Source organism: Eptatretus burgeri, chromosome 1, assembly GCF_056783735.1.
Source record: "Eptatretus burgeri isolate ZD-2024b chromosome 1, Ebu_testis_v1, whole genome shotgun sequence".
NCBI lineage: Eukaryota > Metazoa > Chordata > Myxini > Myxiniformes > Myxinidae > Eptatretus > Eptatretus burgeri.
In genome coordinates, this window is record NC_140961.1 from 145,723,086 (window position 1) to 145,795,174 (window position 72,089).

At 40.8% G+C, this 72,089-nt stretch overlaps 2 protein-coding genes across 2 annotated transcripts in view; both read right to left on the minus strand.

Annotated features, from left to right (window-relative positions):
• Positions 1–3,874: 3,874 nt before the first annotated feature.
• On the minus strand, positions 3,875–33,961 carry LOC147035691 (extracellular calcium-sensing receptor-like). The gene is made up of 7 exons (XM_085869115.1): positions 33,693–33,961; positions 32,781–33,057; positions 32,338–32,611; positions 16,502–17,526; positions 5,562–5,685; positions 4,746–5,114; positions 3,875–4,344 (listed from the first exon to the last, which is right to left on the minus strand). The coding sequence occupies exons 1-7, from the start codon at positions 33,926–33,928 to the stop codon at positions 3,875–3,877; spliced, it is 2,775 nt and encodes a 924-aa protein (XP_085725241.1). The 5' UTR covers positions 33,929–33,961.
• Positions 33,962–69,011: 35,050 nt separating this feature from the next.
• Positions 69,012–72,089, minus strand: part of LOC147035692 (extracellular calcium-sensing receptor-like) — a 28,103-nt gene continuing 25,025 nt past the window's right edge. Inside the window, exon 3 of the mRNA XM_085846865.1 lies at positions 69,012–72,089. This exon is cut by the window's right edge and continues 605 nt beyond it. The gene's annotated coding sequence lies outside the window, so the exon portion shown is untranslated.

Below are 72,089 nucleotides of genomic sequence, written 5' to 3' on the forward strand. Positions count from 1 at the left end.
TATATATATATATATATACATATATATATATATACATATATATATATATACACATATATATATATATATGTATATTACACGGAAAGACAAATGGCCGACAGCAATAAACCATGACCATTATGACCAATATGATCAGTCGGACGTCCACTTCCTGTTTAGATCATGCTTTCCGTGAATCGAGTTTTTTTGGGGATACAGCATTTTAAGTGTCGGATTTTCACCAGGATACCACTTCAAGGATGATGTCATGGTTAACAACGCTTATACCCCATCGTATAGATCTTGACATTGAGCCATGTTTCAAGTTTTTTTTTTTCCAGTGAGTGGTTCCAGAGAAAAAGACTTCCAAAGTTTTTTTGTTTTTTCAAAGACTGCGCCCGTACCACATGACTTATGACGTTGTAATTATCACTGTAAAATTTTCTGATAAAAGCCATATACTATGGTGGAAATTTTGTGACAATCATACTAATGGTTGCCGAGAAAATAAATTTAAAAGGGAATAAACCCAAAAATTGCTGGTGGAATAAAAATAAAAATAGGAAAAAACAAGTAAAAAAAAGACATAACATATCACTGCCCCTGTTGTTTCAGTAATTTTGTTGTTCAGAGTTAAAGGGCAAACCCATAGTTATGTGCATCTAAAATGACCGCCAGTCTACCAGTTGGCTCTCTTTAAACAGATCGCAATAGAAGCTGAGGTGTACGTGTATGCCATCACATACTGTGCTTGTGCCAAGTTGAACAAAATTGGGCCATGCATGTCTGAGAAATTGTTGGGGACACATTAAAGTAAGAAGATGGCCTGCAGTCAGCCATTGTGGATCTGATCTCGAAAAAATAGTTGTTGTGCCGATGTAAGCTGTAATTCCTTATCTGTGTGCGAAGCTTATACAACATCGGAAAATGCATTTCCAAGAAATGGTTGAGGACATGTTCAACATCAGGTTTTTGTCACAAGTTAAATGGTCACTTGTCAGCCATCTTGGATCTGATGACAAAAAAGAATGGCGTGCACATGTAAGCCATCATTCACTATCTGTTTGCCAAGTTTGAACAACATTGGTAAATGCATGTCCGATAAATGGTTGAGGACGTGTTCAAAATCGGGTGTTTTTTTTCAAGTAAAATGACTGCTAGTTGGCCATCTTGGACTTGATGTTGAAAAAGAACGACGTGCATATGTAAGCCATCACTCATTATCTGTGTGCCAAGTTTGAACAAGATCGGTAAAAGCATGTTTGAGAGATGGTTGAGGACATTTTCGAAACCAGTTTTTGTATTTTTTGACATCTAAAGTGGCCGCCAGTCTACCAGTTGGCCATCTTTGATCAGATCCCAAAATAAAGAGAGGTGCACACATATGCTATAACATACTGTGCTTCTGCCAAGTGTGAATAAAATGAGACCATGCATGTCTGAGAAATGGTTGGGGACACATTGAAGTAAGAAAATGGCCACCAATCGGCCATATTGGAGCTGATCTCGAAAATAAACGAAGTGCTTATGTCAGCCATCATTCCTTATCTGTGTGCCAAGCTTGAATAAGATCGGTAAAAGCTTTTCCGAGAAATGGTTGAGGACGTGTTCAACATTGGATTTTTATAGCTAAAATGACCACCAGTCGGCCATCTTGGATCTGAAAAAATGAAGTGCATGTGTATCCCACAATGTGTTCTCTTTTTGCCAAGTACAAATAAAATCGGTCCTTACTCATCAGCGATATGGTTGAGGATGCACGGAAACACGCACGGACACAAAAATCAAGACAAAATCCATCAGCCCTCTGCATTTCGGACGAACTCCAACAGGGGCTATAAATAATAATAATCAGAAGAAAAACAATAGATTACCCAGCCTGAAAGGCTTGGTACCTTCATAAAACAATTAAATAATAAACTTACACCCTTAAGTTTGCCGGGTCTACCGAACCCCAGGACTGGAAGGGTGCAAAGTTGTTGACGCCAGCATCTAAGGGTAAATAAGGCAGAAAAAAGCGAGCCAGCTCGGCTGAGTAAACAAGAACCAGAATGAGGCGGAATGTTAGTCTGGTTGACTCAAAGTGGAATGTTATAATCAAGAGCATGAAGTTTCTGGATTATTTGCTTGATGAAAGCAACCCAACGATATGAAACTTGGACTTGCAAACAGTTGAGTAGTTTTCAGAAAAACCTGCTGACTGAGTGTCGACCAAAACTTCCTCACCACTCGCTCTCCAAAAACGCCTCTCCCTCTTCATCCTCAAGTGTACGTCATGCAACCAATAAGAACTGGCTGTGAGAGTCACATGCTGTAGGGCCAGGAAAGGTTTGTGCATGCTTGGTCTTGCAAAGCAGGTCATTACAAATCTATGTAATAATACTCCTGTTCATCCGTCCGTCTGTCTCTTTGTCTGTGTGTAACATTGGATTCCACCCATTGGTTGGATAGTTCGCCTAACTTCACCCACAATTTAAACTTGGCATAAAAATAATGCGGTCTCCATGTTGCTGCCTATTCTGTCATGTGAACTCAGACATTTTCGGAGTTGTTTTATTCACAATCGCCATGTCCTCCCTATAAGTTTTCCCTTCATTGTAAAACAACCAAAGCGACAGTTGAAAGGATTTTGAGATGATCGGTGTCATGGGCCCTGTGAAGATCTGCCTCAGTTTATATCGAGGCAGCAGTCTGTTGTCTACACACCACTCAAAGAACTCTGTGGTATTCTCTCAAGCAACACTTTTACCATGGAGGTTTCACAGGGCCTTGCTATTATTTTCTGAATATTTTCTCACTCACAACTCGACCAGGGACCACAAACTCATGTTATTATAAAGGTCTTTGGCTGAGTAGAATGAAAAAATATGTTGAAACTGAAATAAAGCATCCATCATTGTTTACTTTTAACGATGTGCATATAATAGATCAGGAAGAAGACAATTATTACTTTTGGGTCTCTTCTGGGGGTGAGGACTTTCTGTGGGGGTAGAGAGGTTGAGCACTTGTGGTTGGGAGAGATGGTGGTGGAGAGGGGATTCGAAGGCTTGACATGGGGTGGGGGTTGACGATTTAGGGTTGTGAGGGTGAGGACTTTGTGTTGGGGAGGGGATTGAGGTCTTAAGGTTGGGAAGGTGAAGGTGAGGACTTGGGAGCTGGTAGGCGGAGGTGGAGGACATGTGGTTTTGGAGGGGGGGGGGTTGATGACTTGGAGTTTGAGTAGAGGGGAGAGTTGAGGACTTGAAGTCACATTTTACATGGCGTGGATGTTCCCTGGATACCTGCTAGTTAGTGAGATTGTTTAAGTATTTGCATCGGGTTAGGTCTGCACTATATGCGCTTATTACTGTATGTCTTTTGCGGCACCACACCAGTCTTGCATGTTTTACTTATTCATGTTTCATTTGAAAATGTAAAATTCCAGTGTCGATGCATTCTCCTGAAGTTCCTGGCATTCCACATTGCTGCATTTGTCAGTATTGCAGTTATTTCATGGAAACAGAATAAGGAATGGCAGAATGGGAAATATGTATGCACACTTTCCTCTAAGCTGTCTCATCTGGGTTTGAATCTCGACCCAGCCATCTAACTGCCATCATGGTGTTTCGCAGGTAAGGTGATTCATCAATGTGTGTGAATTCCCTTTGATGGATGTTAAACGAGGTGTTCCATTGGCTGGAATTAGTTTGTCGATGTGAAAGATCTCAGGATGTCCTTCGTGAAGAGTCGGTGAGCTATCGCCGACATCATGAACAAATTCTCAATTTCTGCAATTACTTCCTGTGTCGGAGTGGAGACCCATCCAGGATTGCAACCTTCACCAAGAAACTGCTTCAGCAGAATTGAGGCTCTGTGTGTCCAGAGAATATAACACAGGCTGTATTTAATTGTATGTTTATTTTTTTAATACAGAGTAACACTTTGGAGCAAATATACAAACGAGAAATCCATAAGCAATGACAATAATTGCAAAAGCTTTAGTCGCAGTGGAAAACCTTCCATCCGTACTTCTGTTTGCAGGCACGAATGCTAAGCACACAAGGAAAGCAAAAAGTATGCTAAAAGAGATGTACTTGTTCTGTACGCGAGATGAGTAATCCATTGGCTTTCTCGTGGTCAGGTAGAAACAAATGCCTGCAAGAAGCGCCGTGTACATGAGGGCACAAACCCCCCATGCCATCGACGCTCCATCACACTCAATGATGAGATGCCGTTGTTGTGCGTCATTGTTGTAGTGAGGTTTTTCCAATCCAAGAACAGCCCAAGCTGTGCAAAGTGTCCACTGAGGAAGCAGGAATAGAAAAACGGCAGCTTGCCTTATCAAGGGTGGACATTTGTTACAAACACCCTTGTTGCTAAGGAAACCTGTCATTGAGGTCATCACGAAGTGCAACAAGAAGAATAAGAATATGAAAACGGAAAACTTTCATATCTCAGAGAACAAGAACATTTAACAATTCTCAATTTGAAAGTCCAATACAGTCTCAATCATCTTTATTTATTATTTGTGTGACATCTAGGCTTATGCGAATGAGGTGTCAGACACTAAAAAGGGCATTTTGCCAACTCATTGAATGGAATTAATTACTGTATGATAAACGAGAGAAAATTCACAAATGACCGTATTTATTGCCTTAAATTTCACGAGGGGACTTTCAGGATGACTTGGTCGACACAATGTTGTCGTATTTACTGTTTTGATGACATTGACAAAAGATGTCTGATCAGTGATAACTTCCGATTAAGTTTGAACGTTGACTTCGTACCTTGAAAAACTGAAATTCGACGGTTTGCTATCTGCAACACAGCAACAACTGCAGTTGTCAGGCAAATACAGACAAAAGGCTCCTGCACCTGACAAGCACTTTGAGTGGGCCTTCCAAGGAAAGGCACACTGCTCGCAAAACATGCCATAATGGCAATGAGAAGTACCATTGTCTCTCTTTCAAAGCTATCATTCATGTAAAGAAGCAAAATGACGAGTGTTGATAAGACAGAGCCCAATACAGCAAAGGCCAAAGTTGTTAGACCTAATGGATCAGAGAATGCCAAGAATTCCTCCAACAATGGGTCACAGGCATTTCGTGCTTCGTTAGACCGGAAGTTCTTTGGGCACCGGAAGCACTCCTGTGAATCTGGAATTGGAAAAATAAATGAAAAGAAAACTCATGTCCTCCATGTATATAATTTATTTATATATTTTTTATCTTCTTGTATATCTTCAACCAAGGAAGGAACATCTTAATTTTGGATTTTCTCTGACATTTGTGCATAATTCAACACGTTGAGACACACACAAGAGCCCGATTTGTAAAATGTTACTGTTTTGTGGACTTTCGAATTGGTGAATATTGAACAGGACTCAAATCGATTGTTACCAATTATAATCATGCAATTAAACATTCACAATTTTATTTTTCTCTACAGACAATGAGGCTCTTCAAATGGAATAAAAAAAAAATCTCAAGTGCATGTGACATTTCATATACAAATTGATTCACTTTGTTCAAATTGAAAATAATCTTGATTTAGAACTTTCCTTGTCAAATATAAACGGAATGTAACTAACTTTGGTTATTTACCACTCGTGTTTGAAAATTCTCCCATGTTGCATCGGACACAATGAAAGCAGCAGAAAGGCTCCCCAATGACATTCACTTTGCGACTTCCTGCAGCACAAGGTAAACTGCACACAGACTGGGGAACCTGGAAAAACATACAAGGATCGTTGTCAGGACAGGGATTTTATTGATATGCAAATTTAAATAGTCACTTTTAACATTTAATTTGGATTTGTTGCCACTTATTTATATGACTTGCTCTTCTTTCTACAAGGGTCTAGGCTCTTGGAAGAGCTCAACGGCACAGGGCATCAGGTTCATAAACTAGTGAAGGGATTAGAGTGGGGAAGAAGAGGGGATCCACATACATACTGCATGTATGAAAGGAGGAATAACACAAAAACGACTAACAAGGGACCAGAGATGAACAGAAATGAAAATCAGAAAATGCAGAAGAGAACAAGGATATGCATGGGTGAACACATGAGGTAGTGCTGGGAAGCACATTTGGAAGAGTGAAGTGATGGGGACATGATAATGGACACATGAGATGAAACCACATTTGGGAGAATAAGAGGAAAAATTAATGCTGGTGGAGTACATGGGGGTTTCTACAGGAACATGCGTGACCTGGTGTGGCTTCGAAGGGGCAGAGGTAGGAAAAGGCAGGAGGAGCAAGGCCAGATGTCTTTTTATAAAATAGAGGCAACTAACCTACTATATAGACTCTGGGAGAGTGATCATCCTTGTGAATCTGCCTCCCACCTTGAGATTCTAATGATGCGGAAGACCTTGTTTTCAACTGCCTCAAGAAGAGCAAGGTGGGAAGCAGGATCACAAGCCCAGAGTGGGAAGCAATACGACATGGAGCTCCATGTGAAAAGCTTGCACACTGTGATGGGCTCTGTGTCCACCAAAAGCCGAAGCTCTATGAAAAATACCCAGACAGTGCCTGGCCTTTGATGCCAGTTTCTTGATGTAATCCTCACTTGAAGAGTTACGGCAGATAGTTTGGCCAAGGCATCTCAGGGACTGCACCTCATTTCAGTAACTGTCCAGAGATTGGATATTTTGATTGCCAATCCTTGTGCGGAGACAGCATGAGAATGTTAATGTGTGGGAACAAATAGCTGGAAAACTGTGGGCCTGGCTGCTTATCTTGTACAGGTCTGACAAAAGGGATTCAAGAGCGGCCAGCCTTTCACAAGTGTGAGGTATCGTACTGCATATAGTGGCATCCTTGGCAGAATAGAAAAGTTGGTTTTCAGGAGAATGAATCAATGGTTTCCTGGTGTTCACTTCCTTGCTCGCTTTGCTCAACCAAAGTCCCAATGTCTTCACAATGCCAAGAACCCAGATTTAGGGAATTATTGATAAAAGTCTATCTTGGGCTTCCACTCCACTGTTGGTGTTTTTCCCCCTATCTCATCTCTTCCTTTTGTCTGTTTTCTCCTGATCCATTCAGTGTACTAGTGTTATCTCTTCCACGAGGCACGACTATGTATCGCAAAACAAAGTACTCCATGAAAATGTGGAACTTTCTAGCTTTGCCTATCCATTCATTGCAGACTCTTCTTCCTGATGAATGTCATGTGACATTAATTTACCTATCCAAATTGAACACACGAAGATCATCCCAAAAAGTTATGTCACCCCTTTAACACTGTGGAAAGTTAAAAATTGACAAACCATTTTCACATCTCATTATTCTTACAATTCTCTGTCCTGTTCAATCTACTTTGTTGGGTGATTATTTGGCATGCAAAAGCAAGGCTCGTGGAAGAGTGAGGCTCAACCTACTTCACGATTCCAGCGCACATATTCTCCTTCTGAGATATCCTTAGATATCCGCAGAGCATTTGGCTGTGTTAACCTCTTCTTTGGATGAAAATCTTCTCCTTGGTAAATTTTGGTGGATTACATCTCGTGAATATCTCGGACAAGTCCGAACTTACCATTCTCGGAACTCGCAGTCCTAACTTACCAAACCAGCACAGACATTGCATTTAGCTTGTGGTTGAAGATTGTCGTGGAGGAGAATGACATGATTTAGAAGTCTTGTGCATTTTTTTTCACATTGCAGATCACAGAGATTATTATGAAAAGGCATATGGTAGTTGTTTCCATTTATTTACACCTTGTGCAATCCACCAACCAAATTTTATCATTAAAAAACATGTGAAACTGCTTAACGCAAGTTGGCATTTGCTGGTTTTCTGACATGGATAAGTCGGTCCTTTGAATACTATGGAAGCAGACCCGTTCTGGCTCGTAGTCACCACACCCGGTCTCTAGCAGTGATGTGCTCCAAGAAAGTGTTGCTATCACAAGGAAAAGGCGAAAGATGCAATTGTCTCTGAGCAAGCCGTTTCAATTTCTGCTGCTCAATGAAGATGCGTTTCATCCAATTTGCCATCATCTTTCTTCTCTCAAACCTCTCTCCCTCTTCCAAATCTTGGTGGCATCTGAGAAAATCTATTTCTGGTGTATGTGCCCCTCCATGCCCTCCCTTACCTCAAATGGCTGCACTGCTGATACCGCATGTGAAAAGGCTGAATGCCTAAACTCGGTGTTTGCATCGAAATCTTGTGTCCAAAACCCATCACTTTATGTACCCACCATACCCAGTCGAACACAACTGCATTGGACTCTGCGTGCTTTTTTCTGACAAAGTGGAGAGCTTGCTATCAAACACCGACTCAGACTCTGCAACCACTACAGACAGCATCAGCCCACATGTCCTAAAAACCTGCTCCTCTGCTCTTGCTCACCCTCCCTCTGTTCTATTCACCCTCTCATTTGCTCAAGGTCATCTGCCATCTGCTTGGAAATCAGAAAAGATTACTGCCCTTCATAAAAAAGGTGCAAAAACAGATCCCTGCAACTACAGACCAATCAGGCTTCTCCCAATCATCAGCAAGGTTATGGAACCCATCAGCACTTCGGACATTATATCCTTCCTCTTCTCCAATGGCTTGATGTCCGATCATCAATTTGGTTTCAGACCAGGTCACTCTACCCTGGATATGCTCCTTCTGCTCTCCCAACAATGGATGGAGGTCCGCAATGCCGGACATGGAATCAGAGCCATATCCCCAGACATATAGTGTTCGTTTGAAATGGTCTGGCACCTTGTCCTACTCACCAAACTCTCCTCCTATGGTATCCACGGCCATCTCAACCCATGGCACGCAGACATCCCCTCCTGGCGCAGTCAACATGTGGCCCTAACTGGAGTTCTTTCATTCCCTCTTCCTGTCTGGGCTAGAGTTCCTCAAGGCAGTGTTCTGGGCCCTGTTATTTTTCTGGTTTTCATCAATGATCTCTCAGACTCTCTGGAAAATCCTCTTTATCTCTTCGCTGATGATTCCACCCTCTGCTGTACCATCTGTCATCCCTCAGACCGGCAAGCATCAGCTTCTTTGCCCACTGCAGATCTGGATAAAATCACAAACTGGTCCAACACGAGGAACATGTCTTTCAATCCGGACAAATCTCACACTCTCACTTTGTCTCTCTGAAAGGACCGTTTGGAACCCCCCTCCCCATCAACTTTTTCAGCAATCCTCTGGAAGATGTCCTTTCTTTCAAGCTTCTGGGTCTCAATATCTGCCATGATCTTTCCTGGGAAAGCCACATTTCCAACCAGGCCTCCAAAGCTAGTCGCCGACTGGGAATCCTCCGTCATGCAAAGTCCTTCCTCGGCACACCAGAGCTCCTGACCACACACAAAGCTTTTGTTTGCAGCCTGATGGAGTACTGCTCTTTCCCCTGGGCTGGTGATCCTGCCTCTCATCTTTCTCGGCTTCACGGTATGGAAACCAAGGCATTTCAGATCATTGGCATCTCCCGCGATGAGGCTGAGCCTTTTGGCCTGTCACTCTCTCACCACAGGCAAGTCGGTGGTCTTTCTGTCTTCTACCATCTCCTCTCCAGTCTCGCCCCCCTTCTTTGTCTGCGATTTGTCCCCACCACTTTTCCACAGGGCGCTCAAGATCCGCCAACAACCCCCTTTCAGTAAAACTACGAAAATCACAAATCACTGCTCACCTTCACTCTTTCATTCCTCTTTTTCCCCACCTTTGGAATAAACTCCCTCACTCTGTTCAATCCTATTCTTCCCTCCATGTCTTCAAAACAGCTGTACACCACCACCTCTGATCGTCCCCCATCCAAATCCTCGATCTTCTCCACCCACGTCAATTCACACCAAACCCACCTCCTTCAAATTCCCTGCTTTCCTTCCTGAAAGTCCTTGTAATGTTCATCTTGTATACCCTGTGTTCTCCGCCCCATCCCTCTCCTATCCACAGATCTCCTGATCTCTCTGTTCTCCACTGTTTTATCCTTCCCACTCCCATCCCTCTTGTATCATGACCCCCCCACCTCACCTGGCTGTGTGTTGTGTGTTAACTCTCATATGAACCTCGACAAGGTATGCAAAAAAATTAAAACCTCAACAACAATATAGCATGGTGTTGGCTGAATGGTTGGGGTGGTGGGCTTGAGATCCTCACGTCCTGAGTCCAAATCCTGCTTTGCTGTTAAATTAATACTGGTGGGTTTTATCAGCCTGTCACCTTTCTGAGGTTGGCAAAATGAGTACCGGCTTGCTGGGATGATTGAGCCATTTGAGTGTCCTGTGTCAGAGTGATGACCTGTCCAGTCCAAGTCTCGCATCCAGAGAGCAAGACTGGAAGCACCAAGGTTCTGAAGACTAGGACTTTCGTCCTTCCACACAGGTACCGACAGCACCACACCCCATGTTCCAGTGAATCCATGACTCCCCAGGCCCGACCCAGCCGTCTATTGTCCTCTGGCTCACAAGCAGCAGAGACGTGAATATCCCTGCCAAGGTAAGTGAATAACTCCCTGACCTCAACAACCTCACTACAAACAGGTACAGCCAGGATAGCATCATTCAAGATGTCATTGAAAGCCTGGATCTTCGTTTTAACCCAAGAAAGCCATAATTCCAGCAGCTCTGATTCCTCGTATGCCTGGTGTTGGTTTAATGGTTAGGGTGGCAGGATTTGGATCCTAGGGTCCTGATTTCAAATCCCGCTCAGCTGTGGAATTAATACCAGGTGGGGTTAACTCGGCCTGTCATCCTTCCGAGGTCGGCAAAATAAGTGCCAGCATGCTTGTACACTGTATCAGAGTGGTGACCCATCCAGGTTTGTGCCCAATAGCCAAGGAGACTGCTTAAGCAGCACCCGCACTCTGCACAGAATATGGTCCCAATTTCTCCTCCTCTGATTCCTCATTCAGCACCTCGAGGGCAACCACAAGGAGATCCAGAGTCTCTGTAAAGATGACTCCCTCATCTGCGAAATCAAGGTCAGATATCTTGACTTTCCCAAACGATGCACTGAAGCTTGATCTCTCTGACATCCTCCCCAGAATCCAGTCCATACAAGTGCTGAAAAGTGTGGGGACCCCTGACAAACTCAAGTAACAACTGAAAATAAGTCGAAGATGGTATCACCATATCTCACAGCACTCTAAGGACTAGATCTAGTTCAAACATCTGATTGATCAGTTTTGGTGGCACCCCACAAAGACAAAGTATCTTTGCGCAATCTTTGTGCTCCCCTTTGTGCAATTTTATTTAAAAAAAATTGTGATCTCAATTGTTGCGGAAATGACTTGTTGGGGCTGAAAATGTATTGATTAGGATAGTTATTTCCCATTGTTCATGTTTTATCGCAAGTGTAATGAAAAATAAAATGTAACAGGAATATGCATCAATCATTTAGATAGCCTGCCATTTCATTTCACAATGTTTGTGTCTTAAAATAATTTTTCCCTAAACCCCTATTTATTGTTTTATTCCTTGTAAATCTGTCTTTTACAATGGCATGTCATGAAATAATGAAAGTGGTGTTCTAAGGTGTAAATACAAACAGAAATATCTGATTTTTTGTTCCTTTTATGACCATGTTCCCTTTATACTTCTGTAAATCTGTCCAAGAGACCAGGAAGAGGGTAAGGTACTACCCGATATCACTCCGGGGTAACAGTTGACATGAGGTGGCAGTTAATCAACTGATTGATGCCCTGGAGGGAAGAGTGGGATTGAACAACCTCACGAAGGCCAGTTCCACATACGGGAGAAAATTGGAACGACGGTTGAGTTGTGCGGTAAACCTGGATTTTGAAGAGTTCAACTTTGACGGTTTTGAGCTTATCTGGAATTTAAATTCAAGATAAGGTATTGTCATCTCACACCGTCCACCTGTCTGTCTCCTGTTTTGACTTCTCTGGCAAAATCGCTGGGCCAATCCCCCTGAACTTTGGCAGCAACATTCCTCTCCCGACTGGTAACAGGGATTGCTCAGATCATTCCGGTCATGTGACTTTCAGTATGTCAAAATGGCCAACTTAGTAAATTTCTTCAAAAATCTTCTCCAGACCCAACAGACAGACTGCTACCATATTTGAGTTGCAACATTAGGCCAGGGTAGGGATATTAATTAAATTGTGGAAATCATGCCTATCATGTGATTGGAATTGTGTCAAAATGGCCAACTTTGTCAACTTCTGGGAAAATCGCATTAATTTTTTTTTTTAATTTCTTCCCCCAAACCCACGAGTCAGAATGCTCCCTAATTTTGGTTTCAACATTAAGACAGGGTCGTGATATTAAATTGCAGAGGTCATGCTGATCACTGTGACCAGAAGTATGTCAAAATGCAGACATGGTGAATGTTTGGGAAAATCACTTAAATTCCTTCAAAAACCTTCCTCTCCACACCCACCAGTCAGAATGCTCCCAAATTTGGCTTATAATATTTGGCCGAGGCCCAGATAAGCGACAGGTCCAGTGGTCCTATTTTTTGTATACATAGTCAAGGCTCATGGAAGAGTAAGAACACAGAACCGATCAGGACACAACATAACAAAAGGAACAGCAGTAGTGGGGTGAAATGCCAACATCAGGGGGAGGAGGAAAATAGATAGAAATGGACAAACAAGAAATGCAGATGATGATGAGGGGTAGGGGAGAATGCAAGTGGTAGACAAGATGGATACAGTAGCAAAAGTTTGGGAAGGGTGCAGGGTAGTTTAATGGGTGTAAAAAAAGATCATTGTTTTGGATGGGGATGGTGGTGAACAGATGATTTGAGATGTGGCTGGACAGCTGTCTTGAAGAACTGGAGGGAAGAATGAGGTTGAAGAGAGTGTGGAAGTTGATTCCACAGGTGGGAAATAAAAAGAGAAACAAATGAGTGGAGGTGAGCAGTGGTTTTGGAATTAGGGAGTTTCATTTGCAGTGCATCCTGCAGATATCTGAGAGAGACCAAATTACGTAGAGTGTGCAGGGTGCAAGACCAGAAAGAAGGCGGATGAAGACATAGAGACCACCGACCTGTCGGTGATGGTGAAGTGATAGGCATGCAGACTCAGCTTCATCCTTGATTGTCCAGAGCTGTGTGCTAATTAATACCTTCAGCATTATCACTATCACCATAATAATTATAAGCAATTTTCCATTATATCTTGAATCTTAAACAATTGTTAAAGATTCATGATTCTTCAAAATTTACAGATTATGACTAATCAAGAAGAAAAACCAAGCATTCAAATATTAGATATAATTTTTTTTTTCAGATTTTATTAACAATATAACAGGCAAACCAACTATGACATTTAGTATTTATGGTATTTATTCATCGACAAGCCTCGGATTTGTGTTTTAAAAGTTAATGTAATGCCATATTAACAGAAACATGAACTTTATATGTCGAAGATTATTTGCCTTGCTGTCTTCAGTGTTCCAGACAATCGTTTTCTCATCGATTTGAAACTGCTCTTCTGGTGCAGACGAAGAGTCATACGATCCAACAACCTGGAAGTTTATGTCACCACTGCTAATCTTTTGCCAGTTTATGAGGTCATAAAATGCAGGTGGATCTCCATTTTCATCGAAGTGTACGACCTTACCAAGACTGTTTACAAATCGCACCTTTTTCAGATAAAACAGTAACTGGAAAAGTATACAAAAAAGAAGAAGATAGAGAACTTCACTTCACGTGCATTATTTTACATTGCAAGACAATGGTATATTGCTTTGGATATGTGGTTATAATTGAACTGCTGCAGTTAGTACCAATGTCTAGTGAAATTACAGAATGCTTTGGCTCTCACTCAGCTCTTTTACAAGTGTTCAGCTAAAAGTGAACATCCTGGGTGTGTCATCACCACTGGCATTCCAGAATCAGGTTCCACTGGGTGATAATCTAAGAATGGACTCTCCATGTTCAACGGGAAGGATGGACCAGGAACAAAGAGAGGCAGACGAGTAGAATTTAAATGAAATTTCACATTGCACAAAAATGGTTCTGTGTGTGTGTGTGTCGTTGGTTGTTATTTTCATATGGGGGTCTACGAAGGTCGTGTGTGTGTGTTGTTTTTGTTGTTGTTGTTAGCTGTTATCTCCATATGCGAGTTTCAGAAGATGGAATGGAGTCCTCACATGTCTCAAAGTAATCGACCTCGGGTTCAGTAAGGGATCATGATTCATGGACCAATTTGTGAAGTTTTCTTGTTCTCAAAGTTCTGTTCTGAGGAATCTTTTGAGGATCATCGCCGAGCCCCGGAGAGCTTCCAATTGCAGTTTGTTTGCAGTAATATTCCCAGGGATGTTTTTTTTAAGATGTCTGTAAAGTTCTTTTTTTATAATTCCCATTGTACCTTCAATCACCAGTACAATTTCAGCACTCTTCAGCTTCCAGGTTTTTTTTTACGTCATTATTGAGATCCAGCAATTTGGTCATTCTCTTGATTTCTGCATTGCTTAGGCCAAAATCGCTGAGTACCGATACCTCAATTAGCAATTCCTTCTTTCCTTTTTTGTACCTCAGTACTATATCCAGTTGCAATGCTTTGTTTTGTATGTTCACACATGGTGGGATGATATGGTTATATGTGAGCATTACTTCTTTTCAATGATCACTTTTGGTTCACGTTTCCATGAGTTTTCTGGAACTGGGATATTGAGACTTTTGCAGATGTGCCAGGGGATTACTCTGCATACCTTTTTGTGCCTTTGGGTGTTCAGCTGTTCTGACACGAGTTTTTGACATCCTGATAAGAGGTGACTCGTGCTTCCTGGTTTGACCTTGCAGAACCTATATTTGTCTGATTGGCTCAGTCCTGCCATTTTCTTAAATCAACTGGTGAAGTGTCCTTGGTCTTGGGAATTTATAATGATTCGTTATCCATACAAATTGAGCTGACCTCTTCCTAGCCATTGCAGTGATCCTTATTTGCCTTTCCCCAATCTGTCCAACTTTTTTTGTACCTTACTGTTCTTTTTGTCTTATTCCCAGTTGTCGGTGTGTATCTGTTGATATTTCATTTTATATTTTTCTTTTGTATTTTTTTTTCAATCATTGGGACTATATTTGTTCCCGTTTTAGTTTCACGTGTGACATGTGCTTGCACCTGTCTTTGGAAATTTTTTGCTTGGTAGGTTGGGGATTCCTTTTCCAGCTTGCTGTCTTCATTTTGGAATGAAAATTGGATTAGGTTGTCTGTCAAACTTTTCACATACTCAGCGAGATGGAAGAGGCCCGAACAGGGGCAGAAAAGCATAATATAAATGAAATTTCAAATAGCACGTTCATATATGCTGGTGTGTGTGTGTGTGTGTCTAAAAATGCTACCTCATTGTAACTTTTCCACCCAGGTGAACCCCCAAGTCCAACTCCACTCCTTAGTTTATTCCTGCCAACAATCACCACTCTCACGACGAGTCGTGCCTCCCTCCCTGACCAACAATTACAATCTTTTCCTGTTACTTCATCAAATGGGCTGGCAGGACGCTCCCCCCTTCAATTCCTTGACCTACTTGTCAACTCTTCGAAGTCCTCCATGTACAGCATCAGTGTAATAGCTACAAAAATTGTGAAAGAACTGGTATTAGTCTACAACAGGTTTGGCTGGTGGGAAGAGTTCATCAAACAAACATGAATCAAAATACAAAGATTAATAAAGAGAAATCACTCATGCAGTACAAAGTATTAGCACCTCTGTCAATTCGGTCGACAACACATGTATTTCTTAAAACAGGTAAGGGTCAATCAAGGGTGATGGAAGTGCGAGGAAAGGGGGTGGGGGCAAGTGCCCATCTAAAAATATTGTGTGTGTGTGTGTGGGGTGGAATGTTTTTTTGTGTCCCTGAAATGACTCCCCCCCCAAAAAAAAGTGAAAAAGATAGGAAGGGGAGTGGGTGTGTGTGTGTGTGTGTGTGTGTGTGTGTGTGTGTGTGTGTGTGTGTGTGTGTGTGTGTGTGTGTGGGGGGGGGGGGTAGGAGAGAAGAAGGAGAGAGAGAGTGATGAAAAGGAAAATATATTCTCAAAGAAGTAGCTGAAACAGAGAAAGGCATTCTTTATACGTACATGGTAAAGTCTTTTTTTTTAATAATAGAATGAGTGCTATTTTCATGCTGAAAAATGACCGTTTTGGGGGGAGGGGGAAGCACCTGTACACACGAAAAAGCATCTTTTTTGGCAAAAAGGCAACCTTTTTCCAATGAAAAATGTTCTATTCCAAGGTTTAAAAAAATATTTTGTGCCTCAAACACCCCTCACCCACCCCTCAATCCTGAAAATGCTTCCGGCACACCTGGTGTCATTCCCTTGTACTTGTGACCAACCAAGAGCTTCATGTACATTTGCATATTATCCTTGTCTCCCTGCTCTCATATGAGACTAACCTTTGTACAGACAATTCCAGTTTGGAAAAGCTAGCTTGTTTTTAAATGCAGTTCATACAGCATGGTGGTTGTTACCACTGTGTCATATTAAATCACAAAACAGTGGACACGTAACTGACTTTCGATCTCCTACTCTTCATTCGTGTACATGATACAACAACGCAGCATGCTTGCACATTACAATCTGCACTTGAAATAGACAGACAATTTCTATCAACATTTCTAGTAAGGTTCTCACCTGCCAATGCTCAAAATTCGTAATTCCAGTACATGAGCGATTCTCGAATGGTCCTCTGCTCGGTACACAGTTCTGGAGGTCGTTCAGGGCATGCGCCACGGTGTACACAGCCACGTAGGTGTTGTACGCATGACGTAACTGGGATACGTCGGTAAAGGGAGAGTACATGTTGTTGAGGCTTTCATGACCACTGCACGGCCGATTGCTTTCAAGCTTCCATTTGCATCCAAATGTCACTTCCCACAACTCTAACAAATAATTATTCAATATATCCTGTTGAGAGTTTCGTTCTCGTTCATTCGAATTGACGAACAACGTTTGCCTTCCTGAATATTTGTCAACGGTTTTTCCTAAAAGATGTATTTTTAAGATGCTTTCTCCATTTTTGTTTTGAGTGGCATTCTGATGATTTGACAGAAGCAAAATTCTTTGCTTTTCCAGGATGCTACCTTGTTTTGGAGTCAGGTGTTCTCCACACAGCAAATTGTCCCCACTTGCTGAGTCTTGCCGTCCTTTTTGCAAATGGACACCAAATAAGTCATTTTTCTGGATTATCGACTTGCCAATTGGTTCTTCAAAATATTCATTTTTTGTTTCAGTCATATTTTGTAGTTTTTCATATTTGGCTTGAAATAACAGATGAGTATAAAAATTAATGTTGAAACCATGTGGCTTGCTCGTTGATGAAGCCCATCGCCTTTCATTGTGACACGCATCTCTTTGTGCCTGATCGAGATACACCTGGTTGTTGGAACAAAGTTGTGTTCCAACCAATGGCTTAAGGCTCAACAAGAAATCTTGCAAACCTGGGATGAATCCTCTCCGGATTGCAAAGCCTATGCTGCCCTGCAGAATGTCAGCAAAATGGCGTGTCCCCACCATCCGAGACACTGACCAAGCAGTGCTTGCTATCCATGTTCTTTCAGTAACATTGTGAAGTAAAAGCTCCTCAATAAAAGGCACCATATCCAGGTGGGTTGTGTACAACAGAGTAACCTTCGCTTTTGACTCTGCTACAGTCTTGCCTGGAAACCAAGAGGAGAAAGTGAAGAACATTTTTTCTCCCAACAATCCAGAAATCTTTTTCCAATGTTTTAACATGTATAATGAGAACAACAAATCAAACATATCCCCTTTGTATTTACACCTTAAAACATCGCTTTCACCAATACCTCACTATTTTAGGATATGCCATCATTAACCAATATCATGGCGATTAATCCTCAATGTGTTTGTGACAATACTGTCTATAAGTACTTTTGCAGTTAAAAGTACAAACCTCAAGATAATATCTACAAGATGGGGCTCGTTTAACAGAGGATCATACAGGGTGTTTCATACATCACAGTCAACTGAACGAAATAGTCACTTTGAAGTGGCATGCAAAAGTATACCCCCTCCTCCGAAATTTATACATTTTGATGCCACCTGAACTTATGTCATGATGCTTTCAAATCAAACATAACATATAGAGACTTCTCAAACTACTCCAAAATGATAAAGCTAAAAAAAATCGGTTAGAATGTGAATGAATTCGATTAACAGAGAAAATCAGATAATTCTTAGTTGCATAAGTATTCAACCTCTTTGCCTAATTATCCCTAAATCACTTCAGGAGCAAATTATTTATTTGAAAGGTTACAAAATAAGTGTAATAGGTTTCACCTGAACGTAATCAACAGTTTAACTCAATAATTAATCTCCCCCACCTATCTGAGTTTCAAAGTGCAACTCACTTGGTCAACCAACAACACAAACATTAAGATCAAGGAGCTTTCCCAAGAAGTCAGACATAAGGTGGTGGAGAAGCACCATGCAGGAGAGGATTATTGGAAGCTTTCAAAGTCACTCATTATCCCTTTGAGTTCGATGAAACCCAACATTAAGAAGTGGACAACGTAACCACACACATTCTATCCAGATCACATAGCCCATGCAAACTCATCAGCCGAGCAAGCAGGAAACTGGTTTGGGATGTCACTGTAAATCCAGCAATAATTTTGAAAGATATACAAGGCTCTATGTCCGAGATGGTGGTAAGTGTTCTTAAATCAACAATATCCCGCTCCCTTCACAAAGCTGGCCTCCATGAAAGAAGCCATTGCTGAAAAAAAACGCATCTAAAAGCTCGTACTTAGTTTGTGGAAAAGCATCTTAATGATACTGCAGGCATGTGGAAAAATGATTTGTGGTCAGACGAGACAAAAATTGAACTTTTTGGTTGAAATTCAAAAGTGTTGCATCTGGTGCAAGCCTAGCACTGCAAATCACCCAGTCAACGGCATCTCCACTGCCAAGCATGTTGGTGGCAGCATAATGTTATGGGGCTGTTTTCATCAGCAGTGATTGACAAGCTTGTCAGCATAGAAGGAACAATGGATGGTGCAAAGTACAAAAGAATCCTTGATGAAAATCTGCTTGAGTCAGCCATGAATCTGAAACTGGGTAGGAGATTCACATTTCAGCAGGACAATGATCCAAATCACGAAACTAAAGTCACACTGGAGTGGCTGAATAAGAAGAAAATAAACATTCTTGAGTGGCCCAGTCAAAGTCCTTACTTGAACCCAATTTAACATTTATGGCGAAAGTAGAAGATTTGCAGTCCATCGACGACCCCCATCAAACTTGGCAGAAATACAGAAATGTTCATGTGAAGAATGGGAAAAGATTTCATCATCTCACTGTGCAAAACTGTTCGAGATCTACCCACAAAGACTCATAGCAGTCATTGCTGCAAAAGGTGCTTCCAGGAAGTACTGAACAAAGGGGCTGAATACTTATTAAACCAGTGAATTTTGATTTGCACATGTTTTTTGCGTGTATTGTTTTTTAACATGTAACATCCTTCAACTATAAGTTATTACTTTGATCTCTCCAGGTATGAATAAAAAGTTCATTTGGGAAAAAAGTGTTTTGCCGAATTAATAATTCATCTAAATGTGACTTTATTGGTGGAGGGAATACTTTCGGAGACCACTGTATCTTTCAAGTTTTTGTTAATCTTCGAATGAAAAGGTACATTTGTTTACTTGGAGGGATCATAGACTCCCTCAAGTGATATACTGACAAGCTGAGAGACAACTTATGCTATCCAGATCTTCATTGTTTATTACACTGTGTGCACAAAGTGAAAAGAGGGTGAAGCAATTGGTTCACTTTGTCTGTCTGTTTCTGTCTACAAATGTCAGCTTATGATCGAGGAACAACTTAATTTCAATTGAATGTTATATTTTGAACACGGATGGGAACATGAATCGAAAAATAAATGTTTAGTTTAACAGTACTTTGCCTCTGGATTTGAACCGATCACACGTCTGCAGAGATGAGCGAGATAAAAAAAATTAAAACTCTGCCTGTCGCAGTGAAACAAAATTTAAAATCATTGCAAACATGAAACTTACTGTTTTAACAATATCATAAAGGACACAAACAGGCACACATAAAACATGTAAACTGTTAAATAAGGTGGTGTAAAAGATGCTGCATCAACGGTGGGAAACTCCTGGAATCATTTTTTTCTCCAACTTTGAAAATCTTTATTTTATTTTAATGTAGCAAATACCACCTGTCACTTTGCTGATGGTAATAATAAAGGGGGGAGGAGAAAAAAGGGAGGAAGAGGAAGAGGGTGAGAGGGGTGAGGGAGAGAGAATAAGTGGAGGGGAAATGAGAGAGGAGGGAGGGGAGCAAGGAAGGGTGGGGGAAGAGAAGACAGTGTGAGATGTGAGGAAGGGAAGGCAGACGTGCAGTGGAGCATTAATTACGATTCATACCATCTCATCAAAATGATTCTGCAAAGAATAACAGTGAAGATGGAAACAAAATCATGTCTGAAATCCATTTTTTACTGATCATATTAGAAACGCAGCCTGGACATAAACTGCAATCCAGAGACAAACTCCCATCCAGATATAAATACCACCCAGATGCGTCCAGAGACAAACACCACCCGGATGCGTCAGGAGCCAAGCTGGCCGGAGAAAAACATCGCATGGACGCGTCTGGAGACTAACACCACTCGGACACATCCGGAGACAAACACTGTCCAGACATAACCACCATCTGGATATGTTCAGAGGCAGAGAGAGAGAGAGAGAGAGAGAGAGAGAGAGAGAGAGAGAGAGAGAGAGAGAGAGAGAGAGAGAGAGAGAGAGAGAGAGAGAGAGAGAGAGAGAGAGAGAGAGAGAGAGAGAGAGAGAGAGAGAGAGAGAGAGAGAGAGAGAGAGAGAGAGAGAGAGAGAGAGAGAGAGAGAGAGAGAGAGAGAGAGAGAGAGAGAGAGAGAGAGAGACGAGAGAGAGAGAGACGCAGAGAGAGAGAGAGAGAGAGAGAGAGAGACGAGAGAGAGAGACGCAGAGAGAGAGAGAGAGAGAGAGAGAGAGAGAGAGAGAGAGAGAGAGAGAGAGAGAGAGAGAGAGAGAGAGAGAGAGAGAGAGAGAGAGAGAGAGAGAGAGAGAGAGAGAGAGAGAGAGAGAGAGAGAGAGAGAGAGACGAGAGAGAGAGACGCAGAGAGAGAGACGCAGAGAGAGCAGAGAGAGAGACGCAGAGAGAGAGACGCAGAGAGAGAGACGCAGAGAGAGAGAGACGCAGAGAGAGAGACGCAGAGAGAGAGACGCAGAGAGAGAGACGCAGAGAGAGAGACGCAGAGAGAGAGACGCAGAGAGAGAGACGCGAGAGAGAGAGACGCAGAGAGAGAGACGAGAGAGAGAGAGAGAGAGAGAGAGAGAGAGAGAGAGAGAGAGAGAGAGAGAGAGAGAGAGAGAGAGAGAGAGAGAGAGAGAGAGAGAGAGAGAGAGAGAGAGAGAGAGAGAGAGAGAGAGAGATAGAGAGAGAGAGAGAGAGAGAGAGAGAGAGTACTGCACTGTATTTGGAGAGGGGGGAGAGAGAGAGAGTGAGAGGGAGACAGACAGACAGACAGAGAGACAGGCAGACAGACAGACAGACAGACAGAGACAGACAGAGAGACACGGACGCACACATGCATGCACGACCGATATTGGCAATTTTTCAGGAATTGGCAGGTTGGAATCAGTGTGATTACCAACTGCAATATTTGCTGTACAACCCAGAAACCTTAAGTACCTTTCACCAAAAAACAATGTTGCATTTATATCGATGTTTCAGGGATATGTTCACAAACATTATTCTTTTTAAAAAGCTGTGTTTGATGGGTGGAAAAAAAAATTTTGGCTCGGTAATTTAGAAAACAAGTTTACATGGCAAACGGCTTGGAAATGGGGTGTTATTTCACCAAAACTCGCTCAGGTTGACGGAGCACAAACCACTCGCTCAGGTTGACAGAGCACGAACAACTCATGCAGGGTGATGGAGCACAAACCACTCACGCATGTGATGGAGCACGAACCACTCGCTCAGGGTGATGGAGCACAAACCACTCACTCAGGTTGACAGAGCACAAACCACTCACACAGGGTGACGGAGAAGAAACCACTCACGCAGTGTGATGGAGCACGAACCACTCACTCATGGTAACGGAGCATGAACCACTAACTCAGGGTGACAGAGCACGAACCATTCGCTCACGGTGATGGGCAATGAACCACTCACTCCAGGGTGACAGAGCATGAACCACTCGCTCAGGGTGATGGAGCATGAATCACTCACTCGGGTGATGGAGCACGAACCACTCACACAGTGTGACGGACCACGAACCACTTGCTCATGGTAATTGAGCATGAACCACTCAGGGTGATGGAGCATGCACCACTCACTCAGGGTGACGGAGCATGAACCACTCGCTCAGGGTGATAGAGCACAAACCACTCGCCCAGGGTGATGGAGCATGAACCACTCGCTCGGGGTGAAGGAGCCCGAACCACTTGCTCAGGGTGACGGAGTACGAACCACTCGCTCAGTGTGACGGAGCATGAACCACTCACTCAGGGTGATAGAGCACGGACCACTCACTCAGGGTGACAGAGCATGAACCACTCGCTCAGGGTGAAGGAGCACGACCACTCGCTCAGGGTGACGGAGCACGAACCACTTGCTCAGGGTGACGGAGCATAAGCAGTGTGATGGAGCACGAACCACTCGCTCAGGATGACGGAGCACAAACCCCTCGATCTGTATGATATGGCACAGCAAAAGCGTCTGCAGAGAGTGAACGATTCGTTCAGAACGACATAGCGTGTTACCGCTGTCAACAATGGGCACTCAGCATGTGGCTTAAGCAATCGAGCAAGTACTCCAATTCGATGGTTGATAAGGAACAGTTGGCCAGGCTGTCACTGCATACCATAAAGGATCCCTTTAATTTTAAAGCCTTTCTTCACCGCGCAAGCAGCATTTATAGAAAAAAAATTAATGAAAGAAAATGACCTTCCACAAAAGAGTTGCAGATGAATGCAAAACAACCTTGGAGACATCGCAAAGTTCAATCACCCATGAAATAAACATTGCAGAAAATGTGCCATTTTGACTGCTCATCTGTGCACGCTTCATTCGGTTTGTGGTCCCCGCAAGCATTATAACTTCATGTTAAAATGCCAATTAAATATTTTTTTTTTACCAGATTTGCTTTGATTCCTGTAAATCATATTGCGTAACATCTGAAAATATAGACAGAGTAGATCGAGTATATGCTCCGGATACAAAGTCCCTCTGGGGGACAGGGCACGAGGTCGAGTAGTGAATTAGTTAAATCATGTATGTCAATGAAGCTGTTTAATTTTGTTTCGTTCCTAAATATTTTTTTCACTCAATAGAATTCTCCAAATAGGAGAAAAAGATAAGTTTAATGCTTTGGAAATATCACTTTTTGTTGTGTATGTGTGGAAGAGGGAACATAGCATTGTTTGCTTTAAGTAAATAGGTATATCGGCTGTTATGAGATTCGTTATTTCTTTAAATGATCAGATTTTACAACAGATGTTGACACTTATTTAGTCCAGATGATATCCGATCCTCAAAACTGAAATAATATGTCGATGATATACTTTAAATTAGTCCATGAGAGTGGATCTTGGAAAATCGTGTCATATAACACTGAACAACAAATTTCAAAAATTTTTTTTACTGGAGATGTGTAAAGTGATTAAGACTAATTTGGGTACGCTGATTTCAAAAATCATAACCGTTTTGCTGTATCACGTCAGGATTTTCAGGAACAGAAATATTCCCATTGCCTAGAAGTCAGGATTTCAATGAAATTTACATATGTCTTTAACATGTCTATTTCGTACAATTGTTGTTAACTTGTGTTATATTTCTTTCTTTCAGATAAAGATGAGTAGGCGTTCCTGTACCAATCATCCTGACAACTTCTGTTATGTCTGTGGTCGGTATACCAAAAAAGATCAACAGCGAAGTATATCTACAGCAGTGAAAATGAAGGCCGCCTACTTTCACTACTTCGGGTGTAAGGTGGGGACCAAGAACAGAGCTGGGCACCACACATCTGCTGCACAAGCTGTCACACAACCTTGACTCAGTGGTTGGTGGGCAAGCGCGCGAGCATGCCATTTGCGGTGCCCATGATATGGCGTGAGCCGCAGAATCATCATGATGATTGTTATTTCTGCTGCACAAGCATCGCCGGCTTCAACAAGAAGAATAAAGGTCACATCAAGTACGCTGACTGCGTCTCTGCTCGTAAACCTGTGCCTCATGATGACGAGAACCCCGTTCCAACACCTCCAGCTGATCAGAACATAGCTGTAAGCAGTGGTGAAGAGGATGGTGATGATGAACCTTTTGAACCCGACACTCAAGAATCACACCTTCTGAACCAGGGAGACTTAAATGATCTTGTAAGAGATCTCTCGCTGTCAAAGGCGAAGGCAGAGCTGCTTGGATCAAGGCTGCAGCAGTGGAATCTACTTGAACCTAACACCAAGATATCCTTGTTCAGAGCACGTCACAGAGACATGGCTGAGTTCTTTGAGATGGAAAACACGATGACATTCTGCAGTGACATCAACGGTCTGTTGAAAGAACTTGGGTGTGATCACGATCCTGCAGACTGGCGCCTCTTCATCGACTCGGGGAAGAACAGCTTGAAGGCTGTTTTGCTCCACAATGGCAACGAGAAACCATCAGTCGCACTGGCTCACGCGTTCGGCATGACAGAGACCTATGAGACTATGCGGCAGCTGCTTGATTCCATCAAGTACAATGACTTCAACTGGCACATCTGCGGAGACTTGAAAGTGGTGGCGCTGTTGTTAGGGCTGCAGTCAGGCTACACGAAATACATGTGCTTCCTTTGTCTCTGGGATAGCAGAGACGACAAGAATCACTGGACGAAGAAAGATTGGGAAGAGCGAAAAGAGCATGTACCTGGTCGACACAACGTGAAGCATGTCGCCCTTGTCGACCCAGCCAAGGTTTTCCTTCCACCACTCCACATAAAGCTCGGCTTGATGAAAAGTTTTGTACGGGCAATGGATCTGAATGGGCGTGGGTTTTTATACCTCAAGGAAAAGTTTGGCAACACCTTGTCGGAGGCCAAGATCAAGGCTGGTGTCTTTGTTGGACCGCAAATCCGACAGATTATGAAGGACGAAACTTTTCCGACAACTCTAAACCCCAAAGAGCTGGCAGCGTGGAGGAGCTTCAAAGCTGTGACGGACAACTTATTGGGGAACGAGCGCGCAGACAACTATGAAGAAATAGTGCAGCAGCTGCTGGAGTCCTTCAGGAAACTTGGCTCCAGGATGTCCCTGAAAATCCATTTCCTACACCAGCACCTGAACTTCTTCCCTGACAACTTGGGAGCAGTCTCGGACGAGCACAGCGAGCGATTCCACCAAGAGATTTCACTCATGGAGACGCGTTACCAAGGGCGGCACAACCCGAACATGATGGGCGATTTCTGCTGGTTCCTGCATCGTGAAACTGACACAGAGCAGCACAAACGCAAAGCCAAATGCCTAAAGCATTTTTAATTACATTCTAGTGGAGTTTTTCTGTAATTTCTATAATTTTGAAGCATTCATGATGAAATAAATGAATAAATGAATTTTTGTAAATTTCATTGAAATCCTGACTTCTAGGCAATGGGAATATTTCTGTTCCTGAAAATCCTGACGTGATACAGCAAAACGGTTATGATTTTTGAAATCAGCGTACCCAAATTAGTCTAAATCACTTTACACATCTCCAGTAAAAAAATTTTGTTGTTCAGTGTAATGCATGGAATCGCTCCAAGCTCCTGATTTGAAAACTATAGTACTTACAGAAGCAATGTATTCAACGATTTGTAGCTATGATTAAAAGTCATTCGATATGAGTGAGGAACGTGAAAAAAAAGAAGCTCTATCATTAAGAAATCGTTGCGACCTTTTCCAAGTCAAGGCATGGTTGAGCAGGCCAAAAAAAATGGCAGTTTTAGACCCCAGCGAGGTTACCCAGGAAATTCCTTAAGACCCAGAGAGCGAGGTGGCCGAGGATCACCTGATGAAGGATATAATTAAATAGTGTCGTTAATGATCTTCAAAAGGGGTGTTTTAATTAACCCAAACACCCAATTTTCACTCTTGCACCTCCTTGAAGTTTTCTTAATATGGTTTTAAGTTTTGGATTTATGGAGGAGACACACATCCTCTCTCACACACACACACACACACACACACACACACACACACACACACACACACACACACACACACACACACACACACACACACACACACACACACACACACACACACACACACACACACACACACACACACACACACACACACACCCTTATATTTGTATAGATGAATTGTGGTCTTGAAAACTGCAAAAAATAAATTGCCTTTTTGGCACTTTCAACACCCTTCTGTTTCGCAGTACTTGGACAAAATATTACGGCATTGTACATTATCTCAACTGGTCAACTTTTCTATTTGCAGACCCTGCCCACATCCTTGTTTCTCAAATAATTCTATTATCTCTCTAATTCTGAAAGCAACCCATAAACAATGATCCTTATATTAGAAGGAGTGTTTTTGGTGCAGCATGTTTTTCATTATGCTGGGAAGTACATTACTGAGGTGCAGTATTGTTTCAGGCGAAGGATGACTGCCTCATCAAAATTCTTTGAAAACATTGATTTGAAACGTTTCGGTAAACTATTCACACTCCAGAAAAGTCTTGAAGGGGTCGGCTAAAGGTTGTGACAGATGTGGTATTGCAGGACAATGGCAACCGTTTGCAAAGAAGCACAAGAAAAATGCTCAGATGGTTGTCGCAATAAGTAAGTGTCTCACAAACCACTACGTACAGAGCTGCACAAAATAAAATGCGGTTTGTTTCCTAGTCATGTTATTGATGCACTTGCAATCAGACAGAAAAAAAAACAGTTGAATTACTGCCAATGGCTCCAAAATTTCAGAGCAGAAAAAGGAGATCAGGTTTTAGAATGCACTTTCTTTATGGATGAGGCATTGTTCTACATGTCTGGCTAGACCAGTGATCTTCATGTTTGTTTTAGTGGGGGGCCACTTTTTCTGATAAGACATCAGTACGAGAGCTGCCTCACTGCCTGCAGGACTCCATAATGGCTAAAGTGGGGCAACTTAGCTAAATATAGCATAACAATTGTGCATTTTGTGAGCAAAGCACTAAATTTGGCACACGAGTTGCCTATCATATTTTTTGAAATACAAAATGTTCGTATTCGTTGACTTTTTAAACATACACATTCTCCTCCTGTTATTTGAATTATCGAACTGCATTCGCACGGCAACAGCTAACTGCTGATAGATCTGCTCATGAAAGAGCCAGGCAAGCGGAGTGAGAGTGAGAGTGAGAGTGAGAGTGAGAGTGAGAGTGAGAGTGAGAGTGAGAGAGTGAGAGAGTGAGAGAGTGAGAGAGTGAGAGAGTGAGAGAGTGAGAGAGTGAGAGAGTGAGAGAGTGAGAGAGAGAGAGAGAGAGAGAGAGAGAGAGAGAGAGAGACAGACAGAGTGAGAGAGTGAGAGAGTGAGAGTGAGAGAGAGAGAGAGAGAGAGAGAGAGAGAGAGAGAGAGAGAGAGAGGGAGAGAGAGAGTGACAGAGTGAGTGAGTGAGAGAGAGCGTGAGAGAGCGAGGGAGAGAGTGTGAGAGAGAGAGTGTGTAAGAGAGAGTGCGAGAGAGAGAGAGAGAGAGTGTGAGAGAGCGAGGGAGAGAGAGAGAGAGAGAGAGACAGAGACACAGAGAGAGAGAGAGACAGAGACACAGAGAGAGAGAGAGAGACAGAGAGACAGAGAGACAGAGAGACAGAGAGAGAGAGAGACAGAGAGAGAGAGAGAGAGAGAGAGAGAGACAGAGACACAGAGAGAGAGAGAGACAGAGACACAGAGAGAGAGAGAGAGACAGAGAGACAGAGAGACAGAGAGACAGAGAGACAGAGAGACAGAGAGAGACAGAGAGACAGAGAGACAGAGAGACAGAGAGACAGAGAGAGAGAGAGAGAGAGAGAGAGAGAGAGAGAGAGAGAGAGAGAGAGAGAGAGAGAGAGAGACGTCTTACTGCTGATATATCTGCTCATGAACGAGCCAGACAAGCAGAGTCGGCTACAGAGAAAGAGCATCGCCTAACTGCAAATAAAGTGTCACACCGACGGGCGAGAGAAGCACAAAACTCACGTTCCAGCTTTCTCGGTCCGGGTTTTGGCAGGACATCAAGGACAGTTGCCACTGCTGCTATAAATATTGAGTGGCTCAAGGCCGCCTTCAACTATTACCTTTCTGAGGATTACGGCAGCATAAAGCCTTCCTTCCATAAATCTGAGGAATAAAGAAGCCTTCCTAATTTTCTCTATACAACTAATGCCTCAGTCTAACTAGTGTGAGAAAAATAGGGCAAATTTCCCGGGTATTACCAGGTACTTCAGCTAGTATATACATATTTACAAGATGAGAGTTTTAGTAATATACAGCTCTGGAAAAAATTAAGAGACCACTGCAAAATTATCAGTTTTTCTGGTTTTACTATTTATAGGTATGCGTTTGAGTAAAATGAACATTTTTGTTTTATTATATAAACTACTGCCAACATTTCTCCCAAATTCCGAATAAAAATATTGTCATATATAACATTTATTTGCAGAAAATGACAACTGGTCAAAAGAACAACAAAGATTCAGTGTTTTCAGTCCTCAAATAATATAAACAAAACAAGTTCATATTCATTTTTAAACAACACAATACTAATGTTTTAACTTAGGAAGAGTTCAGAAATCAATATTTTGTGAAATAAACCTGATTTTCAATCACAGCTTTCATGCGTCCTGGCATGCTCTCCACCAGTCTTTCACATTGCTGTTGGGTGACTTTCTGCCACTCCTGGTGCAAAAATTCAAGCAGCCCGGCTTTGTTTGATGGCTTATGACCATCCATCTTCCTCTTGATCACATTCCAGAGGTTTTCAATGGAGTTCAGATCTGGAGATTGGGCTGGCCATGACAGGGTCTTGATCTGATGGTCCTCCATCCACACCTTGATTGACCTGGCTGTGTGGTATGGAGCATTGTCCTGCTGGAAAAACCAATCCTCAGAGTTGGGGAACATTGCCAGAGCAGAAGGAAGCAAGTGTTCTTCCAGAACAACCTTTTACGTGGCTTGATTCATGAGTCCTTCACAAAGTCAAATCTGCCCGATTCCAGCCTTGCTGAAGTACCCCCAGATCATCACCGATCCTCCACCAAATTTCACAGTGGGTGCGAGACACTGTGGCTTGTAGACCTCTCCAGGTCTCTGTCTAACCATTAGACAACCAGGTGTTGGGCAAAGCTGAAAATTGGACTTATCAGAGAAGATGACCTTACTCCAGTCCTCTACAGTCCAATCCTTATGATCTTTTGCAAACCTCAGCCTGGCTCTTCTTTGCTTCTCATTGATGAAGGGCTTTTTTCTAGCTTTAAACGACTTCAGCCCTGCCCCTAGGAGCCTGTTTTGAACCGTCCTCACTTGTGAACTTCACCCCAGCTGCCATTTGCCATTCTTTTTGTAGGTCACTTGATGTCATCCTACAGTTGTTGAGTGACATTCGAATGAGTTGGCGGTCATCCTGGTCAGTGGAAAGTCGTTTTCGCCCTCTGCCCGTCTGTAGCTTTGTTGTCCCCAATGTCTGCTGCTTGACCTTGTTCTTATGAACCGCCATCTTTGAAATTTTAAGGATGGAAGCAACGTGGCGCTCACTGTATCCTTCTACCAGTAAAGTCAGAATTGAACCCTTCTTTTCCTCAATCAAAACTTTTCTTTTCATCTCTTTTTGCATGGTCAATAGTTGTTTTTTTTTATTCCAATTACTTTTGAGGTACTACTAGCACTGTTTTTGCCATCCAGCTGGTCCTATTGCAAGAGGATAGTGATGACCACAGCAGTGGTCTTTATACTTTTCCTTGTTAAATAAAATTCGGTTCAGGTGATCACCTAATCAGTAACTCACGAAGTAGAATGAGGTGTGCCTGTGTTGGAATTCCACAGACACTGGAATGGAATGGCTGCCATACATGTAGCGATGCTGATTTAATTTATTTTTGGAGTGGTCTCTTATTTTTTTCCAGAGCTGTATAGATGAAGATGTAAAATACCGTAATATTTTGTCTAAGTACTGAAAAACGGAAGGGTTTTGAAAGTGTCAAAAGGCATTTGTGTTCCACAGTGTTCAAGCATATAATTAAATTGAAATAAAAGAAAGAATTTAAAGGTCATAGAAAAAAAATTCCGGAAGTTTACTGCCATTCATTCAGCATCATTGACACTACATTATTTAACATGTTATATTAGTTATTTATGCCTGCTTTAATGTCCTCGATGACGTCGTTAAAACAGTAAATTTCCTGTTTAGACTGATTTTCAATTTTGTTTCACTGCCAGACAGACAGACAAAGTAATTTTTTTATCTCACTCCTCTGTGCATGCACAATCGGGACAAATTCAGTCAAATTACTGTTAAAATGCAGGTTTGTTTTCAGATTAGTGTTCAAAATATAACATTCAATTGAAATCACGTTGTTCCTCAATCATAAACTGACGTTTGAAGACAGCAGGACAGAAAGAACTGAACCAATTTCTTAAACCTGCTTTTCGCTTTGTGTGCATGGGGTAAAAATTGGTGTATGGTGTGCCCTTTCCAAAAGGTGTTATTGGACCAATATTTTTGAAAGACAGAGTGATTTCCAAAAGGTATATTAATAATATTCTCCAGTAGTTTGTAAACGAACTAAATGAAGAAGAGAAACGATATGGATGGTTCTCGAAAGACTGCGCAACTTGACACACAGCCCATGCAAGCACGCATACAGTCAGTACAGTTTTTGAAGATTGCATAATTTCTCGTAGTTTCTGGCTAGCTCGTTCTCCCAACTTTAACCTCTTTAGATTTTTACCTGTGAGGAAACCTCAAAAACACGGTCTATGACAACAATCTTCATATGATAGAAAAGTTGAAGGCTAACATTACAGAGAGTATCCATGGCCTCCAGGCTGAAGAACTGCAGTGAGTGTTTCAAAACATGTGGTGACGCATCCAAATGAACGGATCACACTTTCAGCAATTGCTAGAAATCTACTGAATCTGTTCAGTAATTTTCAAAATCAAATCTTCTGTTACCTCTTATATGTCTGTTGTATTTGACAATAAATATTTTTCTCCGAAACAAATATCTTTTTGTATAATAGGTGTTAAGTTTCGATGACTGTTTCTTTTGAAACACCCAATATAATACGAATGAATCAACGAACCCTCAAGGTGTTCACACACCTTGCTTGCCTTGACTTGCCTTCGTGCTTTAAACCTGTCCATCGCATCTGCTCATGAGTGCTGAATGGAGTTCCGGGCTATTCTCAGACGAAGAGGAGAAATATGTGTGTTTCACATGTGTTTGAGAGAAATAATTCCGTTTGTGGAATTGTTTGGCATTAAAAAAACAAAGTGCACACGATGAAACAATCAAATAGTTTTTGTAAAATGTAAAAAATGTAAAAAATGTAAAATGTAAAAAACAACACATGATGAAACATGATGAAACAGTTTTCATTTTGTATCCCACTGATAGGCCGGAGCTGCATCGGGACCATTTGTCCTTGTCACACACCAAAATCAAATCGGCTTGTTCTTGTCACCGACCCAACTGATCCACCAAGTTTTGTCATAATCCATTCAAAAATGTTTGAAATATCATGATATATATATATATATATATATATATATATATATATATATATATATATATATATATATATATATATATATATATATATATACACATATATTGTTTCTGGCCCTGTCTCTCAATGGTGATGAATCACTTTTAGAAAATTAAACAATTCTCGAGCAGGTTTTTATCATCCAGATCCGGATCAGGATCAGGAATTCTTCTTTTCAATCACCCAACCTGAACATACATCATGTTTCTTCCAAATCTGTCCACAACGTTTTGAGATATCCTGCTATATATAGTTTTTGGCCCAATCACTCAGTGGTGAAGAATCACTTGAAGAATTCTCGTATCTGGATCTTCAACAAAATTGAATCAGTTCGTCCTTGACACACACTGAAACTGTCCACCAAATATGTTCCGAGCTTTTTAAGATATTCTGCTCACTGACAAACAGACTGGGGTCCACCTCCAGTGGTGGAGGTAACAAATGTTTCACCTGGTTGCGCCCAAACTCACGAAGCAATGTTTATATGAAAGAACTTAGGAGACCTCAAACTTCTTGAAAGCATCAATCATTTGTCTTTGCTAAATGTAAAGCTTTGAATCCCCTAAAGGGATACGTTTTATATACTTGAGTGAACTTTATGGCAACTTGAGTCAATGCAAAAAAGGCTTGTAATTTGAATAAGTATTTTATTTATTTATTTGCAGAAGTGCAGCAATTTCCATCAACCTTACCTAGTCTTTCAAGCAAATGGTAGGTGCTGACCTTTGGCAGGATTTCCTCGAATGAGATACATACCCCAACACTCTCAGCCTCTTCGAGGAACTGTGCAACACCATTAAGGCCAAAAGCATCATCTCCCGCTATTGTACCGACATATCGCCAACCAAAGAGTTGCACCAAGTGGGCAAGAGCTTGAGCATGGTGTGTGTCACTTGGGATGATTCTCATGAAGGAGGGGAACTGTGCTTTATAACTCAGGCACTTGCATACTGACGCGTAGCTAACCTGAAACAAACGTACACCGACACACAGGTGCACATCAGAGATAGTCCTTTGGATGCCCAAATTTGAGGATAAATAGCACAAGACCATTTGACCCCACACTTTTACTGGTATCATTTTCACTTAATGGTGCTTATAGCACAGCATTGAAAAATGTAATGGAATATGTCACCTGTGGAATGTTATAAACACCCAAAAGGTGAGCCATTGTAACTGAGAGAGTCGATCCATAAGTTCCAATAACAGTTTGGTAAAAGCACGGCTCGTCAACACCTCCAGGTTCCTGCTCCAGGTAGCGCAAAGACCACTGCACGGTTTTTGGAATCCCATAACACGAATCATGTAGGATATAGCCAAGGGTGATATTATTCACAAGAGAGGCATTTCGGTTGATCTCATCGATTGCCCACACCATGGTCATTGCCCACTGAAGACCCTTAGGGGAGAAACTAATAAATGGACATAATTAATCAATAATCTTTTTCGTTCGTTGCTTTAATCAGAAGTGAATACCGAGAAGTTATACTCAAGTCCTGAAAATTAAATATAAATTGTCCACAGGTCTTAAATGTGTAATTTCGAAGTCTGTCTCAATGTATTGTATCTCTGTGACACTTCCATACTCTCGCACATCAAACAAAATGAACCAGTCTTCCACATTAGCTGAAGCTCTTATTTTGAAAGCTTGTGGGGGGAAGCATATTATTAGTAAACAAAGAAAACGTCACATATACATGCAACTCTGTTCACGTAATTGTCCTACTAAGATTCCCCTCTGAAACAGTGGCTCATGATGTTCCATGTCAGTTCAAGTCATAGATATCCTCCGTTTTTGTCCATCACCACTAATGTCTATCAAGGTATTTGTCGTGAGTGGGATGCATATATGAGTTCTTCCATGAGCCTTAGCTCACTAAAACAAGACAAGTTCAAACAACATCAACTGCAGATCGTTAAGTAGAATATAAATCAAAAGCTGTCAATACCATAAAGAAATCTGACAAAATTGTGCATCTTTGTTGCAACTCCTTTGTAAAGCTTACACCGATGTCAAGGCTCATGTGAAAGGAGAGGGCTAACTCACTTGGTACACCCGGGAAAGCTCGGGTTTTTTCTCAGCTCTTCCTTCTGATCAGCGATTCCAAAGTGAATGGGAAAGAGACCACCGAGTGTGATGTGTCCATCCGCCGCAACTCCTTCGACATCCTTGGAGATTTGATGTTTGCATCGGCGGCTGTTTGCAGGAACGAGGTACAAGTACAGAAAAACCTTTAAAAACACACACAGCGTGCACACGATATCCACCGATCCACAGCTCATGTTCCAATTGAATATATTCTGCAGTTTCTGATACTAATTAGTCTGTGATTTTACAATCATTTTATTTCTTACAGCTTTATATTGATTTGTTGTGAAGTCTTCTGTGTTTTGCATTTATAACAAATAGCTAAATGGTATAATGGGCAATTTCAAAAGTGGAAAATCTTCACAATATTAAAGACAATTAAGGTGAACAATATGCTCATTATCCATTATAAAACGAATAATTAAATATTTACATGACTACACATTGAATTTTTTTTTTTTTAATTACATGGCAGTCTCAAACAATGGAACTTCACAATTAATTTAAATACAGGAAGAGACCAATAGGCCCATTCAAGCCTGCGCAACCCCACCAACACTCAAATACCTCTCAATCTTCACCGTTTAAAGCTACCTATCGAATTCTAATTCAAGACCATCCACCGTCTCTGATGCCATAAATTTTCCAGGCAGACCACTCCATGCATTAACAACCCTGCGAGTGAAACTCCCCTGCTTAACTTCATCCCATCTTTCGAACTGTTCCCCCATGATATTATCACTGTCAGTTCTGCAGAAAAATTCTTCTGCACTTATTCCTTTGATAACTTTTATTATTTTAAACATTTCCATCAGATCCCTCATAATCGTCTTTCAAATGTAAAAAATACAAAGTAAAAGTAATTTGCTCCTCACAGCTTTGTTTAGCTTGCCCCGGGATCAATCGAGTTGATCTGCTTTCTTTGGCAGCGATGTCCTTCCTCAGATGTGGTGAACAAAAATGAACAAAGTATTCTCGATGAGGCCTCAATTAATACCTCTACAGTGGTAAAAACGACCTCCTTTGATTTATAATCTCTGCCCCTCCAAATACAATATAAACCATATTTCCTTTGCCGATAGCTTCAACTATAGTTGCCTGACTTTGCTGTGGGTTTACGCCGCACATATTCCTCCCACCCCAAGATCCTTAGATCCTTCTGTGTCAAACACTCCAACACTGCCACTTGTATTGTATATATCCTCGATTTTTGATATCCTCAAACATCCAAACATTTCTTTATGTTAAACTACATCTACGAATGTATTGCTTAATCTATTAGATCAGCATCTTTCTTCAAGTTCGTGGGGTGAGATGGAGGAAACAATGTGATTGCAGCAATTTTTAAATGTGAACACTTTGTGTAAAAAATGGAACAGACACATCAACATTTTACTTACGTGCTTGGAGAACCGAGAGTCAGGTCATGAACAGAATGTACAAACATCTGGGAGGATGGGGAAATGACGTGCAATTTTCGCATACACATGTGGAATAGTGCAAGTGGATTAACCACTGACCCCTGCTAGAAGGACGGGGTATTGACATAATATTCACTCGTGGAGGGAGCGGGTATTACGTTACAGATAGAAAGTTAAACTATCCACTTCAGTTCAAATAATACACACGGGCCTGCAAAGCTATTTTGAAACTCTCTGCTGTGTACTTTTACGGACTCTGGGTTTGAGGTTTGCCACGAGGGGGACATCCCGGACTCCTTCCGAACTCCCAGCCATGAGGTCACCAGCTGAGGATAACTCTGTGGTCTGGTGGGTTGCTAGTCAACCATGAACACCAATTGATACCGCCAAACCTGGCGGGTTCTCGCGACAACACACATTACCTTTCAGGTGGCTTGGCAATATCAAAGGGGGCTTGCACCCTCGATACGTACTTGTCTTATCTTTTTTAATCAGATACAGCTAAAGAGAGCTGCCAAAGGTATGTACCGGCTAACTTTGGGGAGCAAATTGTTGGGGTAGGTCGTTCCATGCTAAAACTAAGTACGGACTTTGCTCGATCAATGAAGGAAAAGATGTGACGAGTAAATTTCAAGGAACAGACACCAAGGGTTTATTTACAAGGGCGAGAAAAGGCATGTGATCTTACTATAATTCACTGTCTGTCTGTCTGTTCCCAGGTACCGCTAAAACGGCTGAACCAATCACAACCATTTCTTGGGTGTGTAATTCTGGGACCCCTTGGAGTAAAATAGGCATACATATAATAGCATGACTCCCATAACGGCTCCCATGACCCCCTTGACAGCTCCCTTGACAAGAAGCGGGTGCTTCTTGAACATTTAAAACAGGGGTTTACTTCCAGGCATTCGTAAAGCAGGGACACAGTAATTTGTGTGGGGTGCGCAGCAAAAGGCATACAATGTTGTCCAAAAGTAAAAAGACAAAAGAGCAGCGTTATCACCGTTTCCATCTCTCTTTGACAATCTTACTTTGAATTTAATGAAACAAGGCCCATCAGATCATAAAGGGCATTTTGGGTCATTTGCATATTTTGGGGCTTTGGGGTTTTTTATATCCTGTGTGTCCTTTGGGTCTTTTTCGTCCTCAATGTCTTTTAGGTCCTCCAGGTCATCAGGGACTTTTGATTCCCTAGGGGACGTTTGAGTCATCTGGGTCCTCAGGGAATTTTGAGTCTTCCGGGGCTTTTGCATCATCTGGGTCTTCAGGAACTTTTGATTATTTTGGGTCTTCGTGGGCTTTTGGGTCCATGGGGCATTTTGTGTCTTTTGGATCCTCTTGGTCACTTTTGGGTCATCTGGGTCTTTCGGATCCTCAGGGAGTTTTCGATCATATGGTTCCTCAGGGTCCTTTTGGCGTATTTGGAGTCTTAATTGTCTTTGGGGTCTAAAAAGGACTTCATGGTACGAAGAGGTCTCAGTAGATTAAAAGGTCAAAAGTGTCAATTTTTCGTAGAAACGCCGTGTGTTTGAAAGATTATTCTTCATTTTTGACCGATGGATGGATAGACAGAAATATTCAGATGTTTAAGGGGCTTCACCACTTAATAATACAGACGATCAACTGGTATTTGTTTTATTTGGCTTTAATAGGTCCGTCCATGGCATAGCATTCGATTTACAAAATAAATAAGAAAAATAATGATAACATTGCAACTAAAATATAATTAATTAATACTAATACTATTGTTGTGGGGATGTGTTATGGTTTAAAGAGAGTAAGGTAGTGTAGATATTTGATTATTAAATGTATAGCTAGGAGTATGGTGTTTGTGCGTGAAGATTACAATGTGTTAAAGCATGTCTTAACAGATCTTAGGTGGACCCTTCAATCCTCTGTTTAATGTTCCTTTAAAGTTGCACACAATCTCGAGGCTGCTACATCTTGCAATAAGTATCTCTGCAGGACTTGGAAAAAGCCGTGAAGACACTGATTGCTGAGCACTGGCTGGAGAAGGTATAGAGTGATGAAGAGATTGGAGAAGGAGATAAAGCGCTTACAGTCAGCAGCTGACAAAAGTGTTTCAAAGACAGAGATGAAGCACCTTTTCTGGACAGATAAAGTACGATAGGGATCAACAGATAACAAGCAGCTGGAGAACAGTATGAACACTGATCAAATTGCTCCCTGGAGTTTGAAGACAGTAGTTCTGTGTTCACCGCAGTGCTTTCGGATGCAATGAGCTTGCAGAGGGCACTACTGAGACGCACGTTGCTGAACAAGCTGAGTTCCTGGTACCATCCTGATCGACATGCAGAATGAGCAGTCACCTCCTGTCGGAACTGTAACCAAACTGCCTCCAGACACTTTGCCACTGGTGACCTTCACCTGTTGCAGTCTTCTCTCACTTGTCATGTGGTCTGGTCTGGTTGCGGGCCTGCCTGACAATGGCACAACCTTTAACACCACTCAGGTTGGAGAGTTTGTGCTTGTATGGTGACTCAAAGAGAAATAGGTTTTAAATTGTGCAATAAATATATAATTTATTTCATAAGTATCGGTGTAACTCGTGCTTCTGCCATTTTGTCACGCGAACTATCGGGTTTGGTTGGGGGCTCCTGGAGAGTTAAATTGTTGTTCCTGTGTTTGATAAACAGCAGAGGAATAGGCTCTCCTGTTCATTCGCCTGTGGAAAGTGCTCAATGCAGACATGTTCAGAAAAGCTTTGATTAGATCATCTTTGGAGATAGGACCAGTGTTAGCAGTTGGTGATAGCACGACAGTAGCAGTTTAGCCTGGATCAGTTCGATTCATACGGTTGTCGTCAGTGCAACAGTTGGGTTGGCCAGGCTTTTCTTGTGGAATTGCATAATTTTCCATGAAGTGCACTTCAGTGTCATCTCGGGGATTTTTTTTTCCACATACTGGTCGAATCTGTCCTTCCAACTCATTAAAGCGTCTCAACCCTTCAAAGCTTCATGTCCCTCTTTCTGCATCCTTTTGCACCCACCCTCTTAATGCTTCCACTTACCCAACCCGATGAATGCTTCTCTCCAATCCTGCACCCTCCCAATGCCTCCTCCCATCCCTGTATAGACCTCAAATATCCAAGTTCTCCACTCCAACCTGACAGATCTCTTATTCCAGGACAGTGCCGACAAACCAGAAATCAATTTAACAGAATCCTTCCAACAAGCATGACATCCCTAACTGTTGCGTGTCTCTCCCCAGCTATCGTCTCCCCCAGTTTGATAATAACCTGAACCTCACCCTGGGAACAAGTAGCAGATTAAATCATTAACTAAATTTCTCCCTGCCCTTGTACTGCTCTTACACTTCCCACTCCAGGAGTACCTCTGGCTGCGACTTCCTTTCTGATCCCCCCTTGATTGTCTGTGTGTTGCACTGTCCTCCAAACAGTGAAGACGCCATCTACATTTCTCTTACAGAGAACATGGACAAACTGTTAACCACTCGTGCCAATTCTCTCTTCCTTGTACATGGTGTTTTCACTTGTCACCATATAAATTGGCTGGGTGTTGGTCCCTCTCTCACCAACCATGACACTTCATCACCGACATATGACTAACACAATTTGTGAAGTTTCTGACCTGGATTTCTCCCAATTTCAAATTCTCCCTTCTGAATTTGGAAACGACAAACTTCCCTAAAAATATCTCCTGATTTCCCTCTACTCCAATACTCGACTTTCAAAATGACATGATCTGCCCCACAATGCCTGGTGCTCATACGTAGAACCCCATAACAACGAAATAAATCTGGGTGGCCTGGACAACTTTCATGCCTCAGAGATAAAAGACAGTAGAACGAAACGACGAAAAAAAATTTGTTTTTTAAAGAATCCGAAAGTACTTGAAAGCGTACCTGCGAGAAAAGGGTGTGCCTGTGCACAACGAAACAGTTGGAGAACTTCCTGATAAACTTGGCCAAAAAGCTGATATCTTGCAGTCCGCACTGAAAATACTCCTGGCAATGTGGGCTGTGAAAGGCCGAAAGTTCGTTGATGTATATTCTAAGCAAACCTTTTTGCTTCTTAACATCGATGGGAAGGTCATATCTGGGGACGGTAGATGCACAGAGTAAGTTTAGCATGATGAAATTTACGAAGATCCATGTTTTGGAGGAGGGTGGGGGTAGGAGTGGGAGTTGTGTGTGCTCTGAGTGTTGTTACAAGTACACAGTGCCTTCAGAAAGTAGTTAAACCCCTCAACATTCGTCATATTTTGTTGTCTTACAGCCTGACCACTTCCTGACAGACCCCCTCGACCTTTGAAGACCCGAAAGAACTCCCCTCTAAAAACCAAAAGCATTCAAAAGTGCACAATGATACAAAAGAACCAAAGGACACACACCCAAGGAAACTAGATATTATTCATAGAATACATACCCCACGCAGTCTTGAGAAGGACTTGGTGCGTGGCAACTCTTTTGTTTTTTTTCTTTGATCCAATATGGCTGCCAGACCACATAACCGATGGTGTTATCTTTATTAAACCATATTTCCCATGGCTAGTTTATGAATTAGTTAAATTTTGCATTAATCGGTTAAGCAGTTTCTCCTGTGAAGATTTTCAAAGTTTTTCCCTTATATCGATTATGGAGGAAAGACCACATGACACATGATGGGCATTTTTATGAAAATCCTGTTCAAATTTCAAGTCAATTGGATGAAAATTGAGGATATCAGAAATTTGGCCCATGTTGATCTTTACCTTCGCAAACTTTGTTGCAAAGGTTATGTTTTGATCGCTGTGTATTTATTTATTTATTTGTGAATATGTGTGTTTGTTTGTTTGTTTGTTATTCGCAGAACTCCAAAAGTATTGAACTGAATCGCAGCAAATTTGGTGGGATGATTGGATATTATCCGAGGACCATTTGATTCGATTTTGGGAGCGATCGGGTCAAAGGTCAAGGTCATGAAAAGGTCAAAATCGTCTTTTTACCATAGCGCGGTCAACTTGTATCCAATTTGCATGCAACTAATGCCAAAATGTTCAGAATTCAATGCCCCATCTTGTGATATGTGACATGACACAATGACGTAATAACCCTTATTAGCGGTTGGGAGTCAAAGGTCAGGGGGGGTCACGACATTGCAAAATGTGCGGTTTTAGTCATAACACGGTCAATTCTTATCCAATTTGCATGAAACCAACACCAAAATGTTGACTGTTCTGTTCCCCACACTGTACTACCAACTATAAAATGAAGATTACAAAGGTCAAGGTCGAGGTCATGAAAAGGTCAAAATCATCATTTTGCCATAGTGCGGTCGATTTTTATCCAATTTGCATGCAACCAATGCCAAAATGTTATGAATTCAATGCCCAATCTTGTGATATACGATATGACACAGGAAATTTAATGTTTTTAAGCCGTCATAACACATATGAGATGGCAGATGTGGTATGGGATTAAATAACCTCACAATCAACGGTTTCTCGGGGGGTGGGGGCAAAATGTAGCGTTGGCGAAGGTATGCGCTCTACTGAGTGCCCGTTCTAGTCTCTGATGTTTTCCATCGGTGTGGTCGGTGTGTGTCGCAGGGCAAGGATGGGGCAAACTCGACAAAGCGATCTGAATCACGTCCCGTGTTTGTGAATCTCCGCCGAAAGTGGCTTGTTTGGCTTATTTCAGAACTTTGGCCCAGGTTGATCTATAGGTTGTTTTTTTTTTAGCTTATGTTGATCTCAAAAGTAAATGGTGCTTGAATTCAGTGAGCTGATCTCAAAATCCTCTTCAAATTTCAAGTCAATCTGATGAAAATTGAGAATTTTAGAAATTCCTTCCTATGTTGACCTTTTGGCCAATGCTGACCTCAAAAATAATTGGAAGTTGAATTCAATAACCATATGTGCAAATCCTTTCCAAATTTCAAGTCCATTGGATGAAAATTGAGGATTTTAGGAGATTGGCTGATGTTGAACTCAAAAGAGTGATCATTATATCACTCGGTCATTTATCATGTGTTAAAGTTTCAAGTTCCTCCACTGAACGGTTTTATATGTATGCTCTTTACAAAAGCACAGACATGTACGTATGAGTACAACTGAACGTATAACCCTGATTCTTGCTACGCGAGCGCAGGGTAATTAGATGTAGGTGGAGGTCATTCAGCCCATCTTGCCTGCGCCACATCATCACCGCACAAATTTATCAGACCCAGAAGAACCAAAAGTTCCCAAGGACCCTAAAGACCCTGGACAGGTCAGCTATGGGAGCATGTGCTAGAGCAGTGTGTCACTGTGTCCACTTTCTTGGAGTACTCCAGGGGCCACCATCTGGCCATCCACCAGGCAGATGCCTGGTCCATCCCCATCTCCTTGAGATGCCAATCAAACTGCTGCAACCAAGAGGCACATGGTTGGCCCATTGGCTTCCTCCATTCACGAGACTCCCTCACTGGGAGAATCTGGTGAGTAGGATCAGCATCAGGAAAACGAGTCACGTGGCCATACTGACGCAACTGATGCTCACAGACGATGCAGGTAACAAATCTCATTTCAATCTCTCTCAGCAACCGCTTGTTGGACACAAAGTCCGACCAGCATAGCCAAGGATTCTCCGAAGAGACCTGGTACCAAAGGAATTCAGTCGCCCTCACAGATTCCTGGACAGAATTCAAATCTCACATCCATAAAGCAAGACTGGAAGCACCAAGGACCTGAGGACTCGGAGTTTTGTCCTCCACACATAGGTAACGGCAGTGCCACACCCCAAGATCCAGTGAATCCATGACTCCCCAGGCTTAACCAAGACATCTGTTGACCTTTGGCTCACAGGCAGCAGACATAAATATCACTGTCAAGGTAAGCAAATCTCTCCAGGACCTCAACATCCTCACCACAAACAGGCACAGGCAGAACAGCAGCATCCAAGATTGCAGTGAAAGCCTGGATCTTAGTTTTGACCCAGGAAACCCGTAATCCCAGCGGCTCTGACTCCTCATTTGGCACTTTGAGGGCCCCCAAAAGGATATCTAAAGTCTCTGCAAAGATGACTGCATCATCTGCGAAATCAAGGTCAGAGATCTTGACATTCCCAAATGATGCACCACAGCTTGATCTCTCCGACATCCTCCACAAAATCCAGTCCATACAAGTGCTGAAAAGTGTGGGGGCCAGTATACAGCCCTGTCGAACTCCAGTAACAAATGGAAATAAGTAAGATCTCACGAAGACCAAGAATCCTTCAGAGGGCATCCCGATTCAATGAATCAAACGCTTTGGAGAGATCAAAATAGGCTGCAACAGCCCGTCCAAAACTCTTGTCTGCATTCGGTGAGGAACTGAAGAGCAAGGATATGGTCAATCGTTGACCTATTTGGTCTAAAGCCTGACTGCTCTGGACGCTGGTGCTCAAGCAGATGGTGGCGAACACTTTCATGAATTATTCTCGCAAAGACCTTGCCTGGCACTGAGAGCAGTGTCACCCCTCGGTAGTTGTTCCAGTCTTGGCGATCACCCTTCGCTTTCCAGACAGGGACAACAAGGCCCCTCTTCCAGTCAGTTGGGATGATGCCTGTTTTCCAGGTAGAGCACAGAACTGCATGCAATGACATGAGTGCAGCATTTACACCAGCTTTGAGCAGTTCAGCATGGATGCCACAGATCCCTGGAGCTTTACCCCCATTTAACCGATTCACCACCGCCTGAGTTTCCACAAACAAAGGTGGACCACAGTTGATTGGAAGGTCAACAACAGGGATTGTAACACCCCTGACATCCAACTCGACAGCTGGTGGATCAGCCTGGTACAACCGCTCAAAGTAACCAGCCCAGCGGGCCTTCACTTCAGACTCCTCTGTCAAGAGCCTACCTCTCTCTGCTCTACCTGCAGTACACCGAGGGATGGGCTTGGATGAACGCAATGCACGAATTTCCCTGGAAGGAGGACGAGACTCACTTGTAAGCAGGACAAAAGACCCAGAGTAACCAAAAGTCCCCGAGGACACCCAGAAGACCCTTTAAGGCTCTACTCTACTACAAATGGATGAGGTGTGTGTGTGTGTGTGTGTGTGTGTGTGTGTGTGTGTGTGTGTGTGTGTGTGTGTGTGTGTGTGTGTGTGTGTGTGTGTGTGTGTGTGTGTGTGTGTGTGTGTGTGTGATGTTTTTTGTGGAGTTCTACTGGAATGTTCTGATGTGGAACGTGATACACCAAAATGATCGTCATGATCTCTCTCCTGATTTGATGAGGCTAATTAACGACAAAGAATCCGGAAGAGTTCGGATGTTTTAAACGCATGACATGTAAAGGTATATCGGGCAATCAGGCAGTTTAATAGGTCATACCACTGCACGGCATTCTATTTGCAAAGTATATAAAAATAATGACGATATTGTAACAAACCATATTTTAATTAATGCCAATAATATCAACAATATTAATCGTAGTATTATTTGGCAAGAGTAATTACGAACATATAATCTCCGCTCTGGCCTAAGCACATCTGAGCTTGGTGAAAAGCAAACCAATGCTCAAGCAGTACAGCAGGCAGGTATGCAACAAGGCCTTGAAGACCAAAGAAAATTTGGTCCAATGAACCAACGGGCCCACATGTAATTTTAAGGTTTCAAAAGGGTAATTGCAAAGGGTTGTAAAGGGTAATTATAATGGGTTTCGCTTGTTTCTTGTCTTTGCCCGTGTCATACAAAAAATGCCAAACTGAACCACTTCCTTCAGACATGGGTGAGATTTTTTTTTGTCACTGACATACATAAAATACCCCAAAATGATAAAGTGAAACCATGTATTCAGAAATTTTTAGATATTAATTAAAAATGAAAAGCTGAAATGACTTGCGTCAATAAGTATTCAACCCCTTTGCAAGGACACCCCAAATTGATCTCGGGTACATCCAATTCCTTCGGTCATCCTTGAGATGTCTCAACAACTTGATTGAAGTCCACCTGTGACCAATTCAAATGAATGAACATGATTTAGAAAGAAACACACCTGTGAGGGTTAAAAGTACCCTGCGAGCCAAACTGAAACAGTGTAAATACACACAGCGCATGCGCAAAAGGCCTCATTTATCATTCATATGTCATTTTGAAAGTCATGTACTGGTTCATTTGATCAAATGCTTGTGAGAGTCAACACTCTCTGGCAATTCTCAGAGAGAAGCCGCAGTGTTAGCGATCTTCAAAAAAAAAAAAAAAAAATGTTAGTATCTTCAAAAATGACATATTCAAAACTCTCAACTTCTGGAAGGTTCTCTTCCTCTTCCTCCTCATTTTCCGGTTCATCCTACAAATCCACAAGCTCTTTCGGCATCAAATCTCCCTCCGTCCACTGGAAATCCAATTCGCCATCTACTATGCACCAACCGTGCCCATCTGGCGTTGGTACATCTGGCATAGCCTGGTCTGCCCTGCACTAGACCAGTGCTTGGTAATTAGCCCTCTGTATGTGCATCCGCAGTGATGCCCAGCATGGAGTTAGTATGCTCAAGTCAACTCCATTGTAACTGGTCAACAATGATCCAGATTTTGGCTTGAACCTCTCCAAGAACTGCTCAGTACGTAGCTTGTTGATATCAGATGATGTTGACTTCTTCCTGTACAACAAACATGTGAAGTGCTCCAACGTCCGATAAAGAGTATCACTCACATCAGGTGAACTTCCTAATGGGAGGAACGTAGCCAAGAAATCCGGATGATCTTTAAGAGTCTTCAAAGGAAGCAGCTTCCCCTTTCGTACGAATGAACTCGTGTCACCCAGAAAATGCATGCAACGCTGGAAGTGCTGAACAAATATCTTTTCCAGCTTCTGCGATTACATGATGAACTTCAATCATCCGTCGTTTGCTGCCAACTCCTGTGTCAAATAACACTCGCTGTTGAATATCTTGTGCAAATTTCAGCAGCAACAAGAATACATCTGTGTCTGGTGATCTAATTACAATTGTGGACTCAGATGAGGAATGTGAAGCCACATGTAGGCAGTGCAGAATCATCCTTGTGTCTGCTTCCTCTTGAGTCGAATGTAGCTCCTCCACATCTTCTGATTCAGTAGTTTTACCATCTGAGCTTGTGATGGATGTGCAGTGTCTCTCACGGACAAACAGCATTCTTCTTTCGACCAGTTTTGCAGAGTAGTTTGGCGTTTTCCATTCCAGCAGAAGCAGTTTGGTAAGTTGTGCTTTATTCTTTGAGTTACGCAGAAAATTCTTCCAATCACGTGGGATCTTCGTAAGCGGACTCTTGATTAAGTGCGTTGACGAAGCTCCTCTGTGTTTTCTCTCTGCTTCTTTGATCGACATGTCTCTGTAAGTATCAGTCACGAAGTCTATCCGTCGTCCTTTAGGAAGTTGTGCAAACAAACTTTCAGCCAGCTCACCAAATGTTTCTGGGATGGAAACTTGTCTGTGGTAGGGCATTTCCATCGATTATGTAACTCATCCTTTCGTTGGTCGGTCACTGTGACAAGTTCACATGTCCTTCCAGGGTATGCATGAGCTTGGCCTTGTCTGTTTTCGTTGGGGATCCTGTAGCTGTTGCTGGAGCCCATGGAATGGGCCCCAATGGATAACTGAATACCTTTTCCATGCTTATGTTGTATTTAAGAGTAAGCAATATCAATTGGCCAAACACATTCATTGTGCAACAACATTCTTAGTTTTTTTTGTCTTTCCCTGTAACTTTAACTGACTTTGCTAATGACGCAAATGTTTTGAGTTTCTGTTTCTTGATTGGTTCATGGAAACTCTTTTCTTTCTTGATTAGCCTTTCTTTTACAAATGCTTCGTGTAATATCTTCCCACGATTGTCCACTGATAGAAGATCCTGCTCAACTTAGGGTGGAGCTGGTACTCCTGATGACAGACAATAGAGGACATCTTTATACTTGACACCGAAAGGGTTAATAAAGCTTGTGATGGCATCAACAACCTTGCGAATATCGGTTTCACTGCGGAGTATTTCTGAGGTCCTTATATCCTTGTGTTGAACATCCTTGACTCTCCATTCCTGTCAGTTCCATGGTGGCTTGGACATAACCTGCCCGCGAGTGTCTTGTCATATACCATCTGTAGTAAGCAGAATAGTTTCTGCTGAATCCATTAATTCCCCCCGTGAGATTTTGCATGTCGATTGATGGTTTGTTGAATATTAAGATCAACTGCATTTATTGATGACTGTACCTCGGATCTGTTCACACTGAATCCATTTAACCGCAAAAGTTCTTGAGCTCCAGGATGGGATCTGGGGAGGTTTAGGAGAGTCAGCATGTATACTGTTGTATATCTTGCATAATTTGGTCGGTCATAGCTGAAAAACATGCGACACAGGTTTTGCAGACACCACAGATGAAGATCCAAATTGTTCTCTTTGGTTGCTCTGAGAAACATCAAGACCAGCCATACTTTATGCATATAATCCAACCAAAACTGAGCGGTTTTCCCCATTTTATTTCTCCCTTGCGAACCTTTTCCTTGAAACTGTTGGAGAACATCAGCAGCCGTGTGCAGCTATTGTTAACCAGTTTCCGATAGATTCTCCTTAAGGCCCGGTCACACCTTGACGTTTTAGCCAGCGATGGCAACGTGTTAAAATGTATGTAAAACGCTGGCTTACGTTGAACTTTTGATGTTTTTTTTTAAAGATTCGGACGTATTCATAGCGACTTGGTCTTATGTATAACGCATTGGTAACGGACACAGAACGTTTCGTTGTGTTATAGATAACTTATACCAACGAATGCTGAACCTGTTGTCGGCCTACACAACCGATGCCCAACGATAGTCTAACTTAGGCATAGCGCGTTGCACGCATCGCCGACGATGTCGTGACGTAGCCTATTAAAAGGCTGACGCACAACGATTCGAATCATAACTGCCGTAGAAATGGAAGGGTCAAAATCGCGGTCACACCTTGGCGATCTTGCCAGCGTATGCCGACGTAACAAAAAGTGTGTCTAAAACGTTGGGGCACGTCGAATACGGTATGGGTAAGTTTGGTATGCGCGAGTAGAACGCTAAAAACGCTATCATAAGTCGTAGTAGGTAGAGTACGTCAAGAAATTTTGAACATGTTCAAAATTTTACGACGTACTCGGCGTATGACACACGTTCCGCATGTGATGGGAATAAGTTTTACACACGATATGTGGACGCTTACACACGTCCACAAAGGCTACTTATAAGCTACTCATAAGTCGAAACACGTCGCGGTAATGTCTTTTTTACGCGAAACTTATTTCTAACTTATGTTTGACGTGCTTTGAACCAATTCTTTACGTAGTCCCAACACACATCGACGTATGTAGACGTATTCCAATGACGTCTTCCGGTCGACAAAAAAAAAAAAATGAATGTGTTTCTAGCTTACAACTGCCATATAAAGACGTGTTCCCAGCGGTTTTGGGAATTGGTATATAAAAATGGTGTTCATAAAAGGGGAACGCAACAGTGTTTTCGAGTCCTTTTTGAGTCGATGTCCATGTCAGCAGTAACAGTATCAGTATCAGTATCAGTATTAGTAGTAGTTTGTTCATGTTGGCAGTAGTAGGTGAGTGTGAGGGGGAGGGTGTGGGTTATGATGGATCGTCCTTGCGTCCGCGTGTCCACGGGTAGGTTCATAGGCTGCCACTCAATGATTTAAATGGCTGCATCTCCACTATTGAAAGTAGACGCTTGCGCTCAACAATTGGATTTTTTTTACACTCATCGACTTTTAAACGGTACCACTCAGCTATTTTCATTGTTTACAATGAACAATTTAAATTGCTGTCACTCGCCTTTGTTTTTTTTTTTTTTGTTTTTTTTTTTTTGACGCTGGGGTTTGGAAATTTGAAACGTTTCTTCTGAACGTGTTAAAACGCTCAAACTCGACTATTTTAAATAGACGCTGCCGATGGACAATTGGAATCATAGCCAAGCTAGACATCGAAGTGTGAACATCCTCGTCATTCCGAAGAAAAGTTTGAAGAATGCTGTAAATAAGTGTCCTGGCCGTGGCCGTGGACGCTGACGCAAGGATGATCCATTACACTGACGTCTTTCAGCCTATGAGTAACTTAAAAGTAACGTCTGTCGATGTGTGGCAACGATCGCGTAACGTGCCAACAACACGTTAATCATAGGTTAGAAATAAGTTTCGGGTACGCTAAACATTACCTCGGCGTGTCTCAACTTATGATTAACTTACAAGTAGCATGTGTTGACGTCTGTCAACGATCGCAGACCGTGCCTACAACTTGTGGCCAGCGTAGCGGAACGTGTGAGTCATACGCCGGCATATGTCGTGAAATTTCAAGCATGAAAAAATTTGAGGACAACCGAAAAGTACAACGTTTAAAGCCAACGTACAACGACGTATGGCAACGTACTACGACGTATGCCAGCGTGCTCTCAATGTTATCAAAACTTACCCATAACGTATTCAACGTGTGCCAGCGTTTTAGAAAATTTTTTTAAAAATCGGCATACGTTGGCTAAAACGTCAAGGTGTGACCGGGCCTTTACTTGGAATGAGTGATAAGCGTTGCAGGAGGCCTCTTGCTTCGTCTCCAATAATCTGCCCCTCTGATGTCTCGAAAGACCTCAACAACAGACGCTCTCAGGCTTCAAGTGTTAGCCTGTGAACACACAATGCTCTGTTTTAATGTTTACTGGACATCACTTTGTTAATGGACCCACTGGCGCAGATTCCAGCTTCCACTACTATTTCCTCAAAGCCACTGGACTGAAGCCTTTTTCCAAGAGCACCAAGATATGCACAGGTAGTGTGAAAAAACACCCATCCTGACAATTAGGTCTTCAAACAAACAGTTATTCTGCCATACAAGAGCATATGCTTTTTGCCACCACCAGATCAAACGTCACGATTGTGTAGTGCTGGCCCACTTCTCTGGATGCTGCCTGGGAAAGTTTCAGGAGGTGTTGGACAGTGGCATTCTCAGTAACCGGGGCATTCACGGGAGCCATGTAGTCAACTGTGGATAACACATCCTTGTCATCTTTGCTCGTCGCTGTCATGGTTACCCAACCAACCCATTCAGGTACCACCTGGGTCACGTTCTGCAGCAGTGCCCTGCAAAATATCCACACTGTATCAGACCATTGGGCGCAAGTTTCTGTGTCTGTTTGTGGGGCATCACTGATGGATACTACAAGGGATGGTTCAGTCTTGGTATTGACAAAACATGGCTCTATCTCTCGTCAGGTCAGGTTCGATCTGTGACCTGCTACAGGTACCATGTAAACCTGTACTAACCTGCTCCATGGTCGGGTTGTCGGCGACTAAACCTTCTCCCCCCACCAGGTTTTCTGGTGAGGAGGGTGTTTGGATATGGACACCCAGCAGGATTAAAAACAAAACCTGTCAAAGGGCGGAGGAGCTCATTGTGAGCCAACGGCCATCCATATCTAGTGCCCAACTGTGTCTGCGGACGTCCTCCTGCAGTTGGGTTACTTTTTATGAGGAGGTTGGTGGCAGGATTTGCACTCAGGCCACCGTAAAACCCTTCATTCTGCAAAACGCAAAAACGCAAAAAAATCTGAAAACCCACTCCATGGAGTACCTCCTGTGCAGCTTCCCTTCGCAGGGCAGCTCACCGGATGACGGGATTGGGGCAAAGCCTTCGGGACCCCCAATCTTTGATGATAGGAGGGAAACCACGGGGTAACATCCCTGGGTCAGATTGCGGGAGAGTGTGTCGGAGTGGTGCTGAGGTGTCGTCCACCAGACGGCGGTCTCCTTGGGTTAACCTGACTCGGTCCCTTTGGGTGGGTGCCTGGAATGTCCTATCCCTAAGAGAGGATGATCACCTGTCTCTCTTATCATCTGAGCTCAAGCATTTGGACATCGGGATTGCGGCTCTCTCTGAGGTTCGGAGACCGGATTGCGGAGAGATAATGGTGGGTGGTTACACCTACTATTGGTCTGGTCGCTCTGATGGTTACCATACCCAAGGAGTTGCTGTAGCTGTGTCCAATAAGCTGACCCCAATGATAATTGAGGTAACACCGGTCAACAAGCATATTTTGAGATTAAGGATTCGTCACTCCTTAGGTGTCATTTCCCTGCTCTCTGTTTATGCTCCGACTGAGGCGAGTGATCTCACCGTGAAGGATGCATTCTATGCCACGCTCGAGTCTGTGGTTGATCAGTGCCCCAGACGAGATACACTTCTTGTCTTGCGGGATTTCAATGCATCGACGGGAACTGATAGGGATGGTTATGAGACATGTGTTGATCCCCATGGGTCAGGAACTATGAACCAGAATAGCACTAAGTTCCTTGACTTTGCAAGACAGCATGGACTTAGGGTGGCTGGTTCATGGTTTCAGCGCCCACAAGCTCATCGCTGGACTTTGTATTCCAACGCTGGCGGTTTGGCAAAGGAGATTGACCATGTCCTCATTGACGGTCGCTGGAGGATGATCCAGAACTGCAGGGTCTACCGGAGTGCTCAGTTCCTCAATACTGACCACAGGCATGTTGTAGCAACTCTAAAGCTGCACCTTAAATCCTGGAGAATGGTACCATCCCAGCCTAGGCTGGATGTTGGCAAGCTCAGGGATGAGAGAGTAGCTGAGGAGTTTGTGAACAGGCTGAGTGGACACTTGGGGGGTCTGGATGCTTTGGGGGTCCTGAAGAGTTGTGGAGTGCCTTCAAGACCACCGTCCTTGATGTTGCCGGTGGATGTCTTGGAGCTCACCGCAGCGCAAAGAAGAATTTTGTCTCTCAAGGGACACTGGATACCATTGACCAGAGTCGCAGGGCCAGGCTGAATGGCAGAGCTGAGCTGTTCAGGGAGCTGAGGCGTAAAACTGTACGTGCACTGAGGGTGGACAAGGAGGCCTATGTGCGAGGAATCTGTGAGGGGGTAGAGCATCACCTGTGGACAGGTGATTCTCGTCCCACTTACAGGGGAATTCGCGCATTGCGTTCATCCAAGCCCATCCCTCAGAGCACTGCAGTTCGAGCAGAGAGTGGTAGGCTCTTGACAGAGGAGTCTGAAGTGAAGGCCCGCTGGGCCGGTTACTTTGAGTGGTTGTACCAGGATGATTCACCCAGCTGTCGAATTGGACGGCAAGGGTGTTACAATCCCTGTTGCTGACCCTCGAATCAACTGTGGTCCACCTTCGCTTGTGGAAACACGGGCTGCGGTGAACCAGTTGAAACGGGGCACAGCTCCAGGGATCTGTGGCATCCATGCTGAACTTCTCAAGGTTGGTGGAAATGCTGCACTGGTGTCGTTGCATGCAGTTTTGTGCTCTGCCTGGAACACAAGCATCATCCCAACTGACAGGAAGAGGGGCCTTGTTGTCCCTCTCTGGAAAGGGAAGGGTGATCGCCAAGACTGCAACAACAACCGAGGGGTGATGCTGCTCTCAGTGCCGGGCAAGGTCTTTGCTCGGATAATTATTGATAGGGTTCGCCACCATCTGCTTGAGCACCAGCGTCCAGAGCAATCAGGCTTTACACCAAAGAGGTCAACGATTGACCGTATCCTTGCCCTTCTTGTCCTCACCGAACGCAGCCGAGAGTTTCAGCAGGGGCTGCTTGCAGCCTATGTTGATCTCTGTAAATCGTTCGATTCAGTGAATCGGGATGTCCTCTGGAGGATTCTTGGTCTTCGTGGGGTGCCACCAAAACTGATCGATCTAATGTCTGAACTCTACTCTGGTACTGAGAGTGCTGTGAAGTGTGGTGGTACCATCTCTGACTTATTTGCAGTTGTTACTGGAGTTTGTCAGGGGTGTGTACTGGCCCCCACACTTTTCAGTACATGTATGGACTGGATTTTAGGGAGGATGTCAGAGAAATCAAGCTGCGGTGCATCGTTTGGGAATGTCAAGATCTCGGACCTTGATTTTGCAAATGATGCAGTCATCTTTGCGGAGACTTTAGACATCCTTTTGGGGGCCCTCGAGGTGCTGAAAGAGGAGTCGAAGCCACTGGGATTACGGGTTTCTTGGGTCAACACTAAGATCCAGGCTTTCGGTGACATCTTGGATTCTGCTGTCCTGTCTGTGTCTGTTTGTGGTGAGGATGTTGAGGTCGTGGAGAGATTCACTTACCTTGGCAGTGATATTCATGTCTCTGCTGGCTGTGATTCAGAGGTCAATAGATGTCTGGGTCGGGCATGGGGAGTCATGGATTCACTGGATCATAGGGTGTGGCGCTGCCGGTACCTGTGCGGGAGGACAAAAGTCCGAGTCTTCAGGTCCATGGTACTTCCAGTCTTTCTCTATGGATGCGAGACTTGGACTCTGACCAAGGATCTGAGACGGAGACTTAATTCCTTTGGTACCAAGTCTCTTCGGAGAATCCTTGGCTATCGCTGGTCGGATTTTGTGTCCAACGAGTGGTTGCTGAGAGAGACTCGGATGAGATTTGTTACCTGCATAGTCCGTGAGCATTAATTGCGGCTGTATGGACATGTGGCTCATTTTCCTGACGCTGATCCTGCTCACCATGATTCTCTCAGCGAGGGAGTCTCATGAGTGGAGGAGGCCAGTGGGCCGACCACATGCCTCGTGGTTGCAGCAGGTTGACCATCATCTCAAGGAGATGGGGATGGGCCTGGCATCTGCCTGGGGGATGGGCAGACAGAGGCCCCTGGAGTACCGGCGGAAAGTGGACGCAGCGACGCGCTGTTCTGGCACATGCTCCCATACCTGACCTGACCTGACCTATATATTGAGGATTGTAAACCACTGAGCGCTGCTTCTTCTTGAGAACGGGAACTTGAATGCAAGAGGGGTTGCTGCAAGCATCTACAAGAACCTCGTGGATCATTATCCCATGGGCCATGTGTGTTGTGCCAGTACCAGAAGGTGTTTCTTCGTTCAGGTCAAAATTTTCCCAGCATAGATGACCAACAACATTTCCAGCTGGCTGAATTGAAGGTGGAATAACGCCTTCTCTCTCCACTATGCTCCTACACATGGCCATTTCCATTCCAGCAAACGAGAGTAGGAAACACAGTGTCCATATCGATTCAATAGAGTGACTATTTCAGCACTCCCAGTCAAATGCCTTAGTGTTATACCCAGAAGAAGGTGTTTGGGCATTGCCCATTGTCCTCTTGTCAAAGCTTGGCAAATATCTTCAGCAAAGGAATCAACCAATGTGCTTCTTTTCGTCGACGCATCTGCAAATTTATTTCCAGTAATCACCCAGGAGAGAAAATCTTGCAATTGAGTAGGTGGGTGGATAATTCCACTAAGTCAGAAGCTCGGTGAAGGTGCCCAATGCATCTCTGTGGATTCCTCTTTGGAGCCAAGAATTAGTCTTCTTAGGAGTAGTGCTGCTTCTTCAAGGCATTTCGGGTCGGATGCAGCAACCTCAAATGCAGACTCGATGGCCTGGCCTTTTGAAACTTCCGTCGAATACACAAGTTCACTCCTGCAATTAGGTTGACATCCTCCTGCAATTAGAATTGAATAATTGTAATTAGGTGGAATGAGGCAATTCCCCTGGTATTCCAGTAGTTGTAAATTTACTTCCTGATAAAACTTTTGTATATCTCCTGCACGTTTGTGTTTGGAGATAAATTGACTCTTTTTTGAACCACACATCGAACATGTACCGTTTTGTATAACCGTAATATTTTTACTTTTAAAATATGAGATTTTTTCGTATTAGTTTTCTTTTTACATTTGAGACAATAACTGATTTATTTATGAGAAAAATTCCGCCACAGTGCGTAAAACTTTTTCGTTTCCAACATGCACATTTGAATCTTAATTTTTAAAACATAAAGTATCCTCAGAAATGTCTTCACTCTCTCCTCCATTTATTAAAGGAAAAAAATGAAAAACTACAATCAAAGTCAATCACACCAACATCATCAATAATAAATCTTTATCTCCATTTTCTCGTTTAATATCTTCTCCCTGAAAACGATGTTAATATTCTTGTCGAAAAAATTTCGAATAGACATCAATTCTTCGTTTTCCTCCTCGGTGCGTTGAGATTCATTTATTTTCTGTAACACCCCCAATCTTTTTTTAATCTCACTGGTTTCCATATTTTCGTATTTATTTATTCTCTTTCTTCTCTCTCTTCTCCCTTTCCTCCTTCTCTCTCTTTTCCCTTTCCTCCTTATCTCTCTTCTCTCTTTCCTCCTTCTCTCTCTTCTCCTTTTCCTCCTCTTGTCTCTCTTCTTCGGTCTCAGTTTCTTCAACTCCTTCCTCATCCCTTACTATCATTGAATCACTTACACCCCATAGAATATCATACATACATTCATCAGGACTTCTTTTTATTCCTGTATCCAAAATAATATTTTTTTACAACAGCATACTAAGAAAATTTCTTCTGAATTTCTAAAAGAGCTTCACATTTTCTTAACTTTATAATTTTTTCATTATTTAACATTTTCATGAAATCCAAAGTTGTCGGTTTATCAACATCAGTATAAAGCCAATCTTTTATTGAAAATACCTCATTCTTATGTTGTAGAACATATTTATTAAAATACTGAATACCCTTTTCTTGAAGGTATGCATGGACACAGAAATGATAATTTTCTTGATGCCTTCTTGCTGTCATTTATGTATTAGAAATATATGACAGATTAATATTATGACACGAAACACCTCCCCATCTTCCCATAGTAAAATCATTTTGCATTTCCTTACTTATATATAATCCTGTGTTTTATGTTTTCATGATATAAACTTGGGCAAAACCATTATTAAATTTACCGTTATTAAATTATTTTATTTGCTGTTTAATAATCGTGCTTCCACAAAACTCATTCGCAGCACCAAGTGGATAATATTCTTCCTTACGAGACTGATTTAATAGTTATAGGTCTTCTAGGTCAATTTTAAATGAACAATTATACCCCAAATCATTCATATCATACCCCCATGTTTCTATTCTCATACAAACGATATGCCCTTCTTTATAAAAAAAAAATATTTTAAATGGTACTGTTAATTGTGTATGACCTGAAGATAAAATCAACACTTCTCTATCTTTGGAATACACAGCCGTTTTATTAAAGGATATATATTGTGATAAATCACTTAATCTCACCAAGTCATTCGCATAAGTCGGGCTTGGATAATTTTTTAATTCCTAAGCATTTTTATATTAATATTTTTGGTAATACTATATTTCTGTCATTCAGCCTGTGCCTTTGTGTAATAATTTGATAAATCAATATCCAGTTCTTGGGATACACCAAAGATAGAACCATCTTTAGCAGCATAAGTCATTTATATTAGATTAAAAATAATGTCATTAAAAAAATTGATTTTGTTGAGTTAAAATAACATGTACAGACATAATTGACCACACACTTTGAAATTAATTCTTGGACTTGAAATGTTTGATAAACACCATTCTGTAAGAATTTTATGACTTCAACAGGTGGTGGAAAAACCAATACTATCAAATAATATTTATCTTGACTATTATAATACAAACCCAATGAGAACCGTTCCCATGATTATCTTCAAAGTTCATAATAATATTCTTTGTACGTTTAGACACGTTTCTTAATTAATCTCATAAAAATAACCACATTATGAATTTTTCATTTCTTACAATATTTGACAAGTTGTAAATTTGATGTATTCTTTCCAAGTTCTTTAAACCACTCATCAATGCTCATTTATTTATTTGAAAGATATAATCCATTACCTCTTTTAGTTAATTTTACACCTGCTTGTGCAATAGAAGAAAGCATATCTCCAACTAACAATCTCGCTTTATCAGGCAGACTTTCAAGTTTTTCAGCAAAATCTATAATTACACCACTTCTACTAATTTGTTTCTCCAACACTTTGTTACGTCTTTCCAATTAATTTTAAGCCCGGAGTTGAGCCTTCCTTACATTGGAAGCTTTCACTGCTGTTGAAATACCGCCCGGCAATGCTCCAGCTGCACTTAAACCAGCAAATAAAGGAATTATACATGAGAGAATTCCTTCACTTTTCTCTCTTATTGAATATTTCTTCAACATTGGTTTTGACATTTTAATTTTAAGTGAGCCTGTATCGTTCAAGATTTTCACTTGTTCTCTTGTGAGCAAAACATCAATTCTTACTGATCCTTTTCTCTGAATTGTATTAACGTTAATCATACAAGGCTTTTGATTTTGAACACAAGATGATAGTTTATGAAGATTCATTTGATTAACATATACCCCAGTTGGTTCTATACCACTCATTTACTTAACAAAAAAATTACGTGAGACAAATTATAACACCATTATCTGTATTAATTTGTAAATCTGTTTCTTCCAAAAGCAAACAATATGGATCAACTTCTTCACTCTCTTCTCTTTCAATGTATAGGGAAGTATCCACTCGATTAGACTTTATAGTTTCCTTTTGAGCACTCAGGTCAAACGCATAGATTGTATACAAACTTTTAAATGCTGTCATATCCAAAATGGGTTCTTTATTTCCATTACTTTCACACACCTTTTGGTAGATTTGTATACTTCAGCATAATCATTTTTTTCCCAATTAATTTCCAATCGATCTCGTGGATTAAATGTTCCATCTCGTGAAACACGAAGTTGTTAAACCTTAGCACTATCACTCAATGCATTATTCTTATCAGTAGCAGTATCACCATCTGGTTTTTAAAAAATGATCCACAGATATCGTGGCTTTCCTTCCAGAACACCTCAATTCCACGTGTAAGTGGTTTGGTTCAGTTTAACATGTTGAAATCTTCTTTTAAGATATGATACATTGAGTGGTTTCTTTGAGTTAAGTCTTTTATTCAACATCTCTTCTGTTTTAAGATTATGAGTATATTCACTAATATACCAATGCATGTCATCAAATACAAATTTATTCTGATCACCAAAAGCACTACCAACACCAAAAAGTAATCTATTTTCATTATCATTCCTTTGTAGTTGAAATCTAATTTTAAGACCATACAGAACTTTATCATAATCACAAAATCCAAATATACTTTGAAGACGAACTGCCACAGTAAAACTGCCACACTGCTTTTGTATCATCATTATACATTCTTTTCCTTTGACTATATCCAGGGTCTGTGTTTGCTCCCGTTGACATATCAGGAATAAAACCTTCGACAGCCCCCTTTCCCATTCTATAGCTGAATTAATATCGTGTAAATATCATCATTTCAGATACAGCAGACATAATCAACCGCTTCAAATTCTTGTGTTCCAATGTACAAACGAACACTATCAAACATTTTCCAGAAGAAATCATTTACGAGTGTAACATTTGTGTTATTCCCAACCTTAGTGATTGTAAATTTACACAACAAGAAACTTTCGGATAGATTCAAATAAGTTTGTTGATTATTTATTTCAAAACTTTTTGTACCATTTGCATTCCAGTCTATTCCAGTTATTACATTTACCTTGAAGTATTCTTCTTTTTAGTGGAGTTTGAGATGATACCGGTATCATCCAAATCATAGATTCTATCAATTGCTTCCATACTTGTATTTATTTAGGAAAAAAAGATGTTAAAACTTTTAGAACCCTGACCCAAGTCTTTGAATTATATTCTGTCGTTCTTGGGGAGACAACTGAGTTTTGCCTTTCTTAATTTCTTTTACTGCTTGTAATTTATAAGATTCCTTTTGGGCATCTTTTATACCATTTATAGCACCCGATACATTTCCCACAGCAGAAGCAGTTGAACCAATTTGGTCTTTATGTTTAAGAAGAGTTGAACCTATACCCATTAGAGTATCAATTATCCCATCTCCTCTAAATTGATGTCCCTCACCCCTTTGTCTCTTAGGTTTATAGTATACTCTACCAAGATACATACCTTCACCCTTGTAATATGGGGAAAGGAACATCCCATCCCCTGTAATTATTTATTTTCCCAACTCGTGTTTCCTCACAATAACCATCATATTTATTTATTGGAAAACTTCACAGAGGTGAATTCTGATGGATATAATTTCTCCATTAAAATATATCATATGATTATCTTGGTCGGTTATCCTAAAATTTACTCTCTATATGGTTATTCCTTACACAGGAAGATAAACCAGATTTTTGGTTTCCATATTGAATTTATAACCAATTGGGGTTGAGTATGCGCTGAATGAAAATATTGTATTTGTTCTTATTCCATCATTGTAAGCGCCATCAATCAAATCACAGTGAATTAATACCGAATTTATTCCTGAGGATATTTGAATGACATTATCACTGTAAAATGTCCCATTAGTTTCACTCTTTTTTTGAGGTGAAACCCAATAACTCTCTAAATGAATTATCAATTGTGAAATCAACCTTGTAGTAATTTTTAAGATTAATCGTTGATTTTTAAATATGTTTTTGAATATCTATAACAATATTTTTTGGTTCATCACCCTGTTCTTTCATAAAACGAACAATTTCAGAAGATATGTGAGAAATCTCCAATGCTCCGGGTGAAACTGTTATCGTTTTGTATCCACTTCCCGGATTATAACTAAACTTGTCATTTTTCTCGGTTATATTAAATAAGGTATGATAAGTTTCCATGGACAATAAAGATGCCTCATATTCTTTTGTTGTGTCAAGTTCTTGTGGGTATGGGAATGAAGATGTGTGGTCGCATGTTGTGAAATTAAAACTCAGGATTGTGCTTCTCATCATATTTCATATGAGATAAAATGTCTTTGCATTGGTATTTATTAATAATTTTCATGTTGATCAACTGGTCTAAAATGGCTGATGCTTCATAAAAACAATTGTTATTTCCAGCCTTCTTACTACCTAACAACAATAACAGTCTATTAATTAATTGTGATGTGTCATTTGGAAGAAAACTAACACCTGAACCAAGGATAATTAAAGCTTGAATAATGTGTTTCTCCCTCTCATTCTTCCTACTTTTACCAGAAAGACTAACCCCATAATTAAGAGAGTCCAGCAGATCAATATATACTCTATCATCATTATTTTTCATATTCAATGGTTTCTCAATATACTTTGATTCATCCCTCCCAGTTGAACCTTGTCTTCCAGCTTTTGTGAGAAGAAACATTAATCTGGGGGTTAGTTTAACAGGACGTTGAGCATAACTCAAGAACTTTAATTTATCATTAAATATCAATACCTTTTCTTGAACAAGATGAAATATTGCTGGTTGTTCTGTTGGAATGAGTCCTGCTTTGGTTTTTTGAGTTTTGGTTTCAGCTGAATATTCATTGTTTTGAAGAGCATTCACAATATAATCAGGGGGTTGATCAATCTCTTCCAGTTGTTGAAATAATCGTTCATCAACATATTCTAATTCTCCTATCTGCTCTAATTCTTCCTCCGTCATTTGACTGAAATCTTTTAACATTTGAAGTTTTTTTGGAGGATATTCTATTGTGGGAACTGTGGAAACATCTATAATTTTTATTGGGAAGTTTTTAAAAGTGGTTAAAAATTTTTCTATTGTTTTCTTTCAAATGCTTCTTCACCCGTTAGTTTCCGTCTGTGTTTCTTCTTTTTGTCTTCCTGTTGTTTTACATCTTTTGAAACCAACTCTTGATGTTCCTTAAATCTTCTTGCTCTTTCTTTCGCATCCATTTATTTCTTGGAAAATATCATTGAATGAATTGTAAAGATCAACAGGGAAATTTTCCTTTTCTTCATCATCCAAGACGATGTGTTCAAATGAATCCTTTTCTTTAAATATTTCATCAAATTCCTTATTAACATTAATACGAGTTGTAATTTCTTCTTCACTAATACTTGCATCTCTGCTTTTCATATGTCATGTTGAGTTTCTTCATCAACATCAAAACCGAATGATAAAATCTTAACCCCGCTCAGATGTTTAATAATTTGTCTCATTCCTTCTGCATTAGTTTCTAATATCCCAAGACCACCAGATTTTAGTTTCTTTAACTCACTCTTACAATGTGAATATTATATTGTACCAAGAGAAACCTCCTTAAATATTTGACCTTCATTCCTCAATCGCTTATGTTCCTCCACTGAAATATAGTGATAATCTTCACCTTTTACTTCTCCAGGTTTTATTGCTCGAGTTGTTGATACAATGCGTATCACGGGGTGTTTTTAAAGTAAATTTACAATATTCTCATTTGTACTACACAAGAACCTTGATTTATGAAAGTTTTTTTCCAGTAGCAGATTTACCCACAAGATAAATAATAATAGTTGTCATTTATATATGTAATTGTTTCTAAACAAAACATATATCCCTTAACATCTCGTCTTGTTTCACAACAATATATTTGTATTTTTCAGTCATGTGCTTCAGGATATCCCCAAATTCCTTTTTATTACATAATGTAGAACAATTATCTCTCCAAAAATTGTTTATATCTCTTGAATTTAACTTGAATTAAATAAAAGTATTAGCATTGTTTCTGATGGAACGACGATGAAGGTGAAAGTATGATTGACTAAGATAAATACAATTACAACAAGAATGTCTCCCTCTTGTGTCGTGGCTGCCATTACCATTTGGTTTCTCTCATTAACACAATCATCAAAGATAACGAGGTTCTTTTTTGATTTATCCAAATCTTGGGGAGATGGTATATCATCCGTATTATCACAAAGAATACAAGTTACTGTTTTGATTTCTTTTTATATCTATGTGTATCACAAAATTGTTGTATTATATCTTCAATATTGTAATAATTTAGTTTGTTTTGAAGTTTAAATAAACCTATTATATCTTCTTTCTGAAGACCAGCATTAAAACTTTGCGAGAGTAGTTGATACTCTGTTGAAAACTCCACTTTGTGAAAATCATTAAATTATCATAATTTAAAAAGTTGGGAATCAGGAGCATCTTTAAAAGTAAGCAGGTTTATCCACATCCGATTGAACCATCTATGAGATATCTTTATGAATTTGGAAGATTTTTATGATTGTGGTATTTTATCTTATTTTCCCAAATGGGTAAGAAATCATTAATTTATATTTTTGGAAAACAGGTTATTTAAATTATTATTGGCTTTTTTAGAAAATCTATATGTTAACCTAAGTTCGGGTTTAATTTCGAGATAATTAATCCATTATTTTATTTATGCAATATCTTGTGTTGATATTTCCCTGAAAATGACAATTGTGAATAATATATAACAACAATCCTTTGAACATTTCTCTAATACGTTCAGTTTCTTCCCTTGTAAGGAAAGGTGTGTTATCACCCTCATACTTTACATTAATTTCTCGAATCAATCTTGGAAAATAATTCATTTTTGGTGTAAATGTAAAATAATTATTTTCATTTTTATATTTTTTATTATCAATAATTTGAAGATAATCACAGAATATAAATTGTTTATAGGTTTTTGACTCTGTGTTTAATACCACTCTATCACATGCAGGACAATTCTCAAATTTGTCATATGGAGAATCAGGGAATTCAAGAGGCTCAAATTGTAGTGAATTATTCATATTTATAAAGTAAAACTTTACTTAAACTGAAATTCATCTTTGGTATCATCTTTGGGACTTTCACAATCACCTATAAAACTACTTTCATAACTGTCGTTTGAACCCAAACTCTCAATATCATAACTGTCATTTGAACACAAACTCTCTGTATCATAATCACTCTCATAATCTTCAAAATCTTCAGTTGAATAATGACTCATATTTAATTAGTAGAAAAAAAACATTACCATAGATATCTATATACTTTTTTTCATTAAAAGATTCAACTACTACATTTTTTATATTAAAGGTAATTTTAAAATCATCCTGAACTAATATTGAACGAAATGTCATTTCACCTGATATATTAACATCCTTTATTTCATCAGGATTTATATCTTTCGTGTTGTTGAAAAAAATACAAATTTCTCCTTGCATATTACAGATGGTTTTATCTTTTCTTTCTTAAGCTTCATCCAGAAGGTTTTTATTTTTTGATACTTTGTCTTGTTTTAAGCCTGGTGTTGGCTTAGTGGTTAGGGTGGCGGCTTGGGATCCCAGTGTCCTGAGTTCAAGCCCCATTGGCTGCTGAATTAACACCAGGGGGTTGACTCAGCCTGTCATCCTTCCGAGGTCGGCGAAATGAGTGCCAGTGTACTGGTCCCGGTGTATGCCCCAGTTAGAATAGGTGTACCATATCCCTGTGTGTCATAAGAGGCGACCAGCGTGGCGTCAGGAAGGGCATCCGGCCATAAAACATTGCCTCACAAAAAGCCAAGCCCCTGCACAGCAGGGAAAAATGGCTGTAAAAACGGTAAAAAAAAAAAAATTCTTTTTCTTGTTTCATTGCTTTTTCTAGTTTTGAATATATTACCAGGAGAGGAGAAACTTTTGTTTGAGATACTTTAATTGATGTTCTTCCAGATATACTAAAAGACCTTCCACTGAAGGAAATTGAAGAACTCAGATTATTCACCATAATTGTTTTTATCCAATAGTTGTTATATTTATCATTGTTCAATTTTACATCCTTGACATATTTCTCAGTATCTTTAACAAATAAAGAGATTGATTGAAACTTGTCTTTTGTGTCTTGATACATTGTATTTTTTAAGTGAAAAAAGTTGGAGGATAAAATGGTTTTAAGCACAGATCCACCTATAAATTAAACAAAATTTTCATCAAGAACATTTTATTTTAAGCAAAGTTTTATTATATAAATATGGTGAATACAACATACTGCGATGTTTGTAATCACAAACATAAATATTATAAAAAACACCTTCAAACCAACAAACACAATTCAGTCTTTTCAAACAAATATCTCCACTTGACCAATAAACAAAACATTGTAATAGATGTGATCATGATATTCTTAATTTTTTTTTTATAATAAACACCTTCAATCACACAACCACAAGAACAATGAAGAAAGGGAAGCCAAATTCTCCATTGAAAACACTGATGGGGCATTTAAAGGGCATATAAAAATATGATTGTTTCGTTTTCAAGACCCTGGACCATCTTCAATCATGGAAGCTGTTGATATGCTTAAACAAAGTATTGAAACTATAATTAAAAACACATTAAGTGAAATGAAAACTTTTAAGTTTTATATTGGAGTAAAATTGAACATGGTTCGACAAGACGATGAAACTACTCCCTATATGAGGACAAACCCTCACTTTATCTCATCATTTCAAGATTTTGTAAGATGTGATGTTTACGATGATCTCCAGAGACAAGAACAAGATGGTGATAACACTGTAGTAGGTAGTGGATTTAATATCACAAAAATAATCTTTTTAGACATACACATCTTAAAATCAGATCCTCTTCAAGCTTCTTCTTATATTGATTTACCAAAAGAGATAAAACTTAAGAAAGCGGTTGTTAATATTCAAAACAAAGATAATAAACGTTTTCTTTGGTGTGTTCTTGCTCACTTACGAGAATACATTAAATGTTAAAGATTTAAAGTTTCCAATGTCATTGAGAGATATTCCAAAATTTGTGAAAATGAATAATCTATCTGTTAATGTATATGGATTAATGGATACAAACAAAGTTAAGATATTTAAAATTTCAAGAAACTATAAAAATGATGAAACACACATTGACCTTCTCCACTATACTTCAAAGGAAAAATCACATTATGCTTTCATCAAAAATTTCTCAAGATTAACCAAATCACAACTATATAAGAGAAAATGTAAAACATATCCTTGTAGGAGATGTCTCAACTCCTTTCACACAAAAGAACGATTAAGTCAACATTCGAAATATTGTAGTAATCATAAATCAACCGTAATCAATTTACCAAAAGCTGGTTCAAACATATAATTCAAAGATTTTAACAAATCTATAAAACATCCGTTTGTGATATATGCTGATTTTGAAAGTATCCTTGAAATTTTCTCATCCTTGAAAGTATCCTATACTGTTTCTCCAAATCCAAATAAATCATAGACAAATAAATATCAAAAACATACTCGTTGTGGTTTCTGTTATTATATCAAATCAGCTGTTGGTGATGAATTCAACAAGTTAGAACTTTATAGAGGAGAAGATGCCTCAGAGGAGTTTGTAGGACGATTGGAAAACGACTGTATAAGCCGAAGAGAAATCATGGTGAAAACCTATTACCCAATGTCATTAACAAAGGGAGAGAAAAAGGAATTTAGAAAGAACAGTATCTGTCATATTCGTGAGGAGAAAATTGAGGGAGAGGCGAAGGTCAGGGATCACTGTCATCGTATTGGTAAATATAGAGCTCCAGCTCATTCCCGTTGTAATCTTAATTACAAGCCTCCAAATTTTATTCCTGTCTTTCTTCACAACAACACTCACTATGACACACATCTATTTATAAATTAACTTTCAAAGACATCTGGAGATATTTCTGCCTTTCCTAACACAGATCAAAAACACATCTCATTCACAAAAACAATTCATACATCCCCCATAACCCATATCAGATTTCTTGACACATACAAGTTTATGGGAGATTCAATATCTGAGTTAGCATCAAATATTAAAAACTTCCTGAGTTTTAAATCATATTTCTCAAACCAAGAAGAGATTGATCTCTTATCACAAAAGGGAATATATCCATATGAATGTATGGATTCATTTGAGAAGTTTAAAGAAACACAACTTCATTCAAGGGAAAGTTTCTATGGAAAGTTCAATAAAACTCATATTTTCGAGAGAGATTATACACAAGCTCAAAAGGTTTGGGAGAAGTTTAATATAAAGAATCTTGGAGAATATCATGATTTGTATCTTAAAACTGATGTATTGTTATTGGTTGATGTGTTTGAAACTTTTAGAACAGTCTGTCATAATAAAAATTCCAATGGATTAGACCACGTTCACTATTACACAGCCCCGGGCTTGGCTTGGAGTTCCATGTTAAAAATGACAAAACAAAATTTGGAATTAATCAGTGAAATAGATATACTTTTAATGATAGAGAAGGCTGAAAGAGGAGGAATATCTCAAGTATGTTCCAAGAGATATGCGAAAGCAAATAACAAATATCTTCCTGATTATAATAGGAACGAGGACAGCTCTTACTTGATGTATTATGATGCTAACGATTTGTATGGGTGGGCTATGTCTCAATGTTTACCTTATAGAAAAATTAAATGGGTTAAAGAAAAACATTATGAAAAAGTTTTACTTGACATTGTAATCTCCTCTCAAAAATAATTGGATGAAGCTGAAGTTGGATATTATTTTGAGGTTGATTTGAAATATCCAGAAGAACTTCATAACAAACATAAAGACCTTCCTTATGCCCCTGATAAAGAAAGTCCAAGAAAAGAATGGTTAAGTGATTACCAACAGTCATTTAATATAAAAGGTAAATCTCCAGAAAAACTACTTACAACATTAAATGATAAAGAAAGTTATGTTTTACATCAAAGGAACTTGAGACAATATTTATCTGCTGGGTTGAGAGTGAGGAAAATTCATTGAATTTTGAAATTTAAACAAAGTTATTGGTTAAAGAAATATATTGATTTAATACAAAAAGGAGAACAAAAGCAAGAACAGATTTTGAGGACATTTATAAATTAATAAATAATGCTCTATTTGGAAAGACTCTGGAAAATTTTAGGAATCGACAAAACATAAGACTTTCTACATCTTGGAAACAGGCTTCAAAGTCAATTAATAGACCAAGTTTTGAATGAGCGGGGGTATTTTCAGAGAACTTTTGTGCTATTCATTTGAAAAAAGAGAGTATTGAAATGGATAAACGTATTTATATAGGAACATCAATTCTTGACTTGTCAAAGTCATTTATTTTTGACTATTACTATAATAATTTAAAATTAAAATATAAGGACAATGTGTCATTGTTATATATGGATACAGATAGTTTTATATTAGAAATTAAGACAAGTGATGTATATGAGGATATAATCGATAATATTGATATGTATGATATAAGTAATTATAAGTCTGATAGTATGTTGTTTTCAGTAAAGAATAAAAAAGGTTATTGGTAAGTTTAAGGATGAGTTGGGTGGAAAGGTCATGAGTGAATTTGTGGGTTTGAGATCAAAGTCTTATGCTTTTATGCATATTGATAATAATAACATTGAAAGGTGTGATAAGAAACTAAAGGGAATAAAAAAATATATAATCAAGGAAACAATCAACTTTAAACATTATTACATCTGTTTAACCTTAACAAAGGAAGAGTCCAGAAAAATGAATACAATAAGAAGTTATAAACATCAATTATATACAGAAGAGATGAAAAAGAAAGCATGAGGAGCTTTTGATGATAAAAGATATATTTTAGAGAATGGAATCAAGAGTATCCCTTATGGTTATAAGTATGTGTAGAGGGGCATCTTTTTACTGATTTATAAATGTTAGAACCAAGCAATAACCAAATTAAAGAGTGAAGATGTAATCAGCCTTGGTATTTAAATGGGAAACATAACGAATGTGAGAAATATCAAATAAGTCTTATTGAAAAAATAACCGGGGTAAAAGTAAATAAAACAAATAAGCGGATAAATTTAATTACAAAATAAGTTGGAGGATGCAAAGGAAAAAATAAATATCCTTGAATGGACTGAAATTTTGATGGTTATCAATTTAACAATGGAAAATCAATTTACTACAATCTCAAAATATGTGGATCAGGAGGTGGACAGACAAGAGCATTGAGAGAAGTTTATCATTTTATTTCTGCTCAACAAAGATACTTAAACCAAGAACTAAGTTCTAAAATAATATTTGTGAATATACTCGATGGTGATGAATGTAATCGGAAAATTAATTTATTACCTCGAATAGAACATGGACAAATATTTATTGGATCTCTCTTTGAGTGGAGTAAAAATATAAAAGGAAATCCGTAAGCAATGGGGCAGAGATCGATCTCTTCTTTTGACCCCATGGACTGAGACTCAGTGGGTGGGGGTGGGGGGGGGTTTAACCTGAGACAATTTAACATGAGCTTGTATGGGAAAAAATCATTCTCTTGTTTTGTCCTGATTGACCTTGAGTCAGAGAGGTTTCCCAACACATTTTTATGGGTTTTTTTTAGGTCTTGAGACAGCTTAACATGAGCTTGTATGGGAGAAAATCTTTCACCTGTTTTAACCGAACGAGCCTTGAGACAGAACGGTTAGCCTATACATTTACATGGGGGGGGGGGCGGGGGGGAGGAATCAGTCTCCTGTTTAGGGGTTTTCAGGGTTCAACTCGTAGAGTTTACCCCCTTTTTCCCCATTCATTTGCATGGATGCCTCAGAAGCCCCATTATTCCTCTACTTAGGCCTAAGTCACATTTGGCACGGCGGCTGTAGGGTCTACAAAATCTACGGCCACGAGCAATTATAGGGAGGCCGCAGTATTTCCACGGTCACACAATTTTGCAGTCACATATGTTTTTATTTTTTGGGGAGCCGCACGGCCTATTTAGAAATTGTGGAGACCGAAAACGTGGGGGTACCGTACGGTCATTGATTTGATGTCGCACGGTGACCTTAGGGCGTCCCTGCGGCGGCCATATAATTTTCAAAGCAGACGCAAGGTAGCCTCAAGGTGCCCGCAAGGCGACCGCAGCGGGGCCCAAAGGTGAACGTGCGGCCAGCCGGACGGTAACGAGTGGGTATATATATATATATATATATATATATATATATATATATATATATATATATATATACATATATATATATATATATATATATATATATATATATATATATATATATATATATATATATATATATATATATATATATATATATATACATATATATATATATATATATATATATATATATATATATATATACCAGTTCTTTTTTTACTGAAATAAAAATATAACAGTTCGGAATATACCAGTATAAATAACTGAATATAATATAACTATTATGTATATATATATATATATATATATATATATATATATATATATATATATATATATATATATATATATATATATATATATATATATATATATATATCTGAATACACCAGTTCGGAGTACAGGCAAACACCTATATTCCGATCTCTAGCGGCAGCGCACGGTGGACGCACGGTTGATGCAGACTGCCACGGTGGCCCACATAGGACACACGGCAGGCGTAGGGGAACTGTGCGTCGACCCTGTATTGCCCACAGGTAGTCACACAGACCGCAAGGCCACTGTCCATTGAACACAGGGACGCCTTAGGACTACCCTACGGTGACCATGAAAATAGTGCGGCCGCCGTAATTTTTTTAGGGTTGGCAAAATTCATTTTTCATTCATAAGAGCCTACGGCAGCCGCACGAATAACGCAAGCCCACCATACGCCCTACGTACGGTCGGCGCGGAACACATCTACGTCACAGCTTGGCTTGTCGAATTGCTTCGGCCAATGTAGAAATGGCAAAAGTTATAACTCCGCGCTATAATTCCACGGCGACCCCTACGGCCTGTAAACGATAGCCATACGGCGTCGGGCCACCCTGAGGCCACCTCAGCAACTCTGCGGCTGCCGCACCTTTCTGTCAATTCAGGGGGGTACGGCCGCAGTATCCTAGCAGTAGAGCAAATGTGACTTAGGCCTTACACCGAAACAGTGCCAGTGCAGCCAATTATATTGGACCCTTTAGCTTGATCAGGACTTTTCGGGACTCCAACAATGCCCTTTGAAACAACACTTACATTCTCCAAAATAAACATAAACCACTGAATAATAAAATTCAAATCTATAAATGCTCAAATTTTGCTCGAAGCATATTAACCTTTCCAAACAAAGAATGAAGAGCACAGCGAGCTGGCAGCACACACTCACCCACAAAGATCAATGTGTCTCTCCTTCTCTGATCTGTGAGCTCGTGCCTTCCATTAGCCTACTCTGCACCAAGACTCCTCCAGGTTTTAATGCTCCTGCCTGACTCGCCAAATTGTCGAATAAATTTTCCAAGTCATCCTGTACATTTGAACATTTATTTAACAAACAACATAAACAGATACGTACAAACACATACATATGCGCATAGGAGTGAACGGAAATACAGATTTGTTCCAGATCTCTGAAATGCATTGATAATTTTAATTTCTGAGATAGTGTTCAGTGAGACGCAGCTCTTTATCATTTTAACTGCTGGTGACACAGTTTGTCAGGTCGATGTATTTCCAGGTGGAAAGCATTTCCAGCTTTTGTGCAACAATCAGCTTAATTTCAAAGGATTGCAGTATATATTTCAAGACAAGATGTGTAGAATTTCTCCCGGCACAGGAATGACGCAACTCTGAAATCCTTTGGGCATGAAGATGGATCACAGACAATTTATGGTATGGAAGGGGAATATAAAGCAAGCAGTGTTTTTTTAAAATACGTCTGGACATTTCCTGAGAACAACATTCTTCGTTGAGTTGCAATAACATTCCTCTATCCAGCTTGCTGGTTCCATATATTTTATCATGTCATAAAATCCCTAAGTAAGTAAAATATATATTTAAATAATAGGCAATTCATTTTTTACTTAACTCAGCTTACTGTAAAAGTCAGCTTGCTCATCACATTTTTAATAGTCAGGTTGATCTTTCCATACAAAGGAGAGATATGATTATGTCAATTAAAATTAAAATAGATACATTTTCAATCACATAGAGTCAAATCATATTTTTGTACATTTTCTCTTGCACAATTAACACATTTATTTCAATATAAACTTATAATTATAAGCATTGTATTATTGTTTTTATCACACTCAAACCCATTATAGTAATTTCGGAGAAATTTCATCGACAGTGCTTTGGGGAATCCTGGAGAGTTATGGAGTGCCTTCAAGACCACTGTCCTTGATGTTGCCGGTGGATGCGTTGGAACTCACCAGAGGGCGAAGAAAAATTTTCTCTTTCAAGGGACACTGGGTACCATTGATCAGATTCACAGAGCCAGGATGAATCGCAGAGCTGAGCTCTTCAGGGAGCTGAGGCGTAAAACTGTACATGTGCTAAGGGTGGACAAGGAGGCCGATGTGCGAGGAATCTGTGAGGGGGTAGAGCATCACCTGTGGTCAAGTGATTCTCATCCTGCTTAAAAGGGAATTCGCGCATTGCGTTCCTCCAAGCCCGTCCATCGGTGTACTGCAGTGAGAACGGAGGGTGGTGGGCTCTTCAGAGAGGAGTCTGAAGTGAAAGCCACCAGGGCCGGTTACTTTGAGTGGCTGCACCGAGCTAATCCACCACCTTTCGAGGTGGATGTCAGGGGTGTTACTTTCCCAAATGCTGATCCTCCAATCAACTGTGATTTACTTCATTTGTGGAAACACAGGCAGTAGTGAACAGGTTGAAATGGGGGTAAATCTCCTTGGATCTGTGGCATCCATGCTGAACTTCTCAAGGCTGGTGGAAATTCTGTATTTGTGTACTTTCATGCAGTTCTGTGTTCTTCCTGGAACACAGGCATAATCCCAACTGACTGAAAGAGCGGCCTTGTTATCCCTCTCTGGAAAGGGAAGGATGATCGCCAGGACTGCAACAACTACCAAGAGGTGATGCTGCTCTCAGAGCCGGGCAAGGTCTTTGCTCATATAATTCTTGTGAGGGTTCGGCACCATATGCTTGGGCATCAGTGTCCAGAGCAGTCAGGCTTTACACGAAAGAGGTCGATGATTGACCACATCCTTGCTCTTCAGGTACTCAAACAATGCAGATGAGAGTTTCGGCAAGGGCTGCTTGCAGCCTATGTTGATCTCTTTAAAGTGTTTGATTCAGTAAATTGGGATGTCCTCTGGAGGATTCTTGGTCTTCGTGGGGTGCCACCAAAACTGATCAATTTGATGTCTGAACTGCACTGTACTGAGAGTGCTGTGAGATGTGGTGATAGCATCTCTGACTTATTTCCAGTTGTAACTCGAGTTCCTCAGAGGTGTGTACTGGCCCCCACACTTTTCAGCACTTGTATGGACTGGATTCTGGGGAGAATGTTGGAGAGATCAAGCTGCGGTGCATCGTTTGGGAATGTCAAGATCTCTGACCTTGATTTCACAGATCATGCAGTCATCTTTGCAGAGACTCTAGATATGATTTTAGTGGCCATCGAGATGCTGAATGAGGAGTCAATGCTGCTGGGATTACGGGTTTCCTGGGTCAAAACTAACATCCAGACTTTCAATAACATCTTGGATGCTGCTATCTTGCTTGTACCTGTTTATGGCGAGGAAGTTGAGATTGTCGAGAGATTCACTTACCTTGGCAGTGATACTCATGGCTCTGCTGGCTGTGAGTGAAAGGTCAACAGACATCAGTGTCTGGCCTGAGGAGTCATGGATTCACTGGATCATGGGGTTTGGCACTGCCGGTACCTGTGGGGGAGGATGAAAGTCTGAGTCTTCAGTTCCTTGGGGCTTCCAGTCTTGCTCTATGGATGTGAGACTTGGACTCTGACCAGGTATCTGAAGTGGAGACTTAATTAGTTTGGTACCAGGTCTCTTCGGAGTATCCTTGGCTATCTCTGGTCAGACTGTGTCCAACGAGGGGTTGCGAAGACAGACTCAAATGAGATTTCTTACCTGCATAGCCCGTGGGCATCAGCTGCAGCTGCATGGACATGTGGCTCATTTTCCTGACGCTGATCCTGCTCACCAGATTCTCTCGGCGAGGGAGCCTCATGAATGGAGGAGGCCAATGGGCCGACCACATGCCTCATTGTAGTAGCAGATTGATCAGCAACTCAATAAGATGGGGATGGGCCAGGCAACTGTCTGATAGATGGCCAGACGGAGGCCCCTGTAGTACCGGCGGAAAGTGAACGCAGTGGCACGCTACTCCGGCGCAACTTCCATACCTGACCTGTCCTGACCCAAGGTTCCCAAGCCCACCACCCTAATCATTTAGCCAACACCAGGCATTGAAATGGTTCCACCACAACACAGTTTATGACAACTAATGGTACTCAGAGTTGTATCTAATGACAGACTTGTGATAACTGAGACTCTCTTATGTTTAACCCGAGTAAGACACCTCCATATTTTGTGAAAAGGCAAATATAGCTAAAACCGAGCTGTTAGTTGATGTTGAAGTAGGTGTTCCATTGGCTGGAATTCGTTGATGGAT

Bases quoted from the DNA above. Each gene is read 5' to 3' on its own strand.
- LOC147035691 (XM_085869115.1), bottom strand. From the start codon at position 33,928: ATGAGCTGTGGATCGGTGGATATCGTGTGCACGCTGTGTGTGTTTTTA. The intron at 5,115-5,561 runs GTAAATAACCAA...TTCCAATTCCAG, and splicing joins AGAATTTTCAAACACGAGTG to ATTCACAGGAGTGCTTCCGG. The intron at 4,345-4,745 runs GTACGAAGTCAA...CCTCAATGACAG, and splicing joins TCGAATTTCAGTTTTTCAAG to GTTTCCTTAGCAACAAGGGT.